The sequence below is a fragment of the Microtus oregoni genome, unplaced genomic scaffold (assembly GCF_018167655.1).
Source record: "Microtus oregoni isolate MIOR12 unplaced genomic scaffold, Mior012 000004F_ref0000308, whole genome shotgun sequence".
NCBI lineage: Eukaryota > Metazoa > Chordata > Mammalia > Rodentia > Cricetidae > Microtus > Microtus oregoni.
The window spans coordinates 3975430-4040535 of record NW_024543063.1 but is presented as its reverse complement, the minus strand read 5'-3'; the positions used below and the strand labels follow the sequence as shown (position 1 = coordinate 4040535).

At 45.0% G+C, this 65106-nt stretch overlaps 4 protein-coding genes across 4 annotated transcripts; all 4 read right to left on the bottom strand.

Annotated features, from left to right (window-relative positions):
• Window positions 1-7157: 7157 nt before the first annotated feature.
• On the bottom strand, window positions 7158-8096 carry LOC121447491 (olfactory receptor 6B2). Its single transcript, XM_041650766.1, has one exon. It carries the CDS (start codon window positions 8094-8096, stop codon window positions 7158-7160), a length of 939 nt encoding a protein of 312 aa, XP_041506700.1.
• An 8649-nt stretch (window positions 8097-16745) lies between these two features.
• Window positions 16746-17681, bottom strand: LOC121447510 (olfactory receptor 6B2-like). Its single transcript, XM_041650783.1, has one exon. The coding sequence runs from the start codon at window positions 17679-17681 to the stop codon at window positions 16746-16748; it is 936 nt and encodes a 311-aa protein (XP_041506717.1).
• An 18373-nt stretch (window positions 17682-36054) lies between these two features.
• LOC121447509 (olfactory receptor 6B3-like) lies at window positions 36055-36993 on the bottom strand. Its single transcript, XM_041650782.1, has one exon. It carries the CDS (start codon window positions 36991-36993, stop codon window positions 36055-36057), a length of 939 nt encoding a protein of 312 aa, XP_041506716.1.
• Window positions 36994-48710: 11717 nt separating this feature from the next.
• LOC121447489 (olfactory receptor 6B3) lies at window positions 48711-49649 on the bottom strand. The gene has a single exon (XM_041650763.1). It carries the CDS (start codon window positions 49647-49649, stop codon window positions 48711-48713), a length of 939 nt encoding a protein of 312 aa, XP_041506697.1.
• Between the last annotated feature and the right edge of the window lie 15457 nt (window positions 49650-65106).

Genomic DNA, 65106 nt, shown 5'->3' with positions numbered 1-65106 from the left:
TCTTGTCCGCTGAGAGCTGAGGGGGCCTCAGGTCTAGAACCACCATAGTCTCCAGGGCAGAGCTCCCTGCCTCACTTCCACAGCTGCCTCCTGGAGACTTCTTAAGCTCCAAGACCCTCTGAGGCTAAGGAGGAAGAGTCTGAGGAAGCCAAGAAAGTGCTGTGGGGAGTGTGTGTGTCCCCAAAACAGTGGGAGTTCCGCCCTGGGCGTGGACCACCTTCACCAAAGCTCCCCTGCCTTTCCCATTTCTAGGAAGCCCTGTGCTCCTTCCAGTATATTGAGAATGGCTCTCCACATAGCTCTTGCATCTCGATCATCCTATTTCGCAACTCCCCTCCAGTGCGCTAGGTGTCAGTACCGGGCAGGCTCACCCTTAAGAAAGACACTGCCTCACCTCCTAAGTTGAGGTATGTCTGACAGCTTTAGCGGTGGCATAATGGAAAAGGGTGTATGCCATTAACTTGCAAATCTTAATGGTGCTACTTAAGCTGGAGCCAGTCATCTGCCCCAAGTTTGCTCAGAGTTTTTGTTGTGAATCAACCGTGAGATATTTTTAAATATTTACTATTCAATGAGCTTTGAATCTCTGAATTCCAACCCCCCTCATTTTTTAAATATATTGTTCTTATAATAATGAGTTGTATTTGAACTTTTAAAAAGAATTCTTCACTTGTTCACGGAGGAACAAGTGAAGTCTATGATTTTAAGTCAGGGATTCTTTTTCTCTCTCGCCTTATTGCCAAAATAATATAAGCGTCAACAAAATGACCTAGGAAGTATTTGCACCCGTTTTATTTTCCCTGGATGCTTGTGAGTAGAGGGTTTCTTGATGGGGGTTGAGGCTGTCCCGAAGCTGTTGGAGGAACTCCACAGCCACTCAGAGGAAGAATAAGCCTACTTGAGTGGCAGCTCTCTCCTCCAGCAAGATTTTTCTTTAGAAGAGTTGAGTGAGGAAGTTTCCCAAATGACAACAGAAGACTGGGAACTCCAGCAGGAAGTCAGAAGAAGAGAATGGAGAATGGAAGCTTTATCGTCTACTCCTTGGTGAATGAGTTTTAAAATCACATTTGGTTGAAACAAAACTTTAATCTCCTTTTTGTAGGGCTTCATGAGTATACGGGAAATGCTCAAAATGTCATACTTAGAAAAGGGAGGTGTCTAGAAGAACCCAAATGAAAGGAATGTTTGGCCCAGTGAGCAGAGTAGGGAATAAGCCTCACAGGAGGTTGTTTGAAGTTTGTCTGCATAAGGTAACGCCTTGACTTACCACTTACAGTGCTGCAAAAATGATAATCCCCCAAAGATAGGCAAATAACGATGAAATTCTTTTTTTTAAATATTTATTTATTATTTATTATGTATACAATAGTCTATCTGTGTGTATGTCGAAGGCCAGAAGAGGGCACCAGACCTTATTACAGATGGTTGTGAGCCACCATGTGGTTGCTGGGAATTGAACTCAGGACCTTTGGAAAAGCAGGCAATACTCTTAACCACTGAGCCATCTCTCCAGCCCTGAAATTCTTTTAAAAGTATGTACAAGGTATCCGTTGGAAACTGGAGGAAAAGTAGAGGAATCAAACAGAAAACAGTGACTTCATGAAAATAAAATCTTTCTGCACAGCAAGAGAACAGTTAAGAGAAGTGATGGCCTGTAAAACGGGAGAAAATCTTTGCTTGCTACTTATCTGTCGTAGGATTGATATGTAGACTATACAAAGAACTCACAAAACACCAACCAGCCCAGTCAATAAATAGGCCCGTGAAATGAACCAATAGACCTGTGAAATGGGCAGATAATTCTCAAATGATGAAACACCGGTAGCCAATAAACATGAAAAATTTAAGGACATCATTAGTGATTAAAGAAATGCAATTAAAAGTACATTGCTACCCCACTTCACCCAAGTCAAAATGACAGTCAAAAAGAAAATGAATAACCACAAATTTTGGTGAGGATGTGGACAAAAAGGAATATTGATATATACACTGCTAGTGATAATGTATATGCTAAACTAGCCTGTATGGATATCAGTATGGAGATTCTTCAAAAAAAAAAACCCTGGAAATAGAGCTACCATATGATCATACTATACCACACCTAAGCGCTTACCCCAAACAATTCCAAGTCAACATGCCATGAAAATACACTTGCACCTCAATGCTTATTACAACACTGTTCACAATAGCTAAGTTGTGGGGCCAACCTGTGTCCAGCATGAGAAGAATGAAGAAAATGTGCTAGATATAAAAATATAATTTGGTTCGGCCCTAAAGAATCTTTGAATTTGGAGGAGGAGGAAAGAATGCAACTGGAGAGTATCATGTTAAGTAAATTAAGTCAGAAAGGCCAAAATTCTCATCTTTTCTCTTGTTTGGGCGTCCTAGAGTTTATAGATAAACTCATGTATGTACTGATGGTGTAAAAGTGGAAGGGAAACTGGGCACCCAATGAGCGATGTGGGATGTAAAGGGTGAGAAGAGGGTCATGAGGTGTGGGGAATGTTCAAAGCACATTACATGCATGCGTGGAAGTAGCTTGTGAAGCCTATATAATATTTTGAGTCATTAAAATGAAAAAGACATACACAGGCCTTCACAAATCAATTATATGATAACCTTAGTAGTTCTGTGTTGAAGAAATTGAATTTGTAATTTTTAAAAAATCACTTAACCAAAAATGAAGTTCTTAAATATGCATACTTTCCTGAAGAATTTTGCTTGATATGTAAACATATAAATTTGTATAATCCCCTTCAAAAACCAGAAGAGAGAATGCTTACCACCACATGTTATGATGTCATAACTGTCAAAGACAGTACAAAAATTTAAGAACTCCATAGATCAATATCTCTTATGAACATATACAGGAAAATCCTTAAGAAAACATTAGCAAATTGAATCCAACAACATATAAAATGAGAAGAGAACACCAGATGCAAATGCCATCTAGTCAAAGGATACAAAGCCAACTGACGTTTGAAAACTTACTAATATAAACAAAACAGGAAATATATGTGATCAGAGTGCCTGATACAGGAAAAGCACTGGACACACTAAATCCTCATTTATAATAAAAGAACACATCTGCTCCAATAAAGGCTTTAGGACAACTGCCTCATCTTCAGAAAGCCCTGCCCACAAAACCATAATGCTAACATCAAGTAGAGAAAGAATGAGATTTGCCTTCTGAATAAAAAGCAATCCTCACACTTACAAAGCAATGAAACCCCTAAGTCATGTCATAAGTACAAAAGATATAAACAGAATGCATGTGGGAAAGAAAGAAAGAAAAATATCTGTAGATGATAATTATTTTTACTCAGAAAACCCAAAGGAGATAGTAGAAAAGCTCCTTGAATGATGAGTAAGTTCAGCCAGGTTGTGCAATGCAAAAAGTCACACAGAATTACAGTATTCTGTATACTAAAAGCATATAAGTCAGAGCTGAGTAGCAGATAGAATTCAATTTATGCTTGGTCTGAGTGAACTGTAATACTTGAGTTTAAGTGTAACACATCTGTAGGCTACAACATATAAAATATCGTAAGAAATCAAAAAGCCCTCAAAAATGGAGAGGCTTACATATCACAGATCAGAAGAAATACACCAGGTTGATTTTTCCCAAGCCGATCTATAGGTTTAATGGAGTTCCCATTAAAACCTTCACAAGGATGTTTTAATAGGTAGAGACAAACTTTATAAAACTACAGAAATGTAAAGATGCTAGATTGCCCATGATGGATTTAAACAGAAGAATAAAGTCAGAGGAACTTTACTAATGCTGCTGTCAATCAGGAGCGTGCAGTGGTTCTGGAGGCTATGGTATGCAAAAAACAAGAGCCAGAGAAGCAGAGAGAGCTGCCACAACAGAGCCCGCACAGATCTCAGCTGTTTCTACAGTGGTGCAAACATAGTTCCGTGGCCTAGTGGGAGAGCGATTGGCTAGCCATGGGGAAAGCAAATGAACTGTCAATAACCTTAACACCGGGAAAAAAGGTCCTAAAATCATGTGTTTGGATGGATCATGTATTTGAATGTAATATGTAAAATCACAAAGCTTTTAGGAAAAAATAGGAGAAACATTTTAGGCCTAGGACTAGGGAAGTATTTTTTAAAAAATTATTTTTAAAAAATGAGCTATATATTTTCTCTGCTTCCCTCTCTTTCTCCCTTCAACCCTCTCCCATGATCCCCATGCTCCCAATTTACTCAGGAGTTCTCGTCTTTTTCTACTTCCCATGTAGATTAGATCCATGTATGTCTCTCTTAGGGTCCTCTTTGTTGTCTAGGTTCTCTGGGATTGTGAATTGTAGGCTTGCTTTTCTTGGGAAGTTTTTTTTTTAACTTGATATCAGAAGCATAATCCAGAATAGGAAACAGGTTAACTAGACTTTACCAAATCCAGAAATGCCTGCTGCATGAAACCCTAAGAGGATGAGAAGACAAACTCAGGTAGAGAAAATATTTACAAGCCACATATTTGACAACAGACTTGTGTCTAGGATATATAAGTAACTTCCTTAAACTCACATTAGAAATAATCCAAGATTGGGCATGGTGGCACACTCCGAAGGTCAAGAGGTGTGGTTCCGTTTATAGTATATTATGTGTTGAAATAAAAGGACAGGGAGAACAACTTGGGACATCCAGAGGCTCCAGTGTAGGGATGTGGTTGTGTGTCAGCAGTGGCAGATGTCTTCTGATGATGGGAATGCTCTGCCCCCCAACTACACTGTGTCCAGTCATCACAAGCATGCATGCTCTGTGACAGATGAATCTGTATAAATGATGGGATTTGAACAAGTGCCGTAGGGTGTGCCATAGTCGATGTCCTGTCACCAAACCGTGCCTTAGTCACACAAGAAGACACTGGTGGGAAGACCAGGCAAAGGACACATGGGACTACATAGTATATGTCTTTGCAACTTTATGTAAACCTACCATGATCTCTAAAAGAAAGCTCAAAATTACATTGTGCCAGTATAATAAAGTAACAGAATTTTACAATTTACACTTAAGAGATGGGTTTTTGTGTCATAATTTTTCGAAACCCAAGAACTTGAAAGAAGAACTGCTAACCAAAGCTACAAAGTAGGGTCAAGAAATTGAAATTGTGACAGAAGACAGGTGCTCATTATTTTCTTATTAAAATCTCAAAATTTTGATGATAACAGTATCTCCTAATTAATCTGTAGATTCAGCACATTTTCATGAATGAAAACCTGTGACCGTTTCTTCTGTTGACACTGACAAGCAGATTCTAAGATGTGTAACTCCTTTCAGGAAGACTCTAAAGAAACCAGGACGACATAAACTCGAAGCACATGAATGGAGGACATGCTAGCGGATCTCACAGCATGGGAAAGACCACATGGAAAAGCCCTGTAGGACTGGTGCAGGAAGAGACAGACAGGCAGGTTGACCTGGACCAAGTCCTTCTCCAATGATTGGGTCTTGAGGGAGAAGTGCCAGGAGATGGGGGTGTGGGGTAGAAAATAGATAAAATAAAAGCTGGGGTCTTGCATAAGCTGATGGCTTATGCCCAAGCAAGTTTATTAAGAAATCCAGCAGCTTATATACTATTTTCAGGGGGAGATATGGCTAAATCAAACTGTGCTGGCAAGATAACACATGATCCTTTTGACACAGCTGCTTTAGAACTGATAAGCACAGCCCAGGGAGAAAATTAGGGTCCCCAGAAACGACAACCTTGACTCCAAGGCACGGACATGAGCCCCAGACTATCCTTGTGATAGCTACACCTGTACAAGGACACAGAGATAATATGCCTTTTGACCTTTCATCAGAGCCTCTGAGAAAGTCTTCAGTGGGTCTGGCTCCCAAAACCAGGTAGATAAAGGAAAAGGCTGGAGTTCAAAGCACAAGGATCTACATGTTCTCGCTGATTTGTTTTATTAAAGGTAACACTACCTAGGGAAGGATGTGACCTTTCAAACAATGGGTAAGTACTAGACTAATTTCAGGTCCTTGTGAAAATGGTTTCAGTTTCAGATGGATTACAAATTTAAACATTTAAAAAGCAAAGGTAGAATGTCACAGGAGAACATTTTCATGAACGTAGGGGAAGTAAGCATTTCTAAAATGTAAAATCTCTATAAGGGAATTGTACATGTTAGACATGAAAATGAAAAACTTTTCTTCGTTGTAAGACCTATGAGGTCAGAGCATATAATGAACTGGAAGGTTTTTTCTTCCAAGGGCTCAGATCTGACAAGGAGCTCGGATCCAGACAATGTAAGAAGCCCTGTAAGGAAAGAGACCAGTGTGAAAACGGGCAGAAGATGTGGGCGGCTCACCAGAGAGGCCACAGCCAATGAACAGTGAGACGCTCAGTGTCAGTACCTGCAGAACACCGCTTGCATTTGGGAAATGCAAATATAAGTCACAGTGAGAAGCCTTTGGGGCCCAGAAGAAAGGCTGAATGGAAACAGATGAACAGCACTGTGTGTTGGCCAGGATTTAGAACCTCTAGGATTCTTCTCCTACACTGGTAATGGGAGTAAAACTGGTACATAAAGTTTGGAAATCAGTTTCTTCTAAACCTGACCATACACATATCTTGTGTTTCAGCAGATATAGAAACGTACAGCCTTCATGTACCTATGTCTAGCCTAGATCCAGCTCTGCTTAGCTCACTAAACTGCATAGATTATCAATAAAATACTACCTGGATTGTATATAGCAGCGTCACACATCCTAGACAGTACCTGTAATACTGTCCACCAAGAGCAAAATACAGGACTACATGCTGATACATATGTGAATATCGCTGAGCAACAATGCATGAATCATTGCTACATGCAAAGACACCCAAACACAAACTGCTGAGCCAAAGCAGAACATGAAAGTGTATGTACTTCATGATTACAATAATGAAGCTCAAAACATCCAGATTACTCTCTGGAAATAGCAGCCAGCATAGTGGTTATCTTGACACAGAGAAGCTGCCTAGAGTTGGATTCTAATGCTTGATCTACCTGGGAGATAGTTTCCTGAGTCCACACGCAGTAAATATGTTTGGATAACAGCTTATTACTGTAGGTAATTTTATAGGTTTGTTAAATTTCATTAAAAATATTAAATAGAATATGATATGAGATTTTATTTGAATTCTGCTTGAGAATACTTAATGTCTACTGAGGAGTATTACCCAGGCCCAGAGTCCTTCTCAGAGCATCCTTAAATTCAGTGTTCCTCAGACAGTAGATCAAAGGATTCATCATGGGTGTGAGGACAGTGTACACAGCAGAGATGAGCTTGTTGGAGCTCCGGGAATCGATAGCCTGGGGCCTCACATACATGAAGATCATGGCCATGTAGAAGAAGGTGACCACAGTGAGGTGGGAGGCACAGGTGGAGAAGGCCCTCCACCGTCCTGTGGCTGAAGGGATACGAAGCACAGCCAGGGTAATGTATCCATAGGAGAGGATGGTGGCTATGAGGGGGAACACCAGAATGATGAAGGCCAGAATGAAGTCCACCAGCTCTGCTGTAGAGAAGTCGGTGCAGGCCAGCTTGAGGATGGGGGAGATGTCACAGAAGAAGTGGTTCAAGACGTTGGAGCCACAGAAGGTGGCACTGGAGATAAAATATACCTTGATCATCGAGATGGTGAAGCCACTAGCAAAAGAGAAGGCCACGAGCTGTACACACAGCCCCGTGGTCATGATGACTTGGTAGCGCAGGGGATGGCAGATGGCCACATAGCGGTCGTAGGCCATGGAAGCCAGGAGTACACACTCCGTGCACACCAGGGAGCTGAAGAAGTAAAGCTGAGTCATGCAACCAGCAAAAGAGATGCGTTTCCTCTGCAGGAGGAAACCGTCCAGCATCTTGGGGATGATGTCTGACACATACCAGATCTCTAGGAAAGACAAGGAACCCAGGAAGTAGTACATGGGTCTGTGGAGAGAGGCGCTGCTCCAGACAGTGAGGATGATGGCCAGGTTCTCCACCAGCACGAAGAGGTAGGCGAGCAGGAAGAGGAGGAAGAGCAGGTACTGCAGCCTGGGGGTTGTGGGGAAGCCCAGCAGGATGAACATGCTGACCTTGGTGATGTTCTCCCCCCTCATCCTTCTGCACCTGCAAAAGATCCACAGGTCAATAGGAAGGGCCAAGTGTCAACTGAGGGGAGAACAGGGAGCAGTCAGTAGCTTCAGGTGGAAAACAGTGGTCCTGGTTCCTCTGAGCAGCAGGGAAAGGAATTAATTTTCCTGCTTGGTCTTAAACTGGGAAGACCAATGCACTTGTGTTTGGGCACATAATGAAGAGGGGATGGGCAAGAGGGGAACTACTGAGGATAGATATTTAAGATGTAGGAAGCCTACATGGCCCATCAGGAAACTAGCTGGAGTTAAGAATGGGTTTCTGAGAGGTTGTGGGGAAAAGGGAATGCTCTTACATTGATGGTGGGAGTGCAAGCTGGTACAGCCCCTTTGGATGTCAGTGTGGCAATTTCTCAGAAAGTTAGGAAACAACCTTCCTCAAGACCCACTAATACCACATTTGGGTATATATCCAAAGGATGCTCAATTGTGCCACAAGGACATGTGCTCAACTATGTTCATAGCAGCATTATTTGTCATAGCCAGAACCTGGAAACGACCTCGACTGAAGGATGGATAAGGAAAATGTGGTACATTTACACAATGGAGTACTACACAGCAGAAAAAAAATAACAGCATCTTGAATTTTGCAGGCAAATGGATAGGGCTAGAAAATATCATTTTGAGTGAGGTAATCCAGACCCAGAAAGATAATTATCACATGTACTCACTCATAGGTGGTTTTTAAACATAAAGCAAAGAAAACCAGCCTACAAACCACAATCCCAGAAAACCTAGATAACAATGAGGACCCTAAGAGAGACTTACATAGATCTAATATACATGGGAAGTAGAAAAAGACAAGATCTCCTGAGTAATTTGGGAGCATGGGGACCTTGGGAGAGGGTTAAAGGGGAGGAGAGATGCAGGGAGGGCAGCAGAGAAAAATGTAGAGCTCAATAAAATCAATAAAATTAAAAAAGAATGTGTTTCTTTACTGTGCTGCTGGATTTGGGTTCAGTATTCAGGAAGGGCTTGTATTGGCTTCTCCAGCCACCATCAGAATCCACCCCTTGTTCAATCATGGCAAGCATACACACACACACACACACACACACACACACACACACACACACATGTATGTATGTATTCCCCTTGAATCATAGGTGCCAAAGCTGGTGTTTTCTCTGCTCTACTTTTATCATAAACATTTATCATGGAGAAAGCCAGGATAGACAGGGCTGTGTGCGCTACCCTGTAGGGGTGAATATAGCCAAGGCTTTGCTCCTTAGTCTTGACGCAAGAGGACAGAAAGGACTGTGTTCCTGCCATGCTGGAGATGTGAGTGTAATGGTCTAGGCTGCTGCTGTGACTCAGTGAGGTCTCCATAGTGTGGCCAGCTTCCCCCACGCAGCCAGCACACACCAGAAGGAACTCACATCTGCTCACACACCCTGACACTCCACATGTAATAATAACTGCAACACCGCCTTTCCTGACTATATCCAAAAGTGGTGTCTAGGAAGCTTGCTTAATTTGAATGCAGTGTTGGGAAATCAACTTAATTTAAAAATAGAAAATCCGCGGCCAGAGGAGGTCTAGGAAAGTTCCTGGAAGCCCTTTGGGGGAAGAGTTTGTCTCAGCAGATAAAGAACAATGCCCTCTGGGGCCACCGCTGCAGTTCTGAGAACACTGGTTAGAAAGTTGCAGAGAAAGACGAGGTACTGCAGTCCACGCATACTGAGGCAGGAAGGCCTCATGGTGTGGCCGGAAACATTGCATGGTGTGGCCGGACACGGCAGGATGGAGCTGTGGCCACAGAAAGCTGAGGTGCAGCCGGGGATCCCTGAGGCAAATGCTGACCTATTGCAGTTCCAACAGTGAAGGAAATCAAAGAAGACTAGGACTGAGTATTACAACTTACAGAAGCTAGTTCACTCATGGGAACAGGGACTAGGCCCAGGTCTCAGAAGCACTGACAGAATCGGACAAGAGTTCCAGAGCAGTCTTACTCAAGGTGGACAGGGAGCAGACACAGAGGTGGCCACATGAATGCATATGGTGTAAGCCTCCAATATTCCTGCAGCTCAGACAAAAAGATTTGGGACAAGATCTGGACATCAGGCAACCAAGCTGACCCTGAACTAAATAGGGAGTGTGTGCGTGTCGGGAGCGGGGGTGGTTCCAGAGGCTGCTCAGGATCCTGGGAAACTGGTGGGCAAAAGGGATGTCAGGAGCCTTAGCCCCTCCAACTAGGGATCCTGGGCATGGAGTTATAAAGGAGGCAACACCCACCAGCTCACATCCACAGAGCAGCCAGAGCCAAGCCCACTGTTCATTCAGGAGGCTAAGTCTGGGCCTAGGAGAGGCCCCACATCCACAGATAGTTCTTGAAGGTAGCAGAGTGTCACCAAATAGGCGCAGACTATTTTCTACAGACACTGAGACGTGTGCCAGCTTTGGATAGAAGACTGTCTTGTGGGGCTGATCGTACAACTTGACAGCACTGGACTTGCATTCCCTTAGCTGCAGGTTGGGAGCTGTCCTATCCCATTGTGTCTGCAGGCCTCTGGGTCAGTGACTGTGTCTGCTCTCCTGCTTTCTCCTCCACTAGCCATTGATAGCTAATTGCTCAGCTCCTGCCTCTCCTCTTTAGCTGTCCATGAATGACCTCTGGCATCTCACGGTAAGGCTAGTGTATCTGCCAGCTATGCTGCAGCGCTTAAGATGAGTTGGACACCAAATCTGAAGGCAGACTAGAGCGGTGGACAGTTGCTTGCTCAGGCTGCTGAAACTATGCCAGTGCTGATGGTCGGCCAGTTACAGGCTTACAGGCTATGGGTCAAGTTAGTCTGGGGAAGCAGTTTTCAGGGTGCTCCCCACAGCCCTGGAATTCTAGCCTTAGAATTTGGAATTCTAGCTCTAGAATTCTGGTTTGCAAAAGAAAACAAAATGCAAATGAATTCCTAGGTGTCCAACTGACATCAGTGGTTACATGTTTGCTGGGAAGGGACAGTATCTCCTGGGAAGGTTGTGTCATTGGAGCCCCAGGAAAGAGGTTTGGACCTTCAGTATAAAAGGAGTCCTCTACTTCTGTTTGGCTATCATGGTATGCACACGATGGCCACAAGGCAGACTCATATTTCACTAATTTCTGACCTCCTTTTTGGTGGTTCATAAATCCAATGGCAATGACTTTCTGAAAGACAGCGAAGAATAGACATCTAGGAAAGGATGGCCATATGAAAACCCAGGCAGATGTTGAAACCGTGCTGCCAGAGACCTGAGGATCCCTCAAGCCACTGGACACAGGTAGAGGCAGGGAGTGTTCTCCCCAGAGGTCAGATGGGAGAACAACCTTGCCACACTTTGATTTTTGAATGTCTGGGTCCCCCAAACTTTGAAAAAATAAACGTCTGCTGTTTTAAGCCACAGGCTCTGGTCCTATGGCAGTCCCTTGGATCCTGGCAGCAAAGAGAGAGGAAGTGAAGACCTAGGACATTGCAATGATGGGGAGTGGAGAGAGAGCACTGTGGCTGCCCCGGGTCTAGGAGCATCTCTGCTCGGGGAGATGTGCTGTGAGTGCTTGTTGGATAGCTGTTGGGTGCTGTCTGTAAGGTCAGATCAGCAAGCCTGGAATCCACAGAAAGGTTCTGGGATGAAAAAGAAACAGCTAGGAAAGCCATGGCACAGGGAAGGGTTGCACTTGGGATGGGGATTCCTGGCACCAAGCATAGGTGTCCTGTCAGAACCCAAACTTACCACAGCTATGGGTTATCTCACGGTAACATAGCCCTTTCATGGCATCACAATGCTAGTGTGTGGTTCAATGCGGAGAATTGATTTGAGCAGCATTTGCACTGTCATCCGGCACAAAGCACTTGAAGCTAACTCAGTAATGGCCTAGTCATTGCAATCGCAACATCTGGTGCTGGGCACCATCCAGAGTGAGGCTGGGTCTTTTCCCTACCTGAGAGGCCACAAATGGCTTTGAAATTCCTAGGGGAGCCATTGGCATAGTGAGTTTTGCCTGAGATTCCACTGGATTTGCCTGGAATGGCTATGTCTCCAGGACAAGCCCCACGGATTGTGCTTATCATTGGGATATGGCCACTGTTCACTGTGAATGAGCTAATTAATGATGGATGATGGGTTAGGCAAAATCTTGATCTGCAGATTGAGCCCCTTAGAGCAGCACAGCCCTTTTCACCTGTACCTTGGCCATGGCTCTGCATTCTTTCAAACAGACTTCCTATTTTGGAATCCCTTTAGACTGGCGGACTGTGGACTTCCCGCTCAGCTCCCTCCAGGCTGATGGTCTGTCTAATAGAACATGCTATCAGGATGGGAGGGGTGGACCCAGGCACCTGCTCACAGCTGCACCCACTTAGTGTGACTATCACCTGTTGACTCCCTTGTCCCCACTGATCTGAGGTCCCCACTGTCTGAGAATGCATTTCCATGTTGGATTTAATAGTTCTTGTGGAGACTGACGGACTACCTCGGTTCTGATGAGGAGCCAGGGGTTCTCTCATCCCGAGCCAAGTCTGTCAGGTGCCTCAGACTGAATGTCTTTGCATGGACAGAGTTCAAACTCAAATCCATGCAAGAAACCAAGAGAGGACAGGAAGATTTCTGCAGCTTGGAGGTGCCATGGGAGTCTGTAGGAGGGTCCTGCCCCGTGTCAGCCTGTAGTTGTGAGATAAGAGGATACCCTCCTATCTGAACCAGTGCACAGGACCTAGCCATGGTGGGGAGCAGATGTGCTCTGATGTGCTCAGTGCAGCAAGGACGCTGACTCAGACTGTGTGCTGCTAGATGGGAGGACATAGCACAGCAGCCCAGACTATGCCTTCAGCATGACCTCCAAATAAGCACTCAGCACAATTCTCACAGATCCATACTCAACACAACATTGATTGATTCTTAGCCAACCAACATCTATTAATGCTTGCTCAACACAGGACTCATCAACAAACAGCACAGAAATCCTGGACAGGGACATGTCAGACTAAGCGCACTACTAATCTATACACACTGGGCACAGCGCTCACAGATGCGTACTCACACGGTATCCATCAATACACACTCACTGCAGTGTCCAAAGATGACCACTCAGCATAGCACTTACAGACGCCACACCCTTTGATGCAGTACTGTGAGCTCTCATGCTGGGTGCTGTGACCGCGCAGGTGAATCCTGCCCCAGCCTCAGTGTGGACATGCAGGTGAGGTCTCTGTCTCACTGCACACATAGATCCTCTATGACGCACATTATACAACACACTCTAAAATCACAGCACGGGTCCATCTAGGCTTGAGAAGCACTCATCCTACCTGGGGCTCTGGAAGCCTCACTTGGACAGACAGACTTGGGAACAAGAAGGAGCCCTTTCCTGGCTGGTGACTCCCAGGCAGGCCACAGTGGCTGGATGATCTTCAGACGGATTCTTAGGGCATGGGCTCCTCAAGTATAGGGAAGAACTGCTATGGCTTTTTAGCTGGAGCCCAGTGTCTCCTGGGCCCAATTACCCCCTGCAGCTGATGGAGCTGCCCACACTGGTAATGAGCTGGATCAGGGCCTGTGGAGTAGGCTGTCCTTGCCCTTTAGCCTCTGGAGCCTGTGGCCTTTCTTTGCTGTCTCCCCACATGCCTGGGCATCTGACTACTGCACTCCTCAACTCCAGCCTGGGTGTCTGTCTCAGAAGCTAGACTGCTATCTTACGGAATTCTTCATTCTCTCCTGCGTTCTCTATGAGACAAACTTCTACAACCAAGCATGGAGATCATGAAAGACCAAAGTTACTGAACATGTATGACAAAGAACTAAGCACAAATTAAAGGGACAGTGAATGCAGAGTGGCTGACAGCTCTGGCCTGGGTTGAATCACGTGGCCTCCCTGCATCCTTCCTTCTGAACACAACACGAATACCATGTACTGTGTATGTCCTTATGCCACACAACATCAAAGAAACACCAGGCTCAGGTTCCAGACCCCCATATGTTATGAACTGCAGTGTTTTTCCTGCCAGAGCACACTTTCCTGCCCTCTTAGACATGCAATGTTTTAATTATGGAACACAAAGTCTTTTAATGTATTTCTACTGTTATTCCTCAGCTTGTAAGAATCAAATTAGTGTTATCTTTCTATTATATTGAGTTAGAACGTTTATTTATAAAATTGCTGTTTGAGTCACTGATTTGAGTTTCACGAGAAGTGTTGAGTTGATTATGTCTTGAAATCAAGAATTTCCTCCAACAGTTTATGGAAAGGTGCTAAGTGTGACTTCTGCCATTTTGTCCCTACTTATTTATGTGAAGCTGCATTCTCAGAAATTGAAAATTATAAATAAAGATATCTATCAACTGAATCAGTTGAAGAATCTTTATGTCCTTCAGTACTAAATATTCAATCAAGATTTCATTCCTTGTGTAAAAATAAATAAGTTCATCTTTGTGATTAAATATACAAGTCTGTTAATTTATTTAATGGGGGGGATTCTTTTATACCAAGATTAAAAAAAACATTTATTTATGCTTTATATTACCAAATACTTGGTTTGTGTACCTATTATGTAACTATGTTCCGGAGGTTGTGTAAAATTTCTCACGCATAAAAAAAATCATGAGTGGAATGTATCTAAGGAGTCTTTGTCTAAGGCACAGCAGCCAACAGGACCCTGCCTGATGATGGAGAAGCCATTGATTGAGCAAGTGTAGAATCAGAAGCAGAGGCCCATGGTGTAGCTGTGTGACATATTCTGCTAGACAGTCCGCAGCCATATATTCCCATGTTGCATCCTGTGCTAAAGACTCAGAAGGAGGCTGTCAGGTGGACTGGACCCTCAGTCCCCAGGTAAGTTAATAGCAAAGGCAAACCTTTCAGGACCCAAGGCAGCCCAGCCATGAAGCTTCCTGCATTCATTTGTCATAATCCTTAGGGACAAATCAGCAAATGTCTACACACTTACAGCTGTGGAGGAACTGCAATACCGACCTGTAGGGGGGACAGTACTTCCCAGGCACGGTGGGACTGTCATCGGAACAACCCCAGGAGGACAAACTCCACTCCTTTGCCTCAGTGTCACCTTGCCACCATTAAAGTGAGGCTTACATGCGTCAATCAACATCAAGGCAGGGTTTTGTGCTGCATCTGCCATGGCTGACATTGAGAAATAAAGCTGTGCTTTCTTTCCACCTCTCTGTTCCAAGCCTCCTCGGTGAGAATGGTCTACTTAATAAGCAGAATTTGTGCTCCCGATTTGGACAAAACAACAAACTTGTTATCTGAAAGGATGCATAAACTTGGCCCCACAGAGAGCTCAGTGACTGAGATCTTAAATCTTTCTTCCTAAAACCCCAAGTCTGTGAAGTTGGGGAACACGACAGTCATTGAGATTACAGACAAACGGTGAGGTGACTGTTCCCAGTGTCCTGGTATAGCTCCTAAGTAGCGTTAAGTTTGTGAGACCTGTCACCCAGGAAGACAGTCAGCATTTCGCGTGAGGTGTCTGCACACTAATGGATGTAAGTTATTAAAATGCCATCCTTTATGTAGGTAATGGTTAGTTTCAACTGCTAACTTCACACAAGGTTGAATCACCTTGGATGGGAGTCTTGAGAAGGGGTCTCTACATCAGGCTGAGTTGTGGTCGTGTCTTAGGTTTGTATCTTAAACTACAAAAGGGAGGAAATGAGATGAATACAAACATACATGCATTTCCTCTCTGTCTGCTCTGTACAGTGGCAGTGTCTAGTTGCTTCCTGTCTCTGCTGCCTTGACGTCTTTGCAATGATGGGCTGTAACCTGGAATTGTGAGTCACGTAAACCTCCTTTCCTCAAAGCGTTTTATCATAGTAAGGGGAAAGAAAGCAGGAAAATGGGATATTTGGAGGATGCGGATTGAAGCCACATTGAGATAACTTTGGAGCCCAGAAGAAAGGCTGAACTGAAACATATAAGCAACACAAATTATTGGACCGGGTTTGTAACCGTTGGGATTGTCATATACTGCTATTGGGAGGAAAACTGGCACACAGAGGTTAGAAAACTGTTTTTCAGTTTCTACTCAAGCTGGCTACACACATATCTTAAGTTTCTTCAGGTTCCTATATGTAACTAGGTTTGGCTTAGATACAGTTCTGTGTAGCTCACCAAGCTGCATGGATATCAGTACAAAAGACTGCCTGGGTTGCATATAGCAACATTACCATCCTGATAGCATCCACAATACCGTCAGCTAATAACAAAACATAGAACTTCATGCTGACATATATTTTGATACTATTGAGCAACAACTCGTGACTCATTGCTACCATCAAAGACAGGAAGACCCAAACGTATGATGCTGACCCAAAGTAGAACGTGAAAGTGTTAAGTGCTGCGTGATTACATTCATAAAACCTTCAAAACACCCAGGCTACTCTCTGGCTTTAGAAACCACCATAGTGGTTCTTCTAAGGTAGAGGGGCTCAATAGGGGTGGACTCTAACACCTGATCTATGTAGTAGCAAGTTACCTGAGCTACACTGAGGAAACATATTTGGATGAATACTCAATAATGTAGCTAGCCCAATGTTTGTACCAAATTTTATAAAAAAAATTGAAAGAACATTAGGTTCTATACAAGAAACTTTTTCCACAACAAATTAGTTTCTAGAGCATGTAATGTTCTACTATAGAGTGTGACCCAATCTCAGTGTCCTTCTCAGGGCATCCTTAAACTCCTTGTTCCTTAGGCAATAAATCAATGGGTTTAATATGGGTGTGAGGACAGTGTACACAGCAGAGATGAGCTTATTGGAGCTTCGGGTATCGATGGCCTGTGGCCTCACATATATAAAAAGCATGGCCACATAGAAGAAAGTGACCACGGTGAGGTGGGAGGCACAGGTGGAGAAGGCCCTCCACCGTCCTGTGGCTGAAGGGATACGCAGCACAGCCAGGGTGATGTGTCCATAGGAGAGTATGGTGGCTATGAGAGGGAACACCAGAATGATGAAGGCCAGAATGAAGTCCACCAGCTCTGCTGTAGAGAAGTCAGTGCAGGCCAGCTTGAGGATGGGAGAGATGTCACAGAAGAAGTGGTTCAAGACGTTGGAGCCACAGAAGGTGGCGCTGGAGATAAAGTAGACCTTGATCACAGAGACTGTGAAAGCACTTGCAAAAGAGAAGGCCACGAGCTGGACACACAGCCACGTGGTCATGATGACTTGGTAGCGCAGGGGATGGCAGATGGCCACATAGCGGTCGTAGGCCATGGAAGCCAGGAGTACACACTCCGAGCACACCAGGGAGATGAAGAAGTAGAGCTGAGTCATGCAACCAGCAAAAGAGATGCGTTTCCTCTGCAGGAGGAAACCGTCCAGCATCTTGGGGATGATGTCTGACACATACCAGATCTCTAGGAAAGACAAGGAACCCAGGAAGTAGTACATGGGTCTGTGGAGAGAGGCGCTTCTCCAGACAGTGAGGATGATGGCCAGGTTCTCCACCAGCACGAAGAGGTAGGCGAGCAGGAAGAGGAGGAAGAGCAGGTACTGCAGCCTGGGGGTTGTGGGGAAGCCCAGCAGGATGAACGTGCTGACCTTGGTGATGTTCTCCCCCCTCATCCTTCTGCACCTGCAAAAGATCTGCAGGCCAATAGGAAGGGCCAAGTGTCAGCTGAGGGGAGAACAGGGAGCAGTCAATAGCCTCAGGTGGAAATCAGACAGCGGTCCTGGTCCCTGCTGTAAGCAGCAGGGAAAGAAATTAATTTTCCTGCCCAGTCTTAAACTGGAAAGACCTGTGCACTTCAGTTTGGATGCATTATGAAGAAGGGGCATGGAGTTGAAGTATCAGGATATAAGATATCTATATTGTGATAGTGGCCCCAGTCTAGATTGCTATATGTAGAGGGGTCTATGCCTCTTATCATTTTAATGAATCCATTCCCTCTACTCTGGATCTAATCCTTGAGTGGTTAAAAGAACATTAGTTTATGTTTCTACCCTGGAAGTGCGAGTGAGTATTGATGAGGCTGTGGCCTTCCTCCCAGAATGCATGAGTGTAATGTCATAGGCATTAGGGGATCCTGAGATTGAGTGAGATATTCAAATTTGGCTCGCCTGTGTGATTGCTTTACTAAGCCCACATTAGCATGAACACACACACACACACACACACACACACACACACACACACACACACGAAGGACACACACACGAAGAACACAGATTTGCTCACACTCCTTGACGCACATTCCCCCGTTTATAGATAGCATCACTGCCTTCCTTGGCCTCAGATCAAAGTGATGACTGGGAAGCCAGCTTCACTTGACCATGCAGATGATGCACCCAGAGGAGGCCCAGGGCAGTCTCTGAAGGCACAGCTCAGAAGGTTTGTCTCACAATAGGTGAATGATCCCCTCCAAGCCCATGAGTGTAATCCTGGAGAGGACACAGAATAGGGAGCTGGTGAGGGATATGGGGGGTAGCACCCATTCAGATTCAAGGAGGGAGGTCCCATAGCTGGATGTGTCTAGGAGCATTGGGTGAAGAGAGAACATCTAAGGATGGATTTGTGGGCACAGTGGAATGGGGTGCACCAGAGGGCCTATGTACCGAGTGCTGGTGCCATCTCCAGCTATTCCTATTGGCAGGTGGAGGGGTGATAATTAGGGCAACTCACAGGACTTGTCCTGGTTCTGATGGTGGAAACTAGAGAGAATCCAAGTCCGTGTGGTGACCCTTATACCTGATTTTAAACAGCATTTGGGAGAATAGATTGGCATGTGTGGACCAAAGAAACTAGCAGAGGGAGCATGCCATTTGAGAAGTGATTTACTTTGGGGCCTCTGGAGGAGGGCACAAGGGAGCAGGGGATAGACTGGGGGGCATCTAGAAGCACTGCTGGAGGTGAACAGGGACATCAGAGTAGACAGAACTCAGTGCTCTGAGACTAGGGGAATGACACAGCCCAAGAGTGGCTGGAGTGGACATGCATTCCAGTGGGGCACAGACATGGAGGCGGCCAAATGAACACCCATGGTAAAGTTACTGCAGGCTGAGTAGTGTGTTTCAGCATGAAGTCTAGCTGTCCACAAAATAAACAGACACCAAAGAAGGCTCTGTAGAGTTTGCACAAGCTCTCAAAGATCCACCCACCACAGTGGGTGGGTTGGGAAGTGATAGTTCCTCTAACTATTGATCAGCTGGCAGCTGCCTTCAAGGAACTTTATAGATATCAAGCTCTCAGAGACAGGTTTGAATTTAGGGTCATTTTTGATGCCATTAAGGCAGTTATCCCTGCTGTAAAATGCTAACATGTGTTTCAACATCTCCAAGGACATCATGCAAACTTCCTTAAGTTCAGTTCAGTGGCCACTGCCTCTGGGATATGAACATCTAGTCTTGGACACGGTCCAGGGTGTGTCTGTGTTTCTTCCCAGCTATGTGGTCACAGAGGGCTTTGATGTTTACAAACTCAGTGGAGGGCATCATCATTCTCCTACAGACGGGGACTGTTTATACTGTTTATAGACCAGGGGAGCTGTGTCTCATGTCCCCAACCATGACTGCACATACCCACAGACTGTGCTCACTGTTGCTCCCCATCACTGTGGGTGGGATAACTAACAATGGGTCCATGGGATGGAGAAGACCTTGGTCTGCAAATTGAGCCCCTTTAGAGCCGCATCCTCGATTCACCAGAACGTTGGTCGTGGTTGTGTGCGCTTGCAAACAAACTTTCTATTTAAGAATAAGTATAGACTTACAGAAATCTGTAGATGCTTGGTTCACCTTCCTGAAGGCTGATGGCTGTCAGAGTTTGGGGTGTCTCAGGCACCTCTTCACAGCTGTACCCACTGTGCAGTTTCCACCTCTTGGTTTTCATGTCCATTCCCGCCCTAATTTCCACTTGAATTTGAACTTGTTATTTTGAATTGTGAGAGAATATATACCCCTTGTGTTAAGATCTAGGCTATTCTCCTTAATGATCTCGAGGAGAGGAGTGGACCGGGACACAGACGAGCCCATGTGTGGAATACTCCATGGATGACTGCATTTTCGTGCTGCATTTCATGGCTTTTGTGCAGACTAGACGGCCCCATGGGTACTGATGAGGAGTCAGAGTTTCTCTCATCACAAGCCAGGTGTACCAGTTCCTTCAGACTGAATGCCCCTGCATGGTATAGTAGAAACTTATGTCGATGCAAGAAACCAAGAGAGGAAAGGAAGAGGTTCCTGCCTTGTGTCAGCCTGTAGTCGTGAGCTCAGAGGCTATCCTTCTACCTGGCAGAACCAGTGCACAGGACCTAGCCATGGTGGGGAGCAGATGTGCTCTGATGTGCTCCATGCAGTGAGGACGCTGACTCAGACTGTGTGCTGTTAGATGGGAGGACATAGCACAGCAGCCCAGACTATGCCCTCAGCATGGACCTCCAAATAAGCACTCAGCACAATTCTCACAGATCCATACTCAACACAGCACCCATCGATTCCTAGCCAACCAACATCTTTCAGAGCTTACTCAACACAGGACTCAACAACATACACTTAGCACAGAAATCCTGGACATGGACACATCAGACTGAGCACACTGCCCACGTGTACACACTCAGCACAGTGCTCATTGGTGCATACTCACATGGTGTCCATCAATACACACTCACTGCAGTGTCCAAAGATGACCACTCAGCATAGCACTTACAGACGCCACACCCTTTGATGCAGTACTGTGAGCCTTCATGCTGGGTGCTGTGACTGCGCAGATGAATCCTGCCCCAGCCTCAGTGTGGACATGCAGGTGAGGTCTCTGTCTCACTGCACACATAGATCCTCTATGACGCACATTATACAACACACTCTAAAATCACAGCACGGGTCCATCTAGGCTTGAGAAGCACTCATCCTACCTGGGGCTCTGGAAGCCTCACTTGGACAGACTTTGGGAACAAGGAGGAGCCCCTTCCTGGCTTGTGACTCCCAGGCAGGCCACAGTGGCTGGATGAGCTTCAGACGGATTCTTAGGACATGGGCTCCTCAAGTATAGGGAGGAACTGCTATGGCTTTTTAGCTGGAGCCCAGTGTCTCCTGGGCCCAATTACCCCCTGCAGCTGATGAAGCTGCCCACACTGGTAATGAGCTGCATCAGGGCCTCTGGGGCAGGCTGCCCCTGATACTGCCTATGCCTGTCAACTTGTGGAGTGTATTGGCTTCACTGGTTCCCTCCCCACCTGAATGTCTGCCTAGCTGCTATGCTCCGCACTGGAGGAGCACTGTATAGAGGGTCCCTGTGTCACCTGTGGTCCTGGGCTCAACAATTATGCAAGGGCTTGTGTTGAGAGCCAGGCTGGAACTCAGTAGGAAGCCAGGCCTGTGTGAGCAAGGTGGACAAAGAAGGAGATCGGGAAACACAGAGGTGGCTCTGTTGAGCCCTTGGGAATCATAAAGCGTCAGTGGATATCACAAGAGATCTCAACTCATGTCAAGAGCCCGGGATCTCACATGTATGCAAGGATCTGATGGATTCACTGATTGATTCAACTGACCTTCTGCTCCCAAGACCCATCCTCATGCCTCAGTTATCCTGACCACTCTGTTCTTGCATCTTGATTCCTCCCTGGAGGATTTTCACTGTGGAATAATCCTGTACACCTTGAAATGTGTTGCTTTCATTGTTAATAAAAATCTGATTGGCTGGTAGCCAGGAAGAAGTATTGACAGAATAACCAAACTAATGATGCTGGGATGAAGAGCACAGAGTCAGAAGAGTTGCAAGTCAGACACACAGAGAGAGCAGCAGATGATTCCTCCACATGGTAAAGCAGAGATGTAAAATATGGGTTAGCATAACTGTAAAAGTTAGTTAGTAATAAGCCTGAGCTATTGGCTGAGCATTTGTAATTAATATAAGCCTCAGTGTATTTATTCAGGAGCTGCTGGGGGAACAGAAACTTCCACCTTCAAATGGTGACCACTGTCTGATGTAGATCCACATAGAAACTGACAAGGCTTTAGAAGGTTCTGAACACAAAAACTGAATCAAACTTGGCTTCCTAGTCTTGTATCTCTCTTGCTGGTCACAGGGTTTGATCTCCTGGAAGCTGCCAGTACACCATGAACTAAGGCACATGGGGGGTTTCTACAACCTCTTACATAACGTCAGTACAGAGAGCCTTCTCTTAGCCTTAGCTACCAGCACAAGCTCCACCAGCATGCTGCATTGCAAGTTTAGGGGTTTGCCTCATGCAGACAGAGAAGGTTACAGATATGTAGTAAAATCAGATTCAGATGGGAAAAATCTCTAAACAGGTTACAATGTGTTTAAAAATTGCATAGGCCTGGGTTAGGAAGGAAAAGAGTAAAGAAAGTCCTTAAAAAGGTAATAGAGTAATAATAAATGTAACAAGCCATGTAAAGATGGAAAATACACAGAGAGTCAGATCCTGTATTTTATTGTGTTGTCTTTGAATTTTTGCTGCTAAGAAACACTGGATTATAAAAACTGTTAGATTCAGCCATCATATATATTTTAAAATTATCCTGATTTCAAAATTTAAGTCAAATGATATGATACTTTGGGGGAGAGGTTATGCTTTTATTCCACAGGATATGAGAAGCTATGGATTCATTCCAGGTTAAGGAAAATCAGGTTTTATCAAGAAACACCCCCCCCCCAAAATCGGACTACAATCATAAACAAACCCAGAAGAACTATAAGACACGTGATGTATATTTTACCTGCTCAAATATAAAATAGATCATCTTTGACTGACTTATGTACAATGCATAGTCTATACTTATATTCATATAGAAATCCATGTTACTTTTAAAAGTTAATGTATTTTCAGAGCAAGGGACCCGATACCAATGAAAACAGATGGCCCAGGTGACCCAGCATTTGAAAATGCCTTTGGTTACAGTTTCCTCAGTAGAGCTTCAAGGCTGCCGGCTGAGGTGACTGCCTCACAGAACACAGCAACCAAGACTTAACAATTATCCTGATTTTCTCAAGGTATGCCCAAAGATGCCAGTGCCCCAGACCATAGGAAGTAGTCTAGAGAAAACAATGCCACATCCCCAAAATATTGGTTATAGAAGTTTGCTATCATTTAAGAGAGGTTGGTTAAAAGTTTTTATTGTAAATGGTCAGAGAAAAAGCTGAACAAAGAAAATTAGATTCATGGATCTTGTTCTGAAAAGAAAAGGTGAAATATAGGAATGATAAGGAAAAAGGATAGATTATTGTATCTACTTTAAGCCCCCAAAGCCAATTATTAATCTGAAAATATTTTACATTGATATGGAATTAGGTATATTGATACAAATTTAAAATAGATTTTGTTTTACCATATGAATATTTTTATTTTTGTTTGGGATATTGTATTTATGTAACTCATTTAAAAATGTACTGTTTAATTAAGAAATACATATTAATAGTTAGTCAAACTTATAGTCATATTACATATGTTTTCAAGATCATACACAGATATATGTAGATATATAAGTGGACTTGAAACACTTCAAAGACCTACAGAATATAACATTTAATATGTTTGATAATCTAAGGTTTTTCATGACAGTGAGACATATCTGCCCTTGGCAGCACCAATCTACTTCAGAGAAGATGATGGGCATTGAAGAAACTGCATATAGATTTTGTTTTCTTTATGGTGAAAAGTAGCCATTTGGGCAAAAAAAACTGCCCTTGCCTCAATTGCTGACAATTACTGTCCAAACTACACCAGCAGGACACAAAAAAAGGTGACTGCCAAATTTTGCCAAGACAAGATAGGGTAGGGCAGTCCTTCAAAACTCCCTGCTCCTCAAAAAAGCCTGTCAGATATTCTAGTCCTATAGGCCAAGGACAGATGCCACACATTACAGAGGAAACTTGGGCGACTATCTCTCAATTTTTGAAAGTCACTTGCTATGCATTTCCTGTTTATTCAGATAATATTCTATCCTTCCAGGGTCTTTGATGGAGTTGAAGGCTAGATAGTTATAATTATAGCTCTTCTTAGTTACGATAAAAAGGTAAATTAGATGTAGAACTTTAGACTCACCAAGATAAGATAATATTTTCTATAATTTTGCCAAACACAAATGGACTAAATATTGTAACTGTAATTCTTATGTTATAATGGTTTTGGTTATATATAGTTCTACTATGTTTAGGTTAAAAATTCCTTTTTAATTATACAAAAGGAGAAAATACTGTGGAATAATAATGTACACTGCGAATATATTGCTCTTATTGTTAATAAAAAGCTGATTGGCAGAATTCTGCACTAAAACCATCTGGTCCTGGGCCTTTTTGGTTGGGGAGCTTTTGATGACAGCTTCTATTTCCTTACAGTTTATAGGTCTATTTAAATTGTTCACCTGATCTTGATTTAATTTTGGTATATGGTATCTATCCAGAAAATTGTCCATTTCTTTTATGTTTTCCAATTTTGTGAAGTACAGTTTTTGTAGTATGACCTAATGATTCTCTGGCTTTCCTTGGTGTCTGTTGTTATGTGCCCTTTTCATTTTTGATTTTCTTCATTTGGATGTTCTCTCACTGCCTTTTGATTAGTTTGGATAAGGGTTGTCTATCTTGATTTTCTCAAAGAACCAGATCTTTGTCTCAATGATTCTTTATATTTTTCTTTTGTTTCTATTTTATTAATTTCATCCCTCAATTTTATTATTTCCTGTGGTATACTCCTCCTGGGTGCATCTGCTTCTTTTTGTTATAGACCTTTCATATGTGCTGTTAAGCCACTACTGTGAGCTTTCTCCACTTTCTCTATGTAGGTACTTAGTGCTATGAACTTTCTTCTTAGCACTGCGTTCATAGCGTCCCATAGGTTTGGGTATGTTGTGCCTTCATTTTCATTGAATTCTAGGAAGTCTTTAATTTTTTTCTTTATTTCTTCCTCAACCCAGGGGTGGTTCAAGAATTCACTGTTAAATTTTAAGAGATTTTAGGCTTTCTGCAATTAGTGCTGTTGTTAAACTCTAACTTTAAACCCTGGTAATCTGATAAGATACAGATGGTTAGTCCAATTTTTTTTGTATCTGCAGAGGTTTGCTTTATTATTGAATATGTGGTTAATTTTAGAAGAACTTCCAAGAAGAGCTAATACCTATACTCCTCAAAATTTTCTACATAACAGAAACAGAAGGAATATTTCCAAACACATTTTATAAGGCTACAGTTACCCTGATACTGAAACCACACAAAAACTCAACCAAAAAAAGAGAACTCTAGACCAATTTTACTCATAAACATAGATGAAAAATATTCAATAAAATATTGGCAAACTGAATCCAAGAACACATGAAAAATCATCTACCATGATCAAGTCAGTTCATCCCAGAGATGCAGGGATGGTTCAACATATGAAAATCGATCAATGTAATCCATTATATAAATAAACTGAAAGAAATAAACCATATGGTCATCTCATTAGATGCTGAAAAAGCATTCAACAAAATTCAACACCCCTTCATGATTAAGGATTTATAGAGATTAGGGATACAAGAAATATATCTAAACATAATAAAAGCAATATACGGCAAGCCAAAATCCAACATCAAATTATGATGTGGGAGTGTCATATATCAATCTGTTGATTTCATTGGTTAAGTAATAAACAAATTGCTTGGGCTCATAGCTTAGAACATAGGTGGGTGGAGTAAACAGAACAGAATGCTGGGAGGAAGAGGAAGTGAGGTAAGACGCCTCAGAGACACCATGCTCCGCTCTCCCGGGCAAACACGATTCAGCTCCGACCCAGGATGGACGTAGGCTAGAATCTTCCCAGTAAGACCGGTGCTCACAGATTATTAGAGATGGATTGATCGGGATATCAGAATTAGCCAGTAAGGGCTAGAGCTAATGGGCCAAGCAGTGTTTAAAAGAATGCAGTGTCCGTGTAATTATTTCGGGTTGAGCTAGCCATGTGGGCGGCCAGGTGCCGGGGACGCAGCCCCGCAGCCCCGCCGCTCTTATCACTACAAGCATCAAACTAAATGGAGAGAAATTTAAAGCAATTCTACTAAAATCAGGAAGAATACAAGGCTGTCCACTCTCTCCATATCTATTCAACATAGTTCTTGAAGTTCTGACCAGAGCAATAAGACAACAAAAGGAGATCAAGGGTATTTAAATTGGAAAGGAACTTTCTTTCGCACGACCCAGCCCCCCCAGCACCCCTCCCCAACCCTGCCCTGCTGTATGCTAGGACCAGTGCTCAAGTACAGTTTTAAGCTCCTAAACTAAGGCTACCCACCCAGAGCGGTGAGTGCCTACCTATCGGGCAGGCCTCAGGGTCCCCTGTAAGGGAGCCCGGGCACCTTCAGCAGGATACAAGATCAACTCCAAAAAATCAGTCGCCCTCTTATACACAAAGGATATGGAAGCAGAGAGGGAAATCAGAGAAGCTTCACCATTCATGATAGCCACAAACAGCATAAAATATCTTGGGGTAACTCTAACCAAGGAAGTGAAAGATCTATTTGACAAGAACTTTAAGGCATTGAAGAAAGAAATTGAAGAGGATACCAAAAAATGGATGGACCTCCCTTGCTCTTGGATTGGGAGGATCAACATAGTAAAAATGGCAATTCTACCTAAGGCAATTTATAGATTCAATGCAATCCCCATCAAGATCCCATCAAAATACTTCACAGATCTGGAGAGGACAATAATCAACTTTATATGGAAAAACAAAAAACCCAGGATAGCCAAAACAATCCTATACAATAAAGGATCTTCTGGAGGCATTACCATCCCTGACTTCAAACTCTATTACAGAGCTACAGTAATGAAAACAGTGTGGTACTGGCATAAAAACAGAGAAGTTGACCGATGGGATCGTATAGAAGACCCGGACTTTAACCCACAAACCTATGAACACCTCATTTTTGATAAAGGAGCTAAAAGTATACAATGGAAGAAAGAAAGCATCTTCAACAAATGGTGCTGGCACAACTGGATGTCAACCTGTAGAAGAATGAAAATAGACCCATATCTTTCACCGTGCACAAAACTCAAGTCCAAATGGATTAAAGACCTCAATATCAGCCCAAACACCGAAAAGGATAGAAGAGAAAGTGGGAAATACCCTACAACAGATGGGCACAGGAGATCGCTTCCTATGTATAACCCCAGAAGCACAGACATTAAGGGCAACATTGAATAAATGGGACCTACTAAAACTGAGAAGCTTCTGTAAAGCAAAGGACACTGTCACTAAGACACAAAGGCAACCTACTGACTGGGAGAAGATCTTCACCAACTCCGCAACAGAAAAAGGTCTGATCTCCAAAATATACAAAGAACTCAAGAAACTAGACTGTAAAATGCTAATTAACCCAATTAAAAAATGGGGCACTGAACTGAACAGAGAATTCTCAACAGAAGAAGTTCAAATGGCCAAAAGACACTTAAGGTCATGCTCAACTTCCTTAGCAATCAGGGAAATACTAATCAAAACAACTTTGAGATATCATCTTACACCTGTCAGAATGGCTAAAGTCAAAAACACCAACGATAACCTTTGCTGGAGAGGCTGTGGAGGAAGGGGTACCCTCATCCATTGCTGGTGGGAATGCAATCTTGTGCAACCACTATGGAAGTCAGTGTTTCGGTTTCTCAGGAAATTCGGGATCAACCTACCCCTGGACCCAGCAATACCACTCTTGGGAATATACCCAAGAGATGCCCTATCATATGACAAAAGCATTTGTTCTACTATGTTCATAGCAGTATTATTTGTAATAGCCAGAACCTGGAAACAACCTAGATGCCCTTCAATGGAAGAATGGATGAAGAAAGTATGGAATATCTACACATTAGAGTACTACTCAGCGGTAAAAAACAATGACTTCTCGAATTTTGCATGCAAATGGATGGAAATAGAAAACACTATCCTGAGTGAGGTATCCCAGACCCAAAAAGATGACCATGGGATGTACTCACTCATAATTGGTTTCTAGCCATAAATAAGGGTCACGGAGTCTACAATAGGTGAATCTAAAGAAGCTATGTAAGAAGGGGAACCCAAGGAAAAACATATAGTTATCCTCTTGGCTAAGGGAAGTAGACAAAATTGCCGGGGAGAAAATTGGGTTCTTGGGGGTGGGGTAGGATGGGGATAAGGGGAGATGGGGAGAGAAAAGTTAGAAGGGAAGGAGGTCGGGCCTTGGGAAAACAGGAGGATTGGGATAAAGGAAGGTTGGACAGGGGAGCACGGAACCACAATTCTTAGTTAAGGGAGCCACTTTAGGGTTGGCAAGAGACCTGACCCTAGAGGGGCTCCCAGGTGCCCAAGCCGAGGTCCCCAGTTAGTTCCTTGGGCAGTTGAGGATAGGGAACCTGAATTGACCCTATCCTAGAGCAATACTGACGAATATCTTGCATATCATCATAGAACCTTCATCTGGTGATGGATGGAGATAGAGACAGAGACCCACACTGGAGCACTGGACTGAGCTCCCAAGGTCCCAATGAGGAGCAGAAGGAGGGAGAACATGAGCGAAGAAGTCGGGACCACGAGGGATGCACCCACCCACTGAGACAGTGGAGCTGATCTATTGGGAGCTCACCAAGGCCAGCTGGACTATGACTGAAAAAGCATGGGATAAAACTGGACTCTCTGAACATGGCGAACAATGAGGGCTGATGAGACGCCAAGGACAATGGCACGGGGTTTTGATCCTACGTAATGTGTTGGCTTTGTGGGAGCCTAGCCAGTTTGGATGTTCACCTTCCTATATATGGACGGAGGGGGGAGGTCCTAGGTCTTACCCACAGGGCAGAAAACCCTGACTGCTCTTTGGACTGGAGAGAGAGGGGGAGAGGAGTGGGGGGAGGGGGAGAAGGGTGGGAGGAGGGAGGGAAATGGGAGGCTGGGAGGAGGTGGAAACTTGTTTTTTTTTCTCCTTTTCTCAATAAAAAAATTAAAAAAAATAAATTGGAAAGGAAGTAGTTAAACTTTTGCAACTTGCAGATGATGTGATAGTATACATAAGTGACCCCCAAACCTCTACCAGGGGACTCCTACAGCTGATAAATACCTTCAGTGATGCAAAAGGATACAAGATCAGCTCAAAAACACCAGTGACCCTCCTATATACAAACGATAAAGGGGCTTAGAAAGAGATCAGAGAAACATCATCTTTCACAATAGCCACAAAATAACATAAAATATCTTGAGGTGATAAGACCTATTTGACAAGAACTTTAAGTCTTTGAAGAAAGAAATTGAAGAAGATATCAGAAAATGGAAAGATCTCCCACGTTCTTGGACAGGTAGAATCAATATTGTAAAATGGCAATCCCACCAAAAGCAATCTATAGATTCAATGCAATTCCCATCAAAATCTCAACACAATTCTTCACAGACGTTGAAAGAACAATACTCAGCTTCATATGGAAAAACAAAAAACCCGGAATTGCCAAAACAATTCTCTACAATAAAGAAACTCCTGGAGGCATCTAGCTCTATTATAGAGCTACAGTAATGAAAATAGCTTATTATTGGCATATAAACAGACAGGTTAAACAATGGAATTTAGTCAAAGACCCGCATATTAATCCACACACCTATGAACACCTGACTTTTGACAAAGAAGCTAAAAATATACAATGGAAAAAGAAAGCATCTTCACCAAATGGTGCTGGCATAACTGGATATCAACATGTAGAAGAAATGAAAATAGATTCGTTATCCCCATGCACAAAACTCAAGTCCAAATGGATTAAAGACCTCAATATAAATCTGACTACTCTAAACTTGGTAAAAGAGAAAGTAGAAAGTAGCCTTCAAAGCACGGGCACAGGAGACCACTTTCTAAATATAACCTCAGTAGCACAGACACTGAGAGCAACAATAAATAAATGGGACCTCCTGAAACTGAGACGCTTCTGTAAAGCAAAGTGCACAGTCAATCTGACAAAAGACAGCCTACTGAATGGGAAAAGATCTTCACTAACCCCACATCATACAGAGGTATGATATCAAAAATATATAAAGAACTCAAGAAATTAGACATCAGCAATCGAAATGACCCAATTAAAAATGAGGTACAGAACTAAACAGAATTCTTAACAGAGGAATCTCAAAAGGTCGAAGGACACTGTCATTAAGACAAAAAGGCATCCTACTGAATGGGAGAAGATCTTCACCAACCCCACATCAGACAAAGGTCTGATCTCCAAAATATACAAAGAACTCAAGAAACTAGACGTTAAAATGCTAATTAACCCAATTAAAAAAGGGGCACTGAACTGAACAGAGAATTCTCAACAGAAGAAGTTCAAATGGCCAAAAGACACTTAAGGAAATGTTCAACATCCGTAGCCATCAGGGAAATGCAAATCAAATGGCTCTGAGATACTAATCAGAATGGCTAAGATGAAAAACACCAGTGATAGCTTATGCTGGAGAGGATGTGGAGTAAGGGAAACACTCATCCATTGTTGGTTGGAATGCAAACTTTTACAACCACTGGAAATCAGCATGGTGGTTTTTCAGAAAATTGGGAATCAACCTACTTCAGGATCCAGCAATACCACTCTTGGACACATACCCAAAAGATGCTCAATCATACTACAAAGACATATGTTCAACTATGTTATTAGCAGCATTATTTATAATAGCCAGAACATGGAAACAACCTAAATGTCCCTCAACCGAAGAATGGATAAAGAAAATCTGGCACATTTACACTCAGCAGCAAAAAACAATGACATCTTGAATTTTGCATGCAAATGGATAGAACTAGAAAAACCCATCCTGAGTGAGGTAACAGAGACACAAAAAGATGAATATGATGAGTACTCACTCATAAGTGGATATATACTAGCTATAAACAAAAGATATTGGGCCTATAATTCATGATTCTAGAGAAGCTAAATAACAAGTTGAACCCTAAGAAAAACATATATAGATCCACCTGGAAATTGAAAGTAGACAAGATCACCTGACAAAATTGGGAACATAGGGGTGGGGGAGAAGGGAGGGAAGAAGAATAAGAGGAGGGGAGAAGGGGAGAGGTGAAGAGATCTTGAGCGAATGGGATAGTCAAGATGGAGGAAGGACAGAGATGAGAGCAAGGAATGCGAGACCTTAATTGAGGGAGCCATTATGGGGTTGTCAAAAAAAAACTGGCTCTAGAGAAATTCCCAGGAATCCACAAGGATGATCCCAGCTAAGACCCTAAGCAATAGAGGAGAGGGTGCCCAAACTGGCCTTGCCATGTAGTTAGACTGATTAATACTTTAACTATCACCATAGAAACTTCATCCAGCAACTGATGGAAACAGAGGCAGAGACTCTCATCGGAGCACTGGACTGAGCTCCCAAAGTCCAGCTGAAGAGTGGGAGGAATGAGAATATGAGCAAAGTTGTCAAGACCATTATGGGTACACCCACTGAAACAGTTTACCTGAGCTAATGGGTGTTCTCCAATACCAGCCAGACTGGGATGGAACAAGCATAGGACCAAACTAGTTCCTCTGAATGTAGTTGACAGTTTCATGGCTGGGGCAGACTTGAGGAGATGTTATATGGAGGGTGGGTCCCTTGTTCTGTCCTGCCCAGCTAGTTACACTCAAAATAACCACATGGAAATTGTATTCCTTGAAACACTGCCTGGTCCATTAGCTCTAGCCTCTTATTAGCTAACTCTCACATCTTGATTAACCCATTTCTATATCTGCCACACTTCCTTTCTTTCCAGCCTTCTGTTCTATTCCACCCACCTAAGGGCTGCCCTATCAAAAGGCCAAGGCAGCTTCTTTATTTGACCAGTAAAAGCAACACATAGAAAGAAGAACCTCCTACACCAAGGGGACACTGGCAGTGGCACCAGGATTTGTCTCAACTGCATGTACTGGTTTTTTGTGAACCTATTCTCTTCGGATGGATACCTTACTTAGCTTAGATATAGTAGAGAGAGCCTTGGAACTTCTCCAAAGCAATGTGCCTTACCCTCTCTGTGGAGTGGATGGGGATTGGGGTGTGGGGGTAAGTGGAGGGAATGTGAAGAGGGGATGAAATGGGAACTCAGATTGGGTATATAGCAAATAAAATTTTAAAAAAATAATATAAAAGGCTAAGTGGCCAGTAACCAGGCAGGAAGTATAAGCAGGACAACCAATCTAAGGATGCTGGGATAAAGGTCAGAGTCATAGGAGTTGGCAGCCAGACACAGAGGGAGCAGGAGATGATTATGCTGCATTGAAAGAAGGAAACACCATGTGGCAAAGCATAGATAAAAAATATTGGTTAACATAAATGTAAAAGTTAGCTAGTAACAAGCTATTGGTCAAGCATTAGTAATTAATATAAGTCTCTATTTATTGGGAGCTGTTGGGGGGACAGAAACCTAGCCTACAGGTTTTGGCAGAGTTCTTCCCTGTGGATTGTTTTCCCCACAGTTTTTTGTCCTCTTTCCCCAACTTCCTTTAGTCTCCACAATCTTTTGGATTTGGAGTCTCTTTCTTCCTCTCCCAGCTCTGGTGATTTCTGCACCTGGGACCTTCAGTAGCATCATTCTACTGTATGTTCATCTATTCACCTTTGTGTGTCAAATCTGCTGGTTTCTCTCTTGTAAAGATCCTTGTCATTGTCTGAAGACAACAAGATAATCTACAATGAACTTGCAGTATGAGTTCTTTAACTAATTATATATGAAACAGCCATTGTCAACTGAGGTCCCATTCACAGATTTCAGAGTTATGACAAGCACGTGTCTTTCTTGACTTTTGGCCGATTATCAGGACTGTGCACTGTTTATGTTGTACACGCCCCAAACCCCATTCTTACAGTTGACCATTGTTGTCAACCTGTGGAACCTATGTTTAACCAAGAGACACATCTCTGGGCTGCTTTATGAAGGCATCTGGAGATAGGATTGCCTAAGTAGGGAGTCTTCCTCAGAGTTGGGGACCACTTCCAAAGAGATGCCCAGCAATAAAGAAGTATGAGCATTGACAGGCTCTCTCTCTGCATTTCTCTGATAGTTGGTGACATTGAACAATTTTCCATATGCTTATAGCCATGAGCCATACTTTTGGAACTCTCTATATATCATTTATCAATTGGGTTGTTTGATTTTTTTAAAGTTTTTTTAGTTCTTTGTATACCTAGATATCAATTCTTTTTCAGACATGCAGCTTGCAGATTTTTTTTTGTATCCTGTAGGCTCTTAGTTATTTCCATTGCTGTAGAGAAAATTTCATAATGACCCATTGGTAAACTGCTTTTATTTCCTGATTAACTGGAGTTCTGTTGGGAAATCATGGCCTAGATCTATAGCTTCAGGTGTTGTCTCAACTTTTTCTCTAACAGTTTCAGAGGTTTTGGTCTAATATTAAAGTCCTTGACTCATTTCAAGTTAGTTTTTGTGTAGGGTGAGATACAATGATTTAACCTCATTCTTCTACATAAATACCTAGTTTCTGCAGCACCATTTGTTGAAGATGTATTTCTTCAATGTATATTTTGGCATCTTTGTCAAAAAAGTTACTAAGGCTATGCATGGTAATGTCTGGGTCCACTGTTATTCCCCGTAAGTTTGCATGTTCATTTTGGTGCCAGTATCATGCTGCCTCGGCTCTGTTGTATAACCTGAGGCTGATGGTGGCAACCATCCAGCATTATTCTTTTTGCTAAGGATTGCTTTGGCCATCCAAAGCCTTTTGTCTTTCCACATGAATTTTAAGATTATTTTCTATCACTGTGAACAGTGGTGTTGGAATTTTGATTGGGATTGTCTTAAATCTGTACAATGATTTTGATAGTGTGATGTTTAGTGTCAATCATCAATGACCTGGAATGTCTGGGGACAGGCCTCCAGGCGCCCCTGTCAGGAAATATTTAACCTCTGTACATGCACAACAGGGACTATGTTGATTAGTTCATTGAAGTGAAACATAAGAAAAGTGGGCAGCGCCATTCCCTAGGCTTGGGTCCTGGACCATATGAAGAGGAGAAAGCTAGCTGAGCACAAGTGTTTTGCTTTTTTCTATCTTGAGTGCTCATGCAATGTGACTAGCTGCCTCAGGTTCCTGTCATTGCGACTCCTCTGCCGAACTGGATTATAACCTATGACTGGGAGCCAAATAAACCTTCCCTGATAAGTTGCTTTGGTTTAAATATCTTATCAAAGAATAGAAAAAGCAACTAGAAGAAGCAGAAGGAATGTTTTCGTTCCATATACACTATGAAAAGTTTATAGGAGGGACAAACCTCGATTTCCCTAAGATGGGTGTGTGCGCAGTGTACACAGCAAAGAGGAGATCGCTAGCATGACTTTTGTTACCATAGTAACAACACAAGGATTAATGTTTTATAAACAGCCTTTTACAGAGACGTAGCCCATTCTGTACTCTCTCTACCATAACCCCAGTGCTCCCGTAAACCATGCCCATCCAATCTCACCAATTTGTTCACTGCTCAGTCGCAGGGCTGCTAATCACCCCTGAAAAGGCCTATATCTCCTGCAAGTCTCTCAACCATCTACTAAATAGCTGCAAGTAGGCCATAGAAAATTTCATACTTCAGTGGTGAGGCTTGTGTATGCAGGGGATACTGACCCACCATCTCCTTTTGAAAGACCCTCAGAGTGGTCCTTCCCTCAGGAGGAGACCCCTAACCCAAGGAACAGTCGACACCACTGGCTGCAATTAGCAAGAGGTTTATTGGGTGGGCACAGGTACCTGTGGGCGGCAAAGTCCTTTCGGAGGACTTGCCCGCCTGCAGGCTGGGAGAAGGTCTTTTTATAGGAAAAAGGTAGCAAAAGCAGGCATACAGAAGCAACGTATGGTTACAGGGATCTCATTGGTCAGTTCGAATGAGGCGATGGGTTCATTTAGGGGACAAGTTCCCCAGAGACATGAAGGTCTGATAATAATAACAGACTTGGCCCTATCTAGGGTACATGTAGTTTTTCCCAGAACTGTTCATTCCCCTCCTAGGCCTGGTGTCTGACCATAGATATCCTGTTTGACCGCCTAGGAGTACTGACTTTACCTTGAACTTACATTTGTTTGTGTGAAGGCTTTGCAAAATGGCATTACAGTAGCTAAGCTGGGGTCTTTCACTTTATTAGCAAACACCAAACTCTAAACCCATCAGCATCTCTGTACTCTGCACCCTCTAGCTGCCTCCTGCCTCTGAGCTTTGCTGCCACGGGGCTTATCTGGACTTCCTTTCCTCTTCTCCATCTTTCAACACAAACCACACTGACTCCTGCTTTAAACTGTGGGAGCCCCACCACCCAGGCTCTCCTCAACTGGCTCCTGTGGGTTTTCTATCTTCTTGTCCCAGGAACCTCCACAGGCTTCTGTTTCCCATGCCACAAGCCATCACACCCAGCCTGTCTCCTGATTGGTTCAGAGACAGCAGGTACTGTGGTGGGCTTTAAGGAACCAATAACAACAGTAAGACATAGTTCTCATTTGACTCTGATAAAATCAAGCAATAGAAAGACGTCACACTTTTTCAGCAGCAGAAGGACTGTAAGGAGAACTGTCTGAAGGGACAGGTTAGAGCTCATTCCCCAGAACAGTCACAGAGCGTGCCCTTTGAGTTACAATAAGTCTGGGGGACTTTCACAGTTCCCAGATACACTGTGCTTTGGGGACTCTTGGGGCTCATTTTGCCATTTTCAGTATTTTTATACTTCCACATACTGAAACCTACTGAGATTGCAGACCTCATCTTCCCAGCCCTGAAGGGCGTACAGTCTTCTAGAATTTTGGATGATACTTTAAAAGGGAGGGAAATACATTGAATTTTTACCAAGTCCTGATCTCTTCACATGTAAAAGGTGATAGAAAGGCACCACTACCCAAACAGTGCCTATTATGTCTAATCCACAAAGGATGAAAATGATGCTCTAAGTATCTTCAGCACTAGCAATGCCTAGTGTTCCCACATCCTCATCACCAAGGGTACATGATCATGAGATACTCTGGCATCAGAAGGTGCCCTCCCTCCTATGATGGTGCTCGACTCAAGCTCAAGGCCTTTCTTAAGGCTTCTTTAAACTCTTTGTTCCTCAGACAGTAGATCAAGGGGTTCAAGATGGGTGTGATGACCGTATACAGTACAGAGATGAGCTTGTTCGTACTCCGGGAATCAATGGCCTGGGGTCTAACATACATAAAAAACAAGGCTGTATAGAAGATGGTGACCACAGTGAGGTGGGAAGCACAGGTGGAGAAGGCCCTCCACCGTCCTGTGGCCGAAGGGATACGCAGCACAGCCAGGGTAATGTGCCCATAGGAGAGTATGGTGGCTATGAGAGGGAACACCAGAATGATGAAGGCCAGAATAAAGTCCGCCAGCTCTGCTGTAGAGTAGTTCATGCAGGCCAGCTTGAGTACAGGGGAGATGTCACAGAAGAAGTGGTTCAAGACGTTGGAGCCACAGAAGGTGGCGCTGGAGATAAAGTAGATCTTGATCATTGAGACTGTGAAGCCACTAGCAAAAGAGAAGGCCACGAGCTGGACACACAGCCCCGTGGTCATGATGACTTGGTAGCGCAGGGGATGGCAGATGGCCACATAGCGGTCATAGGCCATGGAAGCCAGGAGTACACACTCCGTGCACACCAGGGAGCTGAAGAAGTAGAGCTGAGTCATGCATCCAATGAAAGAGATGCGTTTCCTCTGCAGGAGGAAGCCGTCCATCATCTTGGGCATGATGTCACAAACATACCAGATCTCCAAGGTGGACATGACACCCAGGAAGTAGTACATGGGCCTGTGGAGAGAGGCGCTGCTCCAGACAGTGAGGATGATGGCCAGGTTCTCCACCAGCACGAAGAGGTAGATGAGCAGGAAGAGGAGGAAGAGCAGGTACTGCAGCCTGGGGGCTGTGGGGAAGCCCAGCAGGATGAATGTGGTGACCCTGGTGATGTTCTCTCCCTTCATCCTTCTGCAGCTGCAAAAGATCCACAGGCCAATAGCAAGGGCCAAGTGTCAGCTGCGGGGAGAACAGGGAGCAGCCAATAGCCTCAGGTGGAAGTCAGACAGCAATCCTGGTTCCTGTGAGCAACAGGGAAAGGAATTAATTTTCCTGCTTGGTCTTAAACTGGGAAGACCTGTGCACTTGTGTTTGGGGGCAGTAATAAGGAAGGCAGAAGGAGAGGATATGCTTAATATAGGTAATCATGATGTAATTGTACATATGGTCCCAGTCTGGAGTGGTATATTTAGACAGGTCCATGCTCCTTTCCCTCTTTATGGATCCATACCCTCTACCCTGAGATGTTAAAAATATTAATCAATGTTCCCATTCCACAAAAAGTTAGAATGAGTATAGATGAAGCCATGGTCTACCTCCGTTTGGTGGCATGTATATTGTGGATCATACCTCACCTCCCAGAATGCATTGCTTGAGTGGCTTAGGGAGTCTGGGATGGAGTGAGATCTCCAAAGTTGGCTCACTTGTGTAATTAATTACTTCCTCAGCCCACATTAGCAAGAAAACATGCACACACCAGAAGAAATTCATACATATTTTCTCATACTCCTCGACACACATTCCACATGTTGTTGATAGCATCTCTGCCTACCTTGACTCTGTCTAAAGACATTGATGGGAAACCAGCTGAATGTGAACATCTGCAAACTGAGGCCAGAGGAGGTCTAGGGCAATTCCTCAAGTCACAGCAGGGTCGGTTATTCTCAAAATCGATGAACAATCCCCTCCAGGACCCGGATTGTAATCCTGGAGAACACAGAATAGAAATCTGGGGAGGGAGCTGGGGTGTAGCACTTTATTCAGATTCGGGGAAAGAGGTCCCACAGCTGGATATGTCCAGGGGCATTGGGTGAAATGAGGACATCTAAGGATGGAGTTGTGGGGACTATAAGGTGGGGTAACCCAAGGACCTATGTCTTAAGTGTGGGTGCCATATCCTGGTCTTGGCTCTTTCTATTAGCAGGTGGATGGGTGAGAATCATGGTAACCCACAGGCCCTTCCTGGTCCTGATGATGGGAAGTGTATCCAGTACTGTATGGTGACCCATGTGCTCTGACTTTAAACAGCATCTATGAGACTATGCGGGCAGATGTAGATTAATAAAACTAGCAACAAGAACATGAAGGAAACTTTAGAATGAGTGTTGTCATTTGTGGAGTGATTCTCCTCAGGGGCCTCAGAAGAGGGCACAGGGAGCAGGGGATGGGCTGGGGCATCTAGAAGAACTAAGGGGGTTTGTGAGAGGTTCCAGGGTAGACAGAGCTCAGTGCTCTGAGACTAGGGGAATAACACAGCCCAAGAGTGGCTGGAATGGACATGCATGGGGCACAGACATGGAGGCGGCCAAATGAACACCTATGGCAAAGGCTTGCAAGTTTCCTGCAGGCTGGGTAGGGACTTTCAGGATAAGGTCTGGTTGTCTCCAAACTATATAGACACCAAAGAAGGCTCTATAGGGGTTGCCCAGTCTCTCAGAGATCCACCCACTACAGTGGGCAGCTTAAGCAATAGCCCCACCACCTGGGGAACAGCTAGCAGCTGCCTGCAAGGAAACTTCTAGAAACCAGTTTCCCAGAGACAGGTTTGAATTTAGGGAAGTATTGATGCCTGAGGCAGTCGTCCCTGCTGTAAAATGCTAATGTGTGTTTCAACATCTTCCAGGACATCATGCAGCCTCCTTTAAGTCAGTTCAGTAATAGTCACTGCCATTGGGATCTGAATATCTGCCCTTGGACAGGGTCCAGGGTGTGTCTGTGTTTCTTCCCAGCTAAGTGGTCACAGAGGGCTTTGATGTAGACATAAGGTAACTCAGTGGAGGACATCAACACTCTCCTACAGATGGGATTGTTAATGCTGTTTATAGACGGGGGAGCTGTGTCTCATGTCCACATCCAGGACTGCACATACCCACAGACTGTGCTCACTGTTAGGATGTGGCTCCCCATCACTGTGGGTGGGATAACTAACAATGGGTCCATGGCATGGAGAAGACCTTGGTCTGCAAATTGAGCCACTTTAGAGCTGCATCCTTGATTCACTAGAACATTGGTCATGGTTGTGTGCATTGCAAACAAACTTTCTATTTCAGAATAAATACAGACTTACAGAAGTCTATGGACCCTTGGTTCATATCCTGAAGGCTGATGGCTGTCAGTTTGGGGTGGCCCAGGCACCTGTTCACAGCTGTATCCACATTGTGTAGTTTACATTTCTTGATTTCCATGTCCTTTCCTGCCCCAGATCCCTATTAATTTTGAACTTTTGGCTTCGTTAATAATGAGGGAATCGAAGCCTGTTGTGTTAAGACCCAGGCTATGGTCCTCACTGATCTTGAGGAGAAGTGGACCAGGGCACAGGTTATCCCATGAGTGGGATACTCTGAGAATGAATGCATTTTTATGCTGGATTGCATGGCTCTTGAAGTGATTAGAGGGCCATATGGGTTTTGATAAGGAGCCAGAGGGTCTCTTATCACAAGCCAGGTGTGCCAGTTACCTCAGACTGAATGCCCTCATGGATAAAGATCAAACTCGGATCCATGCAAGAAACCAAGAGAGATTTCTGCAGACCGAAGGTGCCATGGGATCCTGTGAGAGGGTTCTGCCCCATGTCAACCTGTCGTTGTGAGCTCAGAGGCTATCCTCCTATCTGAACCAGTGCACAGGACCTCTCCATGGCGGGGAGTAGATGTGCTCTGATGTGCTCAGTGCAGCAAGGACGCTGACTCAGACTGTGTGCTGCTAGATGGGAGGACATAGCACAGCAGCCCAGACTATGCCTTCAGCATGACCTCCAAATATGCACTCAGCACAATTCTCACAGATCCATACTCAACACAGCACCCATCGATTCCTAGCCAACCAACATCTTTCAGTGCTTTCTTAACACAGGACTCATCAACATACACTTAGCACAGAAATCCTGAACATGGACACATCAGACTGAGCTCACTTCCCATCCACACACACTCGGCACAGTGCTCCTAGATGCGTACTTACACGGTGTCCATCAATACACACTCATTGTAGTATCCAGCTACCTGGGACTCTGGAAGCTTCACTTGGACAGACAGACTTTGGGAACACGGAGGAGCCCCTTCCTGGCTGGTGATTCCCAGGCTGGCCACAGTGACTAGATGAGCTTCAGACGGATTCTTAGGACATGGGCTCCTTAATTAAGGAAAATAAGAGTTATGGCTTTTTAGCTGGAGCCCAGTGTCTCTAGAGACCAATTACCCCCTGCAGCTGATGAAGCTGCCCACACTGGTAATGAGCTGGATCAGGGCCTCTGGGGCAGGCTACCCCTGATGCTGCCTATGTCTGTCAACCTGTGGAGTGTATTATTGGCTTCATTAGTCACCTCCCCACCTGCCTGTCTGCCTGTCTGCTATGCTCCCCACTGGAGGAGCACTGTATAGAGGGTTCTTGTGTCACCTGTGGCCCTGGGCTCAACAATTATACAAGGGCTTGTGTTGAGAGTCAGACTGGGCCTCAGCAGGAAGCCAGGCCTGTATGACCAAGGTGGATGAAGAAGGGGAATGGGTAAATACAGAGATAGCTCTGTTAAGCCCTTGGGAACCATAAAGCGTCAGAGGTACTGGATATCACAGGAGATCTCTACTCATAAGGATCTCGCATGTATGGAAGGATCTGATGAATTCTATGAGCATTAGTACCCTCGGGGCTCATTTTCCCAGATCTCAGTTCTACTGACCCCTCCATTGTTTCCTCTTGTTCTCTCAGCTCATGTATCCTGAAGCCTCCCTGGGGGTTTTTTGCTATGAAATAATCCTTTACACTTTGAAAACGTGTTGCTCTCCTCGTTAATAAAAAGCTGACTGGCTGGTAGCCAGGAAGAAGTATTGACAGGACAGCCAATCTAATGAAGCTGGCATGAAGAGCACAGCGTCAGAAGAGTTGCAAACCAGACACGGGGGGAGGGGGCAGCAGATGATCTCTTTACATGGGAAAGCATAGATAAAAATATGGATTAGCATAAATATAAAAGTTAGCTAGTAACAAGCCTGAGCTATTGGCCAAGTATTGGTAATTCATATAAGCCTCAGTATATTTATGTGGGAGCTTCTGGTTGGGGGGGGGGCAGAAACTTCCACCTTCAGATGGTGACCACTGTCTGATGTAGATCCATCTAAGACCTGAGAAGGCTTTAAAAGTTTTAAACACAAAAACTGAATCAAACTTGGCTTCCAAGCCGGGCGGTGGTGGCACATGCTTTTAATCCCAGCACTTGGGAGACAGAGGCAGGTGGATCTCTGTGAGTTCAAGGCCAGCCTGATCTACAAGAGCTAGTTCCAGGACAAAAACCAAAAGCTACGGAGAAACCCTGTCTCGAAAATAAAAAACAAAACAAAACAAAACAAAAACCAAAAAAAAACCCCTTGGCTTCCTAGTCTCATGTCTCTCTTGCTGGCTACAGTACAGGGTTTCATTTCTTCAGCTGTTAGTCCACCATGAACTAACACACCTGGCTGGTTCCCACAGCCTCTTACATGACATCAGTACAGGGAGCCTTCTCTTACCTTCTGCCTGTGGGCTTAAGCTACCAGCACATGCTTTACCAGCATGCTGTATTGCAGGTTTAAGGTTTTGGCTCATGCAGACAGAAAAGGTTACAGAAATGCAGTAAAAAACAGATTCAGAAGGAAAAAAAAACACCTCTAAACAGATTACAGTGTGTTTAAAAATATGCATAGGCCTGTGATATGAAGGAAAAGAGTAAAGAAAGTTCTTAAAAGGGGAATAGAGTAATAATAAATGTAACAAGCCATGTAAAGATGGAAAATACACAGAGAGTCAGATCCTGTATTTTATTGTGTTGTCTTTATATTTTTTGCTGATAAGAAACACCGGATTATAAAATCTATTAGATTCAGCCAACATAAATATTTAAATTATCTTGACTTCAAAATTTAAGTCAATAGATATGTTACTTTGAGGGAGAGGTTATGCTTTTATTACATGGGATATGAGAAGCTATGGGTTCATTCCAGGTAAAGGAAAACCAGGTTTGATGGAGGAAGAACCCCTGAAAAATCTGACTACAATTATAAACAAATAAATCCAGAAGAACTGTAAGACATGTGATGAATATTTTGCCTGCTCAAACATAAAATAGTTCATTTTGACTGACATATGTATAATACACAGACTGTACTTGTAGTAATACAAATATCCATGCTACCTTTAAAAGTTTATGTATTTTCAGAGCAAAGGACCAAACACCAATGAAAATGGATGGCCCAGGTGATCCAGAATTTGTAAATGCCTCTGTTACAGTTTTCTAAAAATTCTGCATCCAGAACAGCTTCAAGGCTGTTCTGCTGGCTGAGATAAGATAAGCTCACAGAACACTCCAGCAAGACTTAACAAGTATCTTGATTTTCTGAAGATGTGCCCAAAGATGGCATTGCCCCTGACAATAGGAAATAGTCTAGAGAAAAACAATGCCACATTCCCAAAATATTAGTTATGTATGTTTCTATCATTTAAGAGGGGTTGGTTACGAATTGTTATTGGCAATGATCAGTGAAAAAGTTGAACAAAGAAAATTAGATTCAGGGATCTTGTCCTGAAAAGAAAAGGTGGAATATAGGATTGATAGGAAAAAAGGGCAGATTATTATATCTACCTTAGTCCCCCAAAACCAATGATTAATCTCAAAGTATTTTAAATTGTTATGGATTTTTGTATGTTGATATAAATTTAAAATTGATTTTGTTATACTGTATGTATAATTCTACTCTTGTTTGGGATATTGTGTTTAAGCAACTCATTTAAAATGCAATGTATAAGTAAGAAATTCTAATTAATGGTCATCTATAATACTCAAACTTATAGTCATATTACATATGTTTTCAAGGTGATACACAGATATATGTAAATATATAGATGGACTTCAAACACTTCAAAGACCTACAGAATATGACATTTAATTTGTTTGACAACCTAAGACTTTTCATGACAGTGAGATACATCTGCTCTAGGCAGTACCAATCTACTTCAGAGAAGATGATGGGCATTGAAGAAACTATGTATGGAGTTTGTTTTCTTTATGGCAAAAAGTAGCCATTTGGGCAAAGAAACTGCCCTTGCCTCAGTTGCTGACAGTTACTGTCCAAACTGGACCAGCAGGACACAAAGAAGTTGACTTTGCCAAGACAAGATACGACAGTTCTCCAAAACGCCCTGTTTCTCAAAAAAGTCTTTCAGATATTCTAGGGACAGATGCCCCAATGTTACAGAGGAAACTTGGGTGACTGTCCAGAAAGTCAGCTGTTTCTGTCAATTTTTGGAAGTTGCTTACTAAGCACTTCCTGTTTATTCAGATAATATTATATCCTTCTGGTATCTTTGATGGAATTGAAGACTAGATAGTTATAATTATAATTTTCCTTAGTTATGATGAAAAGGTAAAAATAGTTGTAAACTTTATACTCACCAAGTTAAGATAGATAATGTTTTTTCTAATTTTGCCAAATAAAAATGAACTGAATATTGTAACTGTAATTTTTGCTTGGTAACCGTTTTTGTTATATGGAATTTTACTATGTTAAGGTTAAAAACTTCCTAGGAGTCTCTGTCTCTATCTTCATCCATCGCCAGATGAAGGTTCTATGGTGATATGCAAGATATTCATCAGTATGGCTATAGGATAGGGTCATTTCAGGTTCCCTATCCTCAGCTGCCCCAGGAACTAACTGGGGACATCGCCCTGGGCACCTGGGAGCCCCTCTAGGTCCAAGTATCTTGCCAACCCTAAGATGGCTCCTTTAATTAGATATGTGCTTCCCTGCTCCCCTATCCATCCTTCCTTTATCCCAATCATACCATTTCCCCAAGTTCCCCCCATCCTCCCCTTCTCACTTTTCTCTCCCCATCTCCCCATACCCCCCTCCCACCCCACGCCCAAGATCCCAATTTTTTGCCCGGCAATCTTGTCTACTTCCCATAACCAGGAGGATAGCTATATGTTTTTCTTTGGGTTCACCTTCTACCGGACTGAGCTCCCAATGTCCCAATGAGGAGCAGAAGGAGGGAGAACATGAACAAAGAAGTCAGGACCACAAGGGGGCACCCACCCACTGAGACAGTGGGGCTGATCTATTGGGAGCTCACCAAGGCCAGCTGGACTGGGACTGAAAAAGCATGGGATAAAACCGGACTCTCTGAATATGGTGGACAATGAGGGCTGATGAGAAGCCAAGGACAATGGCACTGGGTTTTGATCCTACTTCATGTTCTGGCTTTGTGGGAGCCTAGCCAGTTTGGATGTTCACCTTCCTAGACCAGGATGCAGGGGGGAGGACTTTGGACTTTCCACAGGGCAGGGAACGCTGACTGCTCTTTGGACTGGAGAAAGAGGGGGAGAGGAGTGGGGGGATGGGGAGAGGAGTGGGGGGATGGGGAGAGGAGTGGGGGGATGGGGAGAGGAGTGGGAGGAGGGGGAGGGAAATGGGAGGCTGGGAGGAAGCAGAAATTTTTTTTCAATAAAAAAAGAAAAAAAACAAAAAAACTTTCTTAGACAAAAAGGGGAAAAGCTGTGAAATAATATTGTACACTGTGAAAATGTATTGCCTCTTATTGTTAATAAAAAGCTGATTGGCTTAGTAGCCAGGCTGGAAGTATAAGCGGGACAACCAATCTAAGGATGCTGGGATGAAGATCAGAGTCAGAGGATTTGCCTGTCAGACACAGAGGGAGCAGGAGATGATCATTCTGTTGAAAGAAGATAAAAGCATGTGACAAGCATAGCTAAGAGATATTGTTAACATAAATGTAAAAGTTAGCTAGTAACAAGCCTGAGCTATTGGTCAAGCATTAGTAATTAATATAAGCTTCTACTGATTTGGAAGCTGCTGTGGGGACAGAAACCTAGCCTACAGGTTTTGGCAGATTAATTCCTTGTAAATTGTTTTTCTCACAGATTTCTGTCATCTTTCCCCAACTTCCTTTACTCTCCACAGTCTTCTGGATTAGGAGTCTCTTTCTTCCTATCCAAGCTCTGATGGCTTCTGGACCCTGGGCTTTGGTAGCCTCATTCTACTTTATGTTCACTTATTCATCTTTGTGTGTCAAGACTGCTTGTATCTCTCTTGTAAAGACCCTTGTCATTGTCTGAAGGCAAATAGATAATCTACAATGAATTTGCAGTATGTGCTAATTGCATATGAAACAGCCATTGTCAAGTGAGGTCCCATTCACAGATTTCAGAGATATGACAAACACGTGTCATGCTTGACTTCTGGCCGATTATCAGGACTGTGCACTGTTTATGTTGTACACGCCCCAAACCCCATTCTTACAGTTAACCATGGTTGTCAACCTGTGGAACCTGTATTTAACCAACAGACACATCTCTGGGTTGCTTTATGAAGGCATCTGGAGATAGGATTGCCTAAGAAGGGAGTCTTCCTCAGAGCTGGGGACCACTTCCAAAGAGATGCCCAGCAATAAAGAATTATGAGCATTGACAGGCTCGCTCTCTGCATTTCTCTGATAGTTGGTGACATTGAACAATTTTTCATATATTTATAGCTATGAGCCATACTTTCAGAACTCTCTCTATATCATTTATCAATTGGGTTGTTTGATTTTTTTAAAAGTTTTTTGAGTTCTTTGTATACCTAGATATCAATTCTTTGTCAGATATGCAGCTTGCAAATTTCCTTGTATCCTGCAGGCTGTCAGTTATCTCAGTTACTGTATAGAAAATTTCATGATGATACATTGGTTAACTGTCTTTTGTTTCTTGATTAACTGGAGCCCTGTTGAGAAATCCTGGTGTAGACCTATATCTTCAGGTTTTTTTCCCAAATTTTCTCTAATAGTTTCAGAGTTTTTCATCTTAGATTAAGGCCTTTGATCCATTTACAGTTAATTTTTGTGTAGGGTGAGATATAGAGATCTAACCTCATCCTTCTACATGTAAATATCCAGTTTCCCCAGAACCATTTTTTTTTTTTTGGATTTTCGAGACAGGGTTTCTCTGTAGCTTTTTGGTTCCTGTCCTGGAACTAGCTCTTCTAGACCAGACAGGCCTTGAACTCACAGAAGTCTGCCTGCCTCTGCCTCCCAAGTGCTGGGATTAAACCCAGAACCATTTGTTTAAGATATCTTTTCTCTGATGGGTCCTCTGTTCTGCTCCATGAATTTTCATGTCCATTTTTGTGCCAGTGTCATGCTGATTTTGTTGCCATGGCTCTAATATATAACTTGAATCTGATGGTGGCAACCATCCAGCAATATTCTTTTAGCTCAGGATTGCTTTGGCCATCCAAAGCCTTTTGTTTTTCCACATGAATTTTAAGGTTTCTTTCTATCTTTGTAAGAAATGTTATTGAAATTTGGAATGGAATTGTATTAAACTGTACAATGATTTTGATAGTGTGATGTTTAGTGTCAATCATCAATGACCTGGAATGTCTGGGGACAGGTCTCCAGGCACACCTGTCAGGAAATAATTAACCTCTGTACATGCACATGAGGGACTATGTTGATTAGTTCATTGAAGTGAACCACAAGAAAAGTGGGCAGCGCCATTCCCTAGGCTTGGGTCCTGGACATGTGAAGAGGAGAAAGCTAGCTGAGCACAAGTGTTTGCTTTTTCTATCTTGAGTGCTCATGCAATGTGACTAGCTGCCTCAAGTTCCTGCCATTGGGACTCCTGTACCAAACTGGATTATAACTGCAACTGGGAGCCACATAAACCTTCCCTGATAAGTTACTTTTGTCTGGATATTTTATCAAAGAAATAGGAAAAGCAACTAGAACAGGCAGAAGGGATATTTTCCTTCTATACATTTTATGAAAAGTGTGTAGGGTGTACAGACTTTCATTTATTGGAAGGGGTTTGAGGACAGTGTGCAGAGCAGAGATGAAGTTCTTAGCATGATTTTTGTTACCATAGTAATAATAAATGGTAAATACTTAACAGACACCCTTTTATAGGAAACATAGCCTGTGCTTTCACCACCATAATCCCAATGGTCCCTTGAACATTGGCCATGCTATATTGTAGAATATTATTTTAGGTGTGTTACATTTGTATACACTCTGGACCATGTGTTTAACGATGTAAAGATGTGTTGCTTTTGTTTATGCTGCACTTGTTTAACTTTGTGAATCTGTGATTCTTTACTTGTCTAAAACATCAGATGGTCTAGTAACTGGCCAATAGTGAGGCAGGAGAATAGTGAGCTGAATAACCAATAGTGAGGCAGGAGAAAGAACAGCTGTGGCTGGCAGGCAGAGAGTATAAGTATAAGGAGAACTCTGGGAAGAAGAGGGAGGCACAAGAAGAGGACAATGAGAAGAGGACACTAGGGGCTAGCCACCTTACCACACAACCTGCCATGGAGTAAGAGTGAAAGAAAGATATAGAGAAGTAAGGAGAGGAGAAAGTCCAGAGGCAAAATGTACTCAGATTAATTTAAGTTTAGAAAAGCTGGCAGGAAATAAGCGAAGCTAAGGCCAGCATTCATAACCAAGAATAAGCCTCCATGTATGATTTATTTGGGATCTGGATAGCAGGCCCCCCCAAAAGAGCCAAAAGAGTAAAGAGTGTAAAATTACCAACAGCAATCCCTTCCCACCCATGTGTTCACTGCTCAGTCTCAGGACTGCTCATCACTTCTACAAAAGGCCAACACGTCCTGCACAGTCTCTCCAGCATTGGGAGGACCCCCTTTTGTCTATTACATGGCTGCAAGTAGACCCAGGTAGGAATTTGTGGATGCTGGGAACTCTGCCCCCATCATCTCCCTCATTAGCAAACACCGAACTCTAAACCCATCAGCATCTCTGTGCGCTGCACTTTCTAGCTGCTTCCTGCCTCTAAGCTTTGCTGCAGCGGGGCTTATCTGGACTTCCTTTCCTCTCCTCCATCTTTCAACACAAATCACAATGACTCCTGCTTTAAACTGTGGGAGCCACCGCACCTAGGTTCTCCGCAACCGGCTCCTGTGGGTTTTCTATCTTCTTGTCCTCCACAGGCTTTGCTTCCCATGCCACAACCATCACACCCAGCCTTTCTCCTGATTGGGTCAGAGACAGCAGGCACTGTGGTGGGCTTTAAGGAACCAATAACAACTGGAAGACATAGTCCTCATTTGACTCTGATCAAATCAAGCAGTAGGAAGACTTTATACTTTTTCAGCAGCTGAAGGGCTGTAAGGTGAGCTGTCTGAAGGGAAAAGGCTAAAGCTCGTTCTCCAGAACTGTCACAGAGCATGCCCTGTGAGTTACAGTAAGTCTGGGGGTCTTTCACAGTTCCCAGATACACTGTGCTTTGGGGACTCTTGGGGCTCATTTTGCCATTTTCAGTATTTTTATTCTTTCCCATACTGAAACCTACTGAGACTGCAGACTTCACCTTCCTGGCCCAGAGGGGCGTACAGTCTTTGGAAATGTGAATGCTAATTTTAAGGTCATTTGAAAAATGCATACAATTACCAAGTCCTGATCTCCTCACATGTAAAAGGCGATAGAATGGCATCACTAATCAAACAGCGCCAATTACGTCTAAATGCAAAGGAAAAAGTGGTGCTCAAATACCTCAACACTAGCAATGCCAAGTGTTCCCACATCCTCATTACCAAGGGTACATGATCATGAGATACTCTGGCATCAGAAGGTGCCCTCCCTCCTATGATGGTGCTTGACTCAAGCTCAAGGCCTTTCTTAAGGCCTCTTTAAACTCTTTGTTCCTCAGACAGTAGATCAAGGGGTTCAAGATGGGTGTGATGACCGTATACAGAACAGAGATGAGCTTGTTCGAGCTACGGGTGTCAATGGCCTGGGGTCGAACATACATGAAAAGTAAGGCTGTATAGAAGATGGTGACCACAGTGAGGTGGGAGGCACAGGTGGAGAAGGCCCTCCACCGTCCTGTGGCCGAAGGGATACGCAGCACAGCCAGGGTGATGTGTCCATAGGAGAGGATGGTGGCTATGAGGGGGAACACCAGAATGATGAAGGCCAGAATGAAGTCCACCAGCTCTGCTGTAGAGAAGTCAGTGCAGGCCAGCTTGAGGATGGGAGAGATGTCACAGAAGAAGTGGTTTAAAACGTTGGAGCCACAGAAGGTGGCATTAGAGATAAAATAGACCTTGATCACAGAGATGGTGAAGCCACTAGCAAAAGAGAAGGCCACGAGCTGGACACACAGCCCCGTGGTCATGATGACTTGGTAGCGCAGGGGATGGCAGATGGCCACATAGCGGTCATAGGCCATGGAAGCCAGGAGTACACACTCCGTGCACACCAGGGAGCTGAAGAAGTAGAGCTGAGTCATGCATCCAATGAAAGAGATGCGTTTCCTCTGCAGGAGGAAGCCGTCCATCATCTTTGGGATGATGTCACAAACATACCAGATCTCCAAGGTGGACATGACACCCAGGAAGTAGTACATGGGTCTGTGGAGAGAGGCGCTGCTCCAGACAGTGAGGATGATGGCCAGGTTCTCCACCAGCACGAAGAGGTAGATGAGCAGGAAGAGGAGGAAGAGCAGGTACTGCAGCCTGGGGGCTGTGGGGAAGCCCAGCAGGATGAATGTGGTGACCCTGGTGATGTTCTCTCCCTTCATCCTTCTGCAGCTGAAAGAATCGAGAGTGAATTGGCAGAGGCAGAAGGGCAACTGGCAGGGAGACTAGGCAGCCAAATCTGTAGACAATGGCACACCTGGCTGCTACAAATACCAAGGAAGGAGAAAAATACTACAGGTGTAGTTAGTACTTAATTTCAGATGGTCTACTTTGATACTGGGCTCAGAAATATATTTTTCATACTCCCCTCTCTCCATAGTGATTTCAGGATTGTAGTTTGCAGTGTGGAAACCTCCAGTAAATCTCTGAACACAGGAATGATGGGTTTCTTGTACCTGTTCTCTAAGTAAGTGAGTCATAATTGCTAGGGCCATTTGGGGTTATTGCTTTGTGTCTAAGCATTCTGTCCTCATTAGCAGGCGTTGGACCTTTGCTTGGCCTCAGGAAAGATTTTTAAAATAGGCCCAACATCAGTAGGACTCCTGGGACAGTGGGTTAGGTTATGGAGACCCTATCATCTGGCCCTCCCTTGTGACTGGCTTTCAGGCACATGACAGTGGCTCCATCCCTGTCTCTATAGACCACATAAGCCATCAACAATGAGGGAGTTTCAGTGCCATTCTGAGACAGAGAAAGCCAGCACTCCTGGGTCTGCAGGCAGCCAAGTGTAGGAATTCTAGAATAGTACGGAGGTACCCACAGTTAAGGGAGGAGTCTCCCAGGGTGGAAGCTACGGTCATGTCAGTCTAGTTGTTGCCCCTAGCCACAGTCACCAGACTCCACAAGAGAAACATCTTTACTCTTACCATGTCCAAGTATGTGACACAAATCCTCTCTTCATCCATCACCACAGTTGGGAATGTGGCATATCTCTACTTTGTCTGTGTACTTACTTGAGATCACGGCTGCAACAGGGCACAAACCAAGGTCTTCTAACACCAGGGCCACTGTTTTCTTCATGAGATACCAACAGCAGAAAAAGTGGACCCATGTGGTTGCTGGCTAGAAATCTGCAATGTTAAGATGGGGAAACGCAGTGACTGGTACCACCTGGCATTAATATCACGGACCATGCAGGCAAAGGTCACAGCGTGAGCAGGAGTGTCCAGAAAGAAAGGCAGAGAATCCTCTGTGAGGAAGAAATGCAAGGCTATAGGCAGAAGTCTGGTTTATTAGCCTAGAACAAGGATTTGAATGAACAAACCACCCAATGCTCCTTCAGGAAGCGCCTGGCTTTGTTTGACCACTTCATGCTATAGAAAGCTTTTTCAGCCATCCCAAAAGGGCAAGCCTGTCAGTCAAGTCTGATCATTGTAACTAGAACATGCCAGAGATTCAACGTAAGAAAGGAAAGCGTTCTTTTGGCTGGGGTTTCAGAGGCTTTGGTGCATGGACATTTGCCCTGCCGCTCCCTCTCTGGGGATTCAAGCACAGAACCGTGGGAGCATATGGTGAAGACTGTCCACCCCGTGACAGCAGGAATCTGGGGAAAGTGGCTAGGAGACCCAATGTCCTCTTCAGGATCACATGTCCAGCAAGCTAACTCCTTCCCACAAGCCCCCTAGAAAGTTCCCCTGGAACTCCCCAGGCTGTGACCAGACCTTTGACAGATGGGCCCTCAAAGACATCATGGTTTGAAAGTAAATGTAAAATGTCTTCTGCAGACTCATGTTTCAATACTTGGTCCCCAGCTAAGACACATGCCCTAGTTAGGTGAAGTGGGTGGTGAAGACCATGTATGGTTCTGGTCAAGGCTCATGCTTTCTCCTTCTTAATTCTCCATGTTGTGAGAAGGGAAACAGCGAGTGTGAGCCACAGTAAACCTCTCCTCCCTTAAGAGGCTTCTGTCAGGTATTTTGTCCCAGTGACAAGAACAGTAACTAACACAGCGGACACCCAAGAAAAGTAACTAACGCAGTGGACACTCAAGGAAAAAAATTATAACACAGTCTGCCTATAGCTTCCAAGATGCACAGTGACAAACAGCACACACACACACACACACACACACACACACACACACACACGTACACATGAATGCAACTTCAAGGCAGGAGAATTCTAAAGCATCCAGAAATAAAATATTTTATAAACTGGAAGTCCAAGTGGGCTAGATTTAGTCTCCAGTCCAAAACATTGAGAGTCAAGAAAGCAACAGGACAATACACATGAAGAGGTTGACAGTATGTGACCAGTTACACCAGACCTGGAGCCATCTGTGTGCAACTGTGGCCAGACATCTGACTACCTATTCTGTTTTTGTTTGTGTGTGTGTGTGTGTGGTTTTTTTTTTTTTTTTTTTGGTTTTTCGAGACAGGGTTTCTCCGTAGTTTTTGGTTCCTGTCCTGGAACTAGCTCTTGTAGACCAGGCTGGCCTCGAACTCACAGAGATCCGCCTGCCTCTGCCTCCCGAGTGCTGGGATTAAAGGCGTGCGCCACCATCGCCCGGCTGTTTGTGTGTTTGTTTGTTTGTTTTGAGACAGGGTTCCTCTGTGTAACAGTCATGGTTGTCCTGGAACTTGCTTTATAGACTAGCCTAGCCTCAAACTCATTGAGATCTGCCTACCTCTGCCTCTCAAGTGCTGGGATTAAAGGTGTGCACCACCACCGCCTGACTACTGACCACCTATTCCAAACAGGGACTCACATCCCCTCCCTTAGTGTGAAACTCAAGCATCACAGTCACTAACCAGAGACAGAAGAGAAATCCTGGACCAAGAGCATCACCGCTGGAGAGGACAAGAGAGGGACGTGTGACAGGAACAGCCATTTTAAAGATCCCTCATTCCTTCAGGTCCTGTTGGCACCCCGACAAAGTGGCACACATCAGCCCTTGCCAACTGAAAAGATACATGATGGAGTGTCACACTTCTTTGGGAAGATGACAAGCCACATTTTAATACTTGAGGGAATGTTGGGTGCAGCTGGGGTTGTAATAAGCAGATTGCGTGTTTGGCCTTGTATCACAGGAGGAAGGCAGAAGACTCTTTTATCCCTAAGGTTTGTAACTAGCCTGATGTCAAGCCTTTTCAAGGTAACTCAGGCTGTGACAGGACGTGGATCCTTTAAGCGTGGAAAGAACAACAAAAGAATATAGAAATAAAGGAGACGGGAAAACGCACGGGGTGAGGCAGAGCAAGCACTGGATTAAGAGAAATACCAGCTGTGAGGAAAAAAACGCCAACAGGATAGGGTCACCCAGCAAGGGGGGACTGCTGACCCCCAGTGGAGGGTCGGCTGCACACATCTACACACATGGATTGAGTACTCAGCTGGAGTCGAGGACTAAAATGAAAAGAAAGCATTGCGTCTTTTAAGTACAATCCATGCCCCAAACAGTTTACTTACGTAACCTCTTATCAAAATGTAGAGCTCAATAAAAATCATTTAAAAATATATAGGCTAATTTAAGTTATAAAAAAGCAATTAATTATTTCAACTTAGTATCAGAATAACCCCCTCAAAAAATAAAAACCAGTATTAGGAGAAGGAGGCAAAGGGGGACCAGAGACAGCAACTTCAGCACATCTCATGCTGAGCTCCCCCCAGGTGTGCCACCCCAGTTCTCTTACAGATCCCCTCACAAGTGAGAGGAGGCACCTGTCACCCACAGTGTTGAAAGCAGTCCTGTAAGGGTGAATATGGGAGGCTTAAGTGAGGGGCTGTTTTCTAAGAATGCTGGCATGGTGACAACAGAGATCTGATGTCACCGTGAGACCATCAGGGCTGTTGATGAGGCTTCAGAGAAGAGGGACTGGCCAGTCGCCTCACCTCAGAGCTCCTCTGCACCATCTGAGACAATTCTGAGCATGGAGGACTCTTCCACATCCACCTTAGTGGCAGGCAGCTCCTACCATGAACGCTTGACTAAGATTGTGGAGGGAAAGCCCACATAGTGGTCTCAGGTTTTATTACACTTTCAGAACCTGAGGAGGTCCCCAGGAAATAGCTGTGCTGTTGGTTAGAAAAGATATACAGGATCCTACTGCACGTACTGGCTTTGTGGGAGCCTAGGCAGTTTGGATGCTCACCTTACTAGACCTGGAAGGAGGTGGGAGGTCCTTAGACTCCCCACAGGGCAGGGAACCTGGTCTGCTCTTTGAGCTGATGAGAGAGGGGGAGTTGGTTGGGGGAGGGGGAGGGATATGGGAGGTGGTGGCAGGGAAGAGACAGAAATCTTTAATAAATAAATACATTTAAAAAAAAGAGCACAGTTCACCTCCAAGGTCAGGGCTAGATAGTGAGCTGTCAAAATGCTCACACAAGAACACATCCACTGACCAGGGAAGTCAGTTCTCATAAAGTGAGCAAAGCAACCCACAGCCTTGAGAGTCACCTCCACCCCACCATGGTGAGGTGCAGTAGGCTCTTCACTGTGGTCATTGTGTACCAATGCTCCCATATGCTCCCTGCTCTTAAAGGGAGAAAGACATAGACAAATTGTTCCAATTTTCAGAGGACATGATCTTTTTATCTAGATAATCTATAACACTGTCATAACAGGGATTTCTAAATAGATACTAAAAAATTGTCTTCTTGTGGCTGAGGCAGGAGGATCACCATGAGCCCAAGGACAGCCTATACTTCACAGTGAGATTCTGCCTCAAACTTTAAAGAGAAAAGTAGTCTTCTCATATGTCCCTGCTAACTAGGACCTTTCTGGATGACAATGAAGACTGTTCTGGAAATCATAAAGAAGATTCTGCCTTCTTGGGACTTTGGGTCCTGGGCAGTGCATTGTGGAAGAGAACCTAGGTATCAGGGACATGCTGGGGTTTGGTACCCATGATCACCATGAAAAGTGTAAAGAGTAAACAGTGATAATCAGAACTTACCAGGAGGCAGAGGCAAGGCTGGGATCTTCACCATCTAATCACCCATCCAGCTTCCGAGTGCCCACTCTAAGGCAGTCATTCCAATCAACTGGATGAGTCAGGGAAAAACCAGCCCCAACCCACCACCTACAGGGACTGTGAATTTTAGTAAAGCAGGAAGCAGTCAAGAGGTGTAGCTCCTAGCCTGGGAGGAGGTGGGGGCCTGGAGGGAGCAGGCTGGTGGGACTGGGCACAGCTGGGTGGCAACAGCAGCAAGAAGGACAGTTGGGGAATGTGTCCAAGAGGTGAGGATCTGCCATGTGGTTCCCTGGGAAGAAGAAGGAAGGCAGAGACTACGTACTACATGGCTGAAGGATGTGGAGGTGGTCAGGACCAGTCCAGTTGGAGGGATGGTGCAGACTAGAGGGGAAGAGAAACTGAAGGACCCGGGAGGCTGGTGGATTGGACATCACTCTGAGGAGTGCTGCTCCACATTCTCAATGACTGGTGTGGCGTACCTAAAGAAGGAAGGAAGCAAGGGAGGGAGCCAGAATGAAGCTGCTCGTCCTTTCGGGAGCTGATAGGGCTCGACTATGGGCAGTACCAGACACATTTTCTATCCTGGTCAATAAATCACTGGCACCAGATGTGAATTTGAGGGGCCAAAAAGGACTCGAAATGTGATAGGACAGTGACCCATGGCGTATGTTGAGGAAGGGGACATTCAGAGATGTGAGGTCCCAGCTTGGCCAAGTAGAGTCTCCCTGCTGAGAGTCCAGGGGCACAGGACTGGGACAGGGCTGTCTGATTAGTGACCAGGACCACACTGAGCAAACAGTGGGGAAGGAAATGCGTTTGCATGCAGAGCAGAGACCCCTCACAAGAGGACACCAGGAAATCTAGAGACTCGCCTACCCGCCACTTCTCAGGCCAGCTCACCCTTTGCTCCTCTGTCATCTTGAACAAGAGCTAGCTTGTCGGGTGTGGGGTCTTGAGAGCTCAGCTTTGTGGGGCTCACAAGAGCAATGTAGAGGTCACAGGACACGAGTCTCTGCTCCTCCAGTGTCTGGAAAGACTTTTGGCAAGTGCGGAGGTGAAGGGCGGTTCCCAAGAAAAACCAAGGAAACATTCCCTCTCTGCAGTCTGAGTGGCAGTGGGCAGGAGCAGGCAGTTGACAGCATGGTCATGGCATGGCCTGGGAAGTGAGGGGCTCCTGGAAACACTAATATCCTCTGCCACATCTGCCCCAGAGTTCCCAGCCCTGCCTAGAGTCCAGGCCAACTGGGATGGAGGTTAGGCTTTGCCTTGGGTTAGAACCTGGGATTGGAGGTGGGTCTCTACTGGGTTCTCATTACAATCTGGGGCATACCTAGCTATCCAAAGATGCAGGGCAGGATCCTAGGATGGGGTCAGGAAAGAGGGTGGTCCTACTTCTGAAAGGAAATGTTGGGAGGAAGCTGCGCTCAGTCGCCTTCTGAGCCCTGTGCTTCCTGGGGCCTTCAAACTTCCAAATAGCAAGGGAGATTTGTGGGTCTTTTTTGATGCAGCAAAATGGGCCACAGAAGTTTAAGCTGGTGATGGAGGAAGCAAGAAAGAGTGGGACGCAAAGGGGAGAGCAAGCAGTGGGAAGCAGTGAGAGGCAGTCTTCCCAGAGGCTGGGTCATCACTCCACGGCTACAGTTGAAGGTGGGCTCTGGAAACAGCAGCTGGTCCTGCCCTGCAGTCCATGGGGTTGACTTATTGACATTGGACATTGGGAGGGAGGATTGATGTCCCTGCGTGAATGCCTTCAGGTGACCATAGGCAGAAGGAAAGAGAGGTGTGTGCAGGGGTGCAGGCCAGCTTCTGCTGAGGAAGAAGTGGATGGGGGCAGAGGTCAGCACTTGCTGAGGCTCAGAATGTTTCTTCCCTTTTCCTGGCCAAGGGGACATGTCCTAAGGGGTGTGCAAATGGAGCTGGGGGAGGAAAATGGGAATAGCCCCTGGAGAGAATGCTATACGCAGACACAGGGTGTGGGGGTGCTGGGAGTGCATGCAAATACCAATGCGAGGCAGGGGTCTGGGGGCAAAGAGTTTCTATGGCACAATCAGCTCCGAGAACAGCGGTCCCTTCATGGACAGGGAAGGAAGCCACGGTCCCCTACCTTGGAGATCTGCTGGAGTCTGTGTGGCTGTCCTCAGTCCGCTGAAGCCCACTTCTCCCTGCCTACTGTCGCCCCCAGACAACCGGCTTCTGCTACAGACTGTCTAATTCTAAGAACCACTGGCCTGCTTGAGCCACAGCTGGTTTAAAGGACGCCCTGAGGAAGAAGAGAAACTTCCTTCCCCGTGCACAAGTATGTGGGACTCCAGGGCCCAATTACCCCATGGTAGAGTGGATCTGCCCCACACTGCCAATTAGCTCTGGTCTCCTGGGCCGGATGGTATGGACTGGAAAGGAACCCAGCCCTTTTGGCATCACTGCTGCTTGTCCCCAGCACCCTGACCAAGCCTTCAGACCCTTGACAGAGCTTCCTCTCCATCCACTCATTTTCTGGCCATGTGGTCCTTTCCTGACTATGGCCACCTTCACTCTTCAAGGCAGGGAGGGACATGACTCTGTGGAGAGTTATGACTAGGTCTAGCTCAGGAGAGGATGAGGGAAGGCCCTACCTGGGCCTACAATCTGGGAGTGTCATCATTCATGAAAGGGAAAGGGAAGGTTGAACTTATGACATTGTCAGTGACATCTCTCTGGTGAAAGAGCAACACAAATACCACAGCTTGAGTCTAAAGCAAACAGACCTGCTAGGTGGGCAGGGAGTCACCGAGCCCAGGCAGGAGAGTGAGACTGGGGTGTCAAGAAATGCTCAACCTACCCATGTCTTCAACAAGACTGAATGAGAAAACAAAGCTCAACTTAGGTTAGAAGTGAGCTGATAACACAACCAACCCTTCCTCAAAGGAGAGTCACAAACTGCCATCACAGCTAGTAGGTGACTGACACACACCAATCATGACCAAGCATGCCAACATGCTCCTCAGAGAGGCTAAGACAGAAGACAAGACAGCTGCTAAGGATGGTGGATCCAGGGATGCCAGACTCTTATACACACTACTGGTGTGAGCAAGACGGTCCAGCCGCTCCGCAAAAGAAGTCTCACAGTCTTGCACGTCGATGCATATTCGTGTGCAACTCCACACACCACATGGGTATGTCTGCTCCTCCAATTGTCTCTCAAAAGCTGGAAATAGCTTGATGTCTGTGTTACTAGTTGAGCAGATAGAGCCCTTCCCTGTTCAACCGTATCCACAAGTGAGCTGTCTGAATACAGGATGGTGTGGGTGGGCCTCATGTTCCCTTCTGCTCATTGTCCATTTGGGCATCTACTTAGGTTTCCAGGAAGAACCAAAGCTTTGGACACCTGTTCCTCCTGGAGTCTGTGAACTCAGGACTAGATGGTCCTTTCCCAGCTCCCGGAGGACACTGGCCAACCCAAGTCTCTAAAATAATCATGGTTATAGCATCTCCTCCACCCATGGCTCACACTTCATAAAGTTAAAGGTACCCAGAGTTAAAGAGACCAGCTCTTGACATTGCCTGGAAGATCATGGCATTTTAACAACAAGAGCTTCTAACACAGACATGCCAGCTTTTGCAGCACCCTTTGGCTCCTCCGAGAAGACAGAAGACGTTCTGTATCCAGGCTTGCTTTGGGTTTAGCATAGCCATCCACACAGTAAAAAGTGGCCTTTCACCTCTGCACCTTCCTGGATGCTTCACCCGGGGAACAGATCTTTTCGTCCTGCCAAGCCAGGTTGATTAAATCTTCCCCCTCACAGAAAAAAATCTTCGGGCCTCTTGTACTCAGCAAATATGGCAAACACTGCTTCTAAGACTGGTGGTCTCCAAGGATGAAGACAGGATTTGGGATTGCTTGCGTGGCTAAAGAGCTGTCTCAGTTTTGCTCATTTATCCCTCTCAGATCTTTCTAAATGGCATTTGACAACCCAGGTATAATTAACTTATTACTTCATCCATGACATTTAGTGAAGTTTCCTGCTAAAAGACAAACAGGAGTGCCTAGCAGGTTTCAGGTATGTCTTCAGAGGTCCAGGGTTCCCAATTCCTTTGTCTTAACCTAAACAATAGCCTTTTGCTATGACACCACAATATAAATCTGTTCCAATTCTCTTACAGGTTCCTGGAAAAGTTCTACTGCTGTATCAAAAAAATCAGGTCGTGTCTCCAGAGTGTTTTGCTAACCCCAGCCAGTTTCAAGCATATTTTACAGGTCACTCCTACTGCCTTGGGCCACGACTAACTTTCAAAGTGCTCTCTAGATAATGCCAAAGACCTACACCAGCTCCTGGGACTTCACCATTGGTATCAACTCTCCAAGACGGAGGACACATACTGACTAAAATCTGGTTGTATCTGATACAGCCAAGCCTCACCTGTCCTACCAGGGCACTCCCCTGTTCCAGTCTTTCTGGCAGTTAATGCATAGGACCAGTTAATAATAATAGTTTTTTTTTCCTTCTAGCTACCTGCCTTCTCTTCTCCCTGAAAACCCAGCTGCCTAAGAACTCTAGGATGACAGCAAACTCCAGCCACACCTCTCGCTGAGCATGGACTCCAACTTTCAGCTTCCCCTTTCTCTCCCATGACGCCCATGCCTGCAGAAAGTAGCCAGACTTGAGCTGACACCCTTATATCAAGGACTCTGGGATATTTGGTCAAAAGTCACACCCCTATAAACCAAAGAGTCTGGAATGTAATATTAAGATGGGGGCGTCACCCCAGCCTTCTAACACCTCTATATCTGAGAAATCTGGGATGATTGGAAGCCCCTGGCCTGGCGGTTGCCTTGGCTTGGACTCCAACTCCCAGCCTGCTAAGCGGTGACCCCTCCCCTGGGAGGGTCAGGACCACTCTCCCAGGTTATTTAGACTTGTGGCTGGAAAGAAGAACACGTGTTTTTTGGGTTTGAGTGGACCCCTCTCCCCGTCTCTCTCTCTCTCCCTTGCCATGTTCTCCAGGCCACCTGAGAGGGCAACATTTATTAAACATGGACGTTTTAATTTGGCTTATCTGGTCTAATTGGATTTCTTTGCACGGGCGGAGCGGCTAGTCTTAGGACTTTTCCTAACAGAGGTGAATGGCTTGTGTGGCCATGCCTGTTGCCTGGCAGGAAGGTCTTCTTCATCAGCAGCAAGAGAGCCTCTTGCTGTGTCCATGGTCTCCTGCATTGCTTGCCTCCTGTAGACAGTCTGGGAGCTCATGATTCTGAAGGCTCTGTCTTGCCCAGAAGATGGCACGCCACAGTTCTTGTCCATATCTTCTGGCTCTTACGTCCTTTCTGCTGTTTCTCCCACCGTGTTCCCTGAGCCATGGAGGGGATGGCATCTTGTTTAGGGCCCACCACTCAACCATCATTGATTCTCAGTACCTTGAGCAGCCACGAGCCTGCATTCCACCCTGTGCACTGGAAAGAGGCTTCTCAGATTAGGGCTGAGAGCAGCTTCTGTTAAATTTCCAGGGATGTCCAAAATTGGGCCTTAGCTTATATTTCAGATGCTGCAGCAGAATACCGGACGCTGTGTAATGTATAAAGAAAACAGATTACTTTACAGCAGATCACACCGGTCTGAGATGTCAAAAGACCGGGATCTCACCTGGCAAAGGACTCTTGCTGTGTTGCCAGAGGACAAGAGCATTGCTCAGTTAAGAGAGCGTGAGAAGTGGGGAGTGGGGAGCCAGCTTGTAGAAAGGGCGTGCTAGTGTGTGGGGAGCCAGGTTCAGCTTCTAAACTCTGAAACCCACTCTCAAACTCGCCAACCCAGTCCCACTGGAGGAAGAATTTAGGGCCACCACCAGCATCAGCGGCCTGTCTGGAGGACTCCGCCCATGCTCTCTGTACCAGGAGTTGTGGTGAGGGAGGGCCGTATTCACTCCCAGAAGGACCTTACCCCCACGTACGCATCCTTTCAGTTGACCAAATTCCCCTTAGCCACATAGCCTGGTCCTTGGCCACTGCTCAGTTCAGTATAGATCCCCACATGGGACTCTTGCGTGTCCCCCTTATTGCTTCTCATCACCCACTAGAGATGCCCTTCCTCCATCAGCGGTCTCATTATTAGGTTCCCAGGGGAAAACTTCAGAGAGCTGCTTCCTGGACACTGCCCACGTGAAGACAGGATCGGTAGTCCCTCAGGTAGCTTTTCTTAGGTCTTAAGGAAAAAATACTTCCCACAGGCCCTGTTCTATCCTGATAGCCTCTCCTATTGTTCTGGAACTCCCTGGGCTCTGAGTCCTAAAGCATTAAGGGAATTTGGGGGAAATTTTAGGTTCCTGGTTTATTTATTTTATGTTGATCGGAACTAGAGGCGGTGTCCCGGCCCCATAGAACTCTGGATATTGTTTCTTGAACACCAGAACATGTCACAGCATCATACAATTTTTGGGCTGGGGGTGGGGGGGATTCCAAATTCTAATAACTGCCACTGGGTGGTGCCTGGGGAAAATCCCAAATTCTAATACCTGCCACTGGGTGGCGCCTGCGGGCTTCAACTGGGCGCTTGGATGAGCAAAGCAGCAGCTGCGCACTTCTTATGCACCCTGGAGATACTAAGGGAGCCACTGAATATCCTTTCGTAGCTACTGCCTACTTCCGTTCAGACCCCGTGGCCTTCCCTCAGGTGGTCTCTTGGGCAAGAGAAACCATATTCCCAGGGGTGGAAGACGCTTGTTAAAATGCGGACACTGCACTTCCTCCAGGTTCCAGGCTGGAGCCACTGCAAGTGTTTGCACTTGGGGGTAGAGCATCAAGGGCAATGTTCTCAACGGGAGCATGCACGTTACCGCCGTTTCTGCCAGCCTTTGCTTGCTCTCTACTCTCTGACCTTCATCTAGGCCTGAGGGAAACCTCCACTTTCCATAACCAACCATGAGGTAGCCACAAATTTTGTAGCTCACCTTTTGTAGTTTGAGGGAATTTTTTTTTTTTTTTACTTTGAATGGCTGCTGACTTTTTGCCCAATATTTTTCTGCGTTAATCAGATGATCAAATGGTTCTGCTGAGTTATTTTTTCATCAGTATGGGGAATTTGAATTCACAGAGAAAGCCCGCTGGGTAAGGATATGCTATCCTTTTCCTACATCACAGGTTTACTAAGGTTTTAGAGACTTTGTGATTTTAGTTAACAAGGACGTTGTCAGCTGTGTTCTCAGAAGGACCTCTGTGCTTGGTAGCAGGGCCTTACTAGTTTCAATCACAAACTGGAACACAGGTCCCTCCTTTGTTTTCAGGGGGGAAAAGTGTTTCTCTCCAACGGAAATTATTTCTTACTTCATTTTATAGCAACTTCCATGATGCTTGCTAGCCTCGAGGCATTTTCCTTGAGGAATTTTTGTTTGAATTCTCGTTTATTCAGAGGATGACAAGGATTTTGTGGTTTCCATCGCATCCCGCATCAGCTTTGATGGGCCGAGTTTTTGAGCATTCAGACTCGTGTGCGAATCGTCCCATTTATTGGCGTGCTCCAGCAGCAATAGCTGTCCCCAAGAACAGCGGTCATTGTCCTTGTCCCCACTTAGGTTAACAGCCACAGTCGGAGGCACCCGTGTAGCCATCACTGCCGGATTCACAGCAGCAACAGACAGAGGGTGACGCTGCTGCTGACCGCGAGCCTGGAGTCAGGAGGCCGGAAGGGCAGACCGAGGGGGGTCCTCAGCGCTAGCTGGCTAGCAGCGAACAGCTAGGGAAGAATCACTCCAGGGGAGGCCTGTGGGACACCGCTTCCTGTAAAGAGCAAACGTCTTCTTCCTTGGAAAGGGGAGTGGTTCAGCTGTCGCTGTCATAAGCAAGCTGTGACAATAACAGGGGGACTTTTGTGTCTCTGTACAATTTTAGTTTATTATTTAACGGCAGTATCTTCACGAGCTGTCAGTTTCATTTGCTATTCAGGAGCACTTTTTGTTTTATTTTTGTATTTTATATTTTATTTTACTCATTTTACATACCAACCACAGCTCCCCCTTCCTCCTCATCTTTCCCCCACCTTTCCCCAGCTCACCCCATCCACTCCTCAGAAAAGGTAAGACCTCCCATGGGGAGTCAGCAAAGCCTGGCACATTCAGTTGAGGCAGGACCAAGTCCCCCATTGCCCTCACCCTCAACTTGCATCAAGGCTGAACAAGGCAACCCCTCATATGAAATGGGTTTCAAAAAGCCATTCATATTCTAGGGATAGATTCTGGCCCAGCTGACAGGGGCCTCACAAACAGACCAGGCTGCTATACTGTGGCCCACATGCAGAGGACCTGGTTCAACCCATTCAGGAACCCCAGCTGTTGGTCTAAAGACCATGAGCTCCTGCAAGTCAGATCAACTGTCTCTGTGGGTTTCCTACTCATGATCTTGACCTTCTCCTTGAAGAGCACTTTTAAATTTCACTCTGTATCTGTGGCCATTGGCCAGCACACGTTCTTTTATTCTATTCTAGTTTTCATTACTATTTTTAATGACTTTCAGATCCTATATTACACTCCCTGTAGCAATATAAGTGAGGCTCTCCTAGACGGGTTCTGAGTGGGCTACCGAGACTCCAAAGGGACAGAGCAGAGGGATGTCAATACAGTCACAGTGGCCAGATAAGGGATTCACAACAGAGCTTGGGCACTGTTGGGCTCAACGCAGGACAGTCAAGGGATGGTCCAGGGACAGGCAGTGCCAAGTTTAAGGAGTGCTACGTGCAACAGACAGGAGGAGCCAGGCTTGAACTGGAACTGCGGGCAGGTGGGTGGAGTTCTTCACTGTGATAATTTTCCCGGTCGAAGCCCAGGACAAGCAGCCACATGACTGGTTACGAGTATTGTTACACTTTTGAAACTTCTGTTTTTTAACGTCGTGGTTGAGGTCGCCTCTGGTGTGACTGAAGACCAACGTTGCTGATGAAATCTGACCTGTTCACAGGTGTCACTTTTTTTTTACAGTTGCCCTTGACTTTATTTTATTTTTTTATTTTTTTTATTAAAAATTTCCACCTCCTCCCTTTTCCCTCCCTCTTCCCCCACTCCCCACGCCCCACTCCCCTCCCCCTTCCTCTCCAGTCCGAAGAACAGTCAGGGTTCCCTGCCCTGTGGGCAGTCCAAGGTCCTCCCCTCTCCATCCAGGTCTAGGAAGGTGAACATCCAAATAGACTAGGCTCCCACAAAGCCAGTACATGCAGTAGGATCAAAACTCAGTGCCATTGTCCTTGGCTTCTCAGTCAGCCCTCATTGTCAGCCACATTCAGAGAGTTCGGTTTGATCATATGCTCCATCAGTCCCAGTCCAGCTGGCCTTGGTGAGCTCCCAATAGATCAGCCCCACTGTCTCAGTGGGTGGGTGCCCCCTTGCGGTCTTGACTTCCTTGCTCATCTTCTCCCTCCTTCTGTTTCTCATTTGGACCTTGGGAGCTCAGTCCATTGCTCCTGTGTGGTTGTCTGTCTCTATCTCCATCCATCACCAGATGAAAGTTCTACAGGTGTCACTTTTTATTGACACAGATAAATATGGAGTCTATCTGTGCCTCCTGGGTCGCACCACGGTGGCTTTTACTTGTATGAGTAACGTGTCATTCTCCTGTCACTTGGACTCAAAATGGAATGACTCAACTTGAAACCGTGGCTTTGGAAAGTGGGGTGACTCGGGTCAAGGCCCAGCCAGAAGTTATCTTATTCATCACAGAGTAACTGGAACTGGGCCCACCCTTCCCAGCCTTCGGACATGAAGCCAAGGGGACTTTCTAAAAGGGTTGGTGGAAGGACATGGGGAGCAGACGTAGGTGGCCTGGGCACGGGTTGGGGACATTTGAGCTGGCTACCTCATCTGTATCTCTCTGTTGGTTTCGTGGCTCAGATGGTCTTTCTGACACAGCAAACACCGTGGCCAGCAGGATCTTTGCTCCCACAATCTGTTTCACCTCTGCAGGAGTCCCCTTTCTGGTTACAGCTTTTAAAAGTCCCCGGGATGGGGTAGGCTCTGTCCCAAAGTCTACCAGGTGCGTTCCCCCTGACAAAACAAAAGACATGAGGACTCCGGGTGTGCAGCACAGCACCACGCTCTCAAAGCACGTGTTGGGGAGGGCGTTCTCTAGGTCAGTCAAGTCACACTGACGGAAATTTGGAGAAGCGCCACAAATGTCTGGGGTAGTTTTTGTCCCACTGGCTTTCCTCTCTGCCAACTGTTTGCGGTGACATCCTGCTAACCTTAAATGCTCTGTGGATGCTTGAGAAGCCCTTGGTGCTCCCATGGGGCAGTCCTGCTGGACAGCCTTCTCTCTGCGCAGTACAGCAGTGGCATGACCCACGAAGGTTGCCTCTGGTTTGGTGTGGGGTCTGGAACTTGGGAGCGAATCACGGGATGAAATCTGTTTTGACTGTTCAAATTGTATTGGGCCATTGTGCAGTCAGGAGTGTTTGGAAATCCTTGGCTTGCAGTGGCCCTCTTCCCAAGGAGCAATGATGCTGATTTAACGCTCTCCAGCCTTTGCGATGGACACTTGTCGAAGGAGAAAGGGGTTTGCTCCCACTGACAACTCAGGAAACCACAAAGGAAATGAGACAGCTTCCCAGGATCCTTGGACAAGCAACTACATAGATTCTAAGCTAACATTTGCAAAGCAACCTGTCTTTAAAAGGCAAACTACAGACTTTAAGAT

Coding starts and splice junctions, on each gene's coding strand:
- LOC121447510 (XM_041650783.1), bottom strand. CDS start 17,681: ATGAGGGGGGAGAACATCACCAAGGTCAGCACGTTCATCCTGCTGGGC.
- LOC121447491 (XM_041650766.1), bottom strand. CDS start 8,096: ATGAGGGGGGAGAACATCACCAAGGTCAGCATGTTCATCCTGCTGGGC.
- LOC121447509 (XM_041650782.1), bottom strand. CDS start 36,993: ATGAAGGGAGAGAACATCACCAGGGTCACCACATTCATCCTGCTGGGC.
- LOC121447489 (XM_041650763.1), bottom strand. CDS start 49,649: ATGAAGGGAGAGAACATCACCAGGGTCACCACATTCATCCTGCTGGGC.